At 40.4% G+C, this 56793-nt stretch overlaps 2 protein-coding genes across 5 annotated transcripts; both read left to right on the top strand.

Annotated features, from left to right (window-relative positions):
* The first annotated feature begins 2392 nt into the window (after nucleotides 1-2392).
* Nucleotides 2393-29466, top strand: WTAP (WT1 associated protein). 4 transcript variants are annotated; one of them, XR_012834577.1, is made up of 9 exons: nucleotides 2393-2652; nucleotides 6091-6128; nucleotides 6222-6277; nucleotides 13184-13242; nucleotides 14980-15107; nucleotides 21268-21446; nucleotides 21658-22002; nucleotides 26227-26381; nucleotides 28237-29466. XR_012834577.1 is itself a non-coding variant. In XM_075748496.1 (9 exons), the coding sequence occupies exons 2-9, from the start codon at nucleotides 6099-6101 to the stop codon at nucleotides 28824-28826; spliced, it is 1248 nt and encodes a 415-aa protein (XP_075604611.1). In that variant the 5' UTR covers nucleotides 2395-2652; nucleotides 6091-6098; the 3' UTR covers nucleotides 28827-29466. The 4 variants fall into 4 exon arrangements, 2 of the variants coding, with proteins under 2 accessions (XP_075604612.1, XP_075604611.1); XR_012834576.1 differs by having other exon boundaries at nucleotides 21658-23227; XM_075748496.1 differs by lacking the exon at nucleotides 21658-22002 and adding an exon at nucleotides 16340-16390 and having other exon boundaries at nucleotides 2395-2652.
* Nucleotides 29467-32664: 3198 nt separating this feature from the next.
* Nucleotides 32665-41494, top strand: SOD2 (superoxide dismutase 2). Its single transcript, XM_075748486.1, has 5 exons — nucleotides 32665-32786; nucleotides 33948-34150; nucleotides 37582-37698; nucleotides 39464-39643; nucleotides 40974-41494. The coding sequence occupies exons 1-5, from the start codon at nucleotides 32758-32760 to the stop codon at nucleotides 41117-41119; spliced, it is 675 nt and encodes a 224-aa protein (XP_075604601.1). The 5' UTR covers nucleotides 32665-32757; the 3' UTR covers nucleotides 41120-41494.
* Nucleotides 41495-56793: the final 15299 nt, after the last annotated feature.

Below are 56793 nucleotides of genomic sequence, written 5' to 3'. Positions count from 1 at the left end.
GTTCCTATTTCATCTTATCATTATTGATGAATGAATATATGCATTTTGCTTTTTTTGTTGGTGCTCGGACAGATCGTTACATGTCCTCTCATCGGAGAGTAATGATGCTGCTGGGTGCTACGCTAGCACTTATTCAAAAAGCAAAGTTACTCCCCTTATCACGCTGTAAACACAACCCGATGCAGGTGTCAACATGTTTATTCCAGCAGCACCAAAAAATCCCAGGTTAGTTCTCATTCTGTTAGGTGATGTACAAAGAGAATAAGAGACTATTGCAGTTGAATGTCCTCTTCCCAAGAGTATCAGAGGACCAGTTAACAAATTATTGCTCTTATTTTCTCAAACAAAAACTCTAAGTGTAGGCTGATAATTACCATGTTAATATGAAGGGACAGAAAGAAGGCAGGCCAGAATATAAAGCGCTGGCAACCGATTCCTTTTACCTGTAGATGTCTCTGGCTGGCTGACTCTTGCTCAGCTAGCATGTTTCCCACAAATGTAATCTACACCTGTAAAGATAAATTTTAAATAACGAAGTGCTGACAAGGGGTAAAAAAAAAAAAAAAAAAGGCAGCAGGAATATTTTCTACATACTCATGAACACGAACAACAGACACCGGTAGGAGGTTTAAGGTCCCGCAATACAGTGTATCTGAGCTAGACCTTTATTTGTACTATCAAAAAGACACAAGGGAGGCTGGGGTTCTGAACATAATAAAGCATAGCCAAACTCCAGGCAACTGTTGGGAGATCTTGTGTTTAAACTGGCACTGATAAACAGAAAACATTAGGCAATTTATACAGAGAATAGAAATACACAGACCAGAAACAACTCTGCATCCCTTTTATACAGAAAAAGTTTCCATTTCTTGTCCTACGTGGCTTATAAGCGTTTTTAGTATTGTGATGGTTACATTTGTGCATGAGGAAATCAAGTCAATTTGCTACATCAATGTTCATACTAAGCACTACTCTTGTATTTCAGCGCCTCATCCATGCTACCATATCCTGTGGTGGCTTCATCTGTTAATTGGTATCTTGAAAGCTTAACACAAATACCTGCAAGGTATTTTCAGGGGAAACCAGAGGCAGGAGCAGGAAACCCAGAACAGTAATCACAGCATATCTTTTTCAGTTTAAAAATAAGAGTTCAAAGTAATTAATTCAGGCCATTTGTCATGTGGTCACTAATTACATGATCCTTACCCCTTCTTGGGGTAACCATGTCAGATCACCTTTAGCACAGCTTGGTCTTCAAAATGTTTCAAGCTCTTACTGACAATCTGTGTGGGGACACGTACATTGGAATCTCTTCTGTAGGAAATATTCTTTCTGCTACCAGTAAGTCATGACAGCCTATTTCTGGAGCATCTTCAACAGCAACGCCGTGAGTGACAATCAATTACACCTCTGCAACCCCGCCGACAGGCTAATTGACCCCACAGCAGCTTTATGACTGACTCTGCTGGCAAGAGGGGAATGCATTTACTTGTCCTAATAACATTGCTTGAGAAATCATGCTAATAAATAAGAAAGGTAAGTTAAACTTTAAAGTAGCAGCTCAGTGCTGGACTGCAATTAAGTGTAAACAGTATGCGTTACTCTTTATTTTTCCCAAATGCAAAAACTGAAGTTTAATTTCTTTGGGAGCAACTGGAGTTTACCTCCCTTTTCTTTCACTGCCGCTTGATGACACTGACTTGCACCGACACTACCGAGCTCGGTTCAGCCGAATGAACACGATGGCTCCCCGGCCCGGCAGACGGGCAGACAGCCCTACAAGCCACGCTGGGACCCCGGAGCCCATCTCGCCCGTTATTAACTGCTACGTGCAGTTTTCCTTTCCAGAGCTGCCCTCTTTTCCGACAGCCTGCCGGGAAGGCGCCCGAGCAGCTTTCCCAGGAGGCGGCCCGGGGCTCCCGCCGCGGCTCCCCGGCAGCTGGTTTCACGGGCGAGGCTGCGGCGGAGGCGCAGGCCGTGAGGCAGCGCGGGGCCGTTCCCTCCGTCCCGGCCGACTGCGGCGCTTCCCGCCGGCAGGTGCCCGCGCACGGACCGTATCCTTCCGCCCGCCCCAGGATGCCCCGCGGCTCGCTGTCCGCCGCGCGCTCCCCCGCCCCGCCCCGTTTTTAACTGACAGGCTTTAAACCAACGTTCAAGTAACCCCACGAAGCCGCCACACTGGCAAGGCAGGGGCACCCCGACGCGGCCTTGGGGCGAGCTCCCCAGAGGCAGGCCCACAAGCGCGCCAGAGCCGAGCCGCCCGCTGCCAGGGCCCCCACACCATGCCACGCCGTGCCGCTGCGACAGCTCCCGCCGCTCCGCGCTGGCTGCGCACGCAGCCCCCCGCCCCTAACATGGGGAGCCGCCTGTGGGCGGGGCGGCCGGGCGCTCATTTCCTCCTTGGGCGCCATTTTGTAGCGCAGAGAATCCGCAAATAAAGAGTCGGGCGGGAGCAGTGTGTGTGGGAGCCCGGGCGAGGGGACGCGGCGGCGACGACCCCAGCTCCGGAGCGGCGGTCCCGGTAGAGCCGGTTGTCGAGCGCAGAGGTGGCGGCAGGCGCGAACAGTGGCGGCGTTTCACTCTCGATGTGACGGGTGCGGCCCAGGCAACTAGTGTGCTGGGAGAGCGAGGCCTCTGCACCGCGGGCGGGAGGTGAGTGGCCGCGCGAGCGCTCCTCCCCGCCGCCGACCCCCTCCGCTCCCCTTCGCTGGCGCCGCCGTCTTCCCCCTCGCGGGAGGTGGCGAGGCCCGCGGGAGGGACCGGGCACCTCGCGGTCCTGGGGCTCCAAACCCCGGCGGCGGCTCCATCCCTCACCTCGAGCCGGGGGGGAGGAGCGGAAGCACTTAGAGCCATTTTGTGCGAGGCCCCGAGCCCGGCCTGGCTGCTGCGCTGGGATCCTCCTCCCCCGGCCTTCGGCAACCGCCACGCCCGGGCACGGCCGCCGCCGCCGCCCCCTCGGGCGCGGGAGACGCGTTTCTCTCTTCCCTTGTTGAAGACGAGCGAGGGCGGCCCAGCAGGGCGGGCAGAGCCTGAGCTTGGCTGGGGGTGGGGGGAAGCGGCGGCAGTGGGGTCTGTCAAGCCTCTGCGGCGAGCCGGCCTGTGAGCGGCCTGCAGCTGCGCCTGGTCCGCAGCCGGCGGGGTCTCCGCGCAGGAGGCGGGGCTGCGCGGCGGGGCCTCGCCGGTTGTAGGGGGGCGGGCGCGGGACCGCGGTTGCTGAGGCGAGTGTGAAGTCTGCTCAGTCAGAGGGCTGTTTGGAAGGGGTTTTTTCGCGTTTCGGGTGCCTGGAGCCTCTGCTGGGGTTTTCCCCACGGAACTCTTTTTCATATCGTTACAATAACTGGCAGTTACTTGAGGTGTAACTAGTAAAGTAGCATACCTGGTGTTAATTACTCTGTTTCTTAGGGTTTTTTAATCTTTAAATCCTGTGTTTTCTAAACGTTGTAGTCTGTACAGCTTTTACTACTGCAGTTCCCAAAATTAAAATGCACTTTCCCCATTTCAGCTCTCTTCATATTTAAAGCACCTCTCGCTGCACAGTACTTGAGAACCTACTGTATTAAATTCAAAGAATGAACATTTCAGTTGTAGTGTTGTTGTCTGTAGCATACAAGTTCACCTGTTACTGAACAGAAAGCTAAGGCAGATTACTGTGACAACTGATGTAGACAGTCTGATGCTCTCTGATGTTTCTGAAAAACACTGAGCACAATGATATATAGCAGTAATAAATTTCTAAGCTTTTGGTAAGTTACTGTAGGTGCCAAAAAAAACCTGTTGCATGGGAGTAATGTGGTGAAATTCACACACAGAGAAAGAGTGCTAGTATTTATCTGTAGATGTGATCAATGTAGTTTTTCCAAAATAACCTGTAGAATATTTTTAGCTAGTGTTTTTTTTAGTGTATGGTTCAGTACAAGTGATAATAGGTGGCAGCAAGATAGTGGCTTTAATGCAGTGGTTTGTAACCTCAGTCTTCTGGCCTTTTGTGCTCATCTGAAAGCCAGAGATAGCTTTGTAAATGGTGGTGTGCTGGGTGTAAAGGTTAGGGTAGCCAGGTATGGTGCTGCTGTAGAGAACTAGGCCCTGGAACCTTGTATGAGATCTGGAGATATGAGGTAGACTGCCCTTAGATCTATGGAGCATCAGCTGTTGATTTCTTTTAGTCATGATTGTGGCAGCAATCAAGTGTTTACAATTGTATGCTGTTGCAGGGTTCACAAGCCAAGTCTTCGGGGTCGCTCACCTTTTTTTGGTATTTGTATGCCTGTGGTACTTTTCTGAGGAACATACAAGTAATGACTTGACAACATCTGTGCACCATTTAATTGGTGTTAGCTGTAGTTCTGTGGGACATCTGAAAAGCATGTTTTTCTCTGTCAAGGACTTAAATCTTGCTGAGATCTTCAAGACTACTTCCAAACACTGAAGGAGTTAAAAGATTCTAAAAATCTTTAGGAAAATTATGGTGGGAGAGGTAGGCAACCTGAATACAGGGGTCACAAGCATTCCCCCTGTGATCTCAAGTTATTTTGTGCTATTTTGAATGGCTGAGTTGGGCACTAGCAGTTTGTATCAATAACCTCTTATGCTTGGATATATTTAAGGTACATGTACATTTTTGGTAAAACAGTCTCAGGACTTGCATCTAGAAGTTAAAGCAGAATGCTTGAGTAACTTCTTGTGTGCGAGAGGAAGGGTGGTGGGGGCACTTCTTAGGCTAAGGGAGTATAAGTGCCTGTGTGTTACTAATACTAGGAACAGGAAGCTGCCATTCATCAGTGAGATGCTTCTACTGAATGTTACTGGAAACCCTTCCCTGGGTTCTAATGTCAGGTTTTATTTTATGAAGGGCTTGAAAGTTGTTTCATCTGTGAACTGTACTTGGTGTGGGGGGTTTTGTTTGGTTTTTGAGAGGGGTTGGCTTTATTTATTTATTTATTTAACCAGAGCCTTGTTTGGTAGAGTACTGTGTATTTGTCAATGGTTAGTGTAGGTTGAAGAGACTCTACTTCATTTGGCATGTCTATGTTTGAAAATAGTTAAAGTAGTCTGTAAGAGTCTTTTTGAAGAGAAAAAAAATCAACTAAAGAGTATTGTTTTTGTGAAGCTATGTGTTTACAACCAAGGAGTTGACACATCCTTTCCTTGGTGTATGTGCATCGCAGCAGCTTTACAAGCTTTTCAAATCTTAATATTATATGCAACTTTCCTGTTGGAAGGAATATTGCAAAGATATGTGCCTCTAGCAAACCTTGCATTCATTGTTACTTGTATGTTTATAATCTTCATGGGCTCAATATTTTTTATATAATCATAGTTGTAGAAAATACTATGAATTGTAGTTGTAGAAAATACTAAGTATTATCCTTTTGAGGTAAGGAAGCATGTCCTGTAACTCAAGGAAGCATGAATATTTGACCTATCACAATGTGATCCTATTATGCAACCTATACATGAGAGGAATTCAATCTGATGGTGTATCCAAGCTATTTATTTGACATCTCGTGTTTTCTGAAAATACTGACAAGGATTTTAAAACAATTGCTTAGTACTTCCTGTTTATCAGAATTTTAAAAGTAAGAGAGTAAGTACTGGGAAGGACCTGTTATTTTGACATAATCCAAACATTGGTGGTAATTCACAAATTATTTCTTTTTATTTCCAAAGAGATACTGAAGTAGTAGTAGGAATTGCTTTCCTCAGACCCTGATTATCCTCTACCTCATAAAATACAGTGTTAATAGATGTACGCACATACAAAATGTCAGATTTATCTAAACAAATGTGGACAAAGTTGAGTGGTTTTGCTTAGTTAATAGGAAAAATTGATTACTGATAGGCTTTTTAGACATCTAAAGAAAGTTTTTGTTAACTTAGAAAAAAATGTATCTGTTGACTTTGTATCTAGATTCCAGCAGTAAACTTGTCATTGTTGTACTCTGGCTCTGCATTGTATGGAACCAATATTTCAGTAGTCTAATATTGCAAATCAAAAAAAAAAAGGCTGGAAGTACAAGTTTCTGACTTGTTTAGTGTTTTGTGTACACTAGTAACTACACTAAATAAAACTCCTTTTTTCTCCTCCTTCAGAGTTCACAATGACGAATGAAGAACCTCTCCCAAAGAAGGTATGTTTAAGAATACTTGTGACTTCCCCTCCTGACCCCTGCCAGGTAGTCATGACAGCTTGATAAGTTGTGTTTTTTCCTTTTGCTCCATAGGTTCGCCTTAGTGAAGCAGATTTTAAGGTTTTACCTAGAGATGAGCTCATCCTAAGGTAAAGTAAAAAGCAGTTTTTCCATCTCAGCATTTTATTGAACTTATAGTGGAAGATGTGTGACCTCCCTCTTCCATTGTTTTTAGTTAGCATCATTGTTCTGAAAAAAAATTTAAAAAAATTACCCTTTTCATGATACATCTCTTTTGTAAAGTTCTTGTCTCATATTTTTTATATAGTTTTGGGGGAAATGCTTTTTCCAAAGAGATAAAATCCTGAAAAATATTTTGTAATACATGAGTAGGAGGTTTTTTTCTTCACTTGTAACTCTAGAAGATGTGGTTGCTTACATTCCTTACTAGATAGCAATTTATTTTTAAACATCAGAAAAATGTCAACTCCTTACTCCTACAAAGTAAGTTTCAGGTTTTCTTAGTCTGCACAGTCATCTTCTCAGCATGTTCAGATATTAACAGTCAAATGTTTTCATTGCCTAGAACTTGCATAAAGAGGAGCCTGGCCATCTTTTTCACCTTTTAGAAAGCTAAATGTCACCATGAAAAAAACAAAAGGCAATTCTGTCACGTAGACCACCTGCTTAAAGAAACTGACCCAAGCCACTTGTCTGTGTATACCTGAGTTTCCTGATTATAAACACAGAGCTAACTAAACTCAGGCATCATCTGTTTATCTGCTGGAGTAGTTTGTGTGTTCATTTTGGTAAACTTTAGCTCTTGGCTTTTTGTACACTGTAAGTTATTAGCATTATTAGGGTCCCTCAAGTTAAATATTCCCATTTCATGGAACAAAGACTAAACTGTGTAGAAATATGAGGATACAAGTGCAACACTTAATGTATACGATCAGCTACTCCCTCTTCTGGGCAAACTATCCTGCCAGCTGCTTCTTGGGTGACAATTCTTTCTGGGGGAGTCAACGTAGTCTGGGTCCATATGTTTAAAACTGGTTTCTGGCTTCCTCTGAGTATCTAGTCTTTTGGGTAGTAAAGGGTAATGTATTTAAACAGTAGGAAAAAATACTTCTTTGATGTTAAGTGGTTTAGGCCTTGAACCTTTTCATCAAAGTCAAAGTACCAAAGCATAGATTCTGTGCCACTTGCTTTTTGAGTGATAATGTCAAAACAACAAAAAAAAGGCTCCTAATTGTAATCAGTTTCTGTAACTTGCAATAATTAGTTGCTACCATAGAAGAGATTTGTTTCCAGCATATATTCAAGTGAGAATGTGATGGAATACACCCAAGGAGGTAAAGTATATCAGCAGCTAAACTGTGTTAATGAAGAGACAGGAGGGAATTTGCTAATGACAGCTGTGTTAGCTATCAAGTCATCTTCTTAGTGTAGACAAAGCAACTTCGGCTCTCAAAAAGGCAACTTGATAGATTTAAGGAGAATAACTGTCCATTATACCCAGAAGTGGAAACTTAAATGCTGCTTTAGCATTAAGCAGTCCAACAGACACTGTTGTCTTTTCTTTGAATGGGATGCATATTTAATAGGTTTATAGTAAGTTCACCTTTTACTGTGATTTCACATAAAACTAGCAATTACTATACTTAATTGCTGGCTTCATTTTTTGGTTGGAAGAAAATATTATATGTATATCATATTTTAATTAAAGGCATCTCTACTGCTTTCAGACATAGAAAAGCATATGTTGACCACTACTGGATTGTCTTAAGTGAAGATTTGGAATGCATTTTTTTGGGCTGTGCTTTGATGGGGCAAATGCATTATAAAATGCAGGCATGTGTTATCTGCTTTTGGTCTTTTAGGTAATACATCATCATTGCTGTACAATTGCACTGATAAAATACATATGTAGAAAATCTTAATTCTTTCTTGTCAGTTCCTGTGGCATGAATCCCAATTTCACTGTTCTTTTCCATGAAGTACATAATTTAAGTTTGCTCATTTCAATTTCTGTTGACTAAAAGTGAGCGGGATCAACCAGAAGCCTTTCAGCCTGGCCTTTTGGGAATTTCTACTTACCTCATTACTTGTTGCTGTGGACTCATCTTCTTCATCTTTTCCCTCCCCTTTTTAATGCAGTAGCTACTAAGCTTGACTGTGTAGGAGCTTCTGTGAAGAAAGAAGAGCCAGGAACACTATAACAAAGCACTCTGTGGATCATAGCTAAAAATCTGATCGGTGTTGCCCTGATTGTTTAGCGTAATGATTAGTCTAAAACAGTGAAGCACCCTGATTTACACAAGCAGTTCTGAGGAACAATGCTTTTACTGAACTTCAACCAACATGGACTTATAGCCAGTCACTTTTGGAACGGCTTAGGTGCAGTACTGTGTGTGCCCTACCCCCTAAGTGCTTATCATGTTGGGGTTTTTTTGTTTTTAAACTGAATCTTAAAGCTCAGCATAAAAAAATGAGTCCTCTGAGAAAAATAGTGGTATTTATGGAGATATTTTGAAGCCATGGAGCCTTAAACTGTGCTTAATATTTTAAGATAGTTAAGGGAATTAAGTAACCTACATAATGCTGCCCAGTTCTTGTGAGACTGTGACGCCTTGAATGTAAATCAAATTCAGGGCTGTCTTCCTAGTTCTGTGTACAGCTCTGTCTCTGCTCTTAGTGTCTTTCCAATTAGCATTTTAGTGGAACTCTTCAGATTGTCACTATTTAGCTAACAGATTACTGATATAAACTACTAAGCAGATCAAGAGCCGATATTGAGTGAAACCAAACTGATTGGAGAAAAAAGCTGGCTTTCAGCCTTTGTCTTTTTCCCCACTCGAGTTCACTGATGAGCTGCATGAGTTCCCTGCAGATGTACCAGAAGAGGCAATATGGGGCAAGGAGGTCAAGGCAGTTCTTGCGTTTGCTTAAACCAATGCATCTTTTAGATTACATGTGTGAGGAGATTTATCTCTTTCTTGGATCTTGGGAAGAAAGACTTCAGACTTAAGGTCTATCCAGCAAGTTCCTATAAATCACTGGTTTATTTAAAGAAGCTTTTGCAAGTATGTGTAAATTCTTAAATAGGTTAACTGAAAACTGGATTTTTAGGTCGCTGTAAGTGTTGATTTTACCTATGTCTATTAAAAAAAAGTTTAAATTAACGCAGGTATTATGTGTAGACCAAATTTGGTAGAAGAGTATATCATTGTCAAGTAAGGCAAAAAGGTTTCACAGAGGCAAATGCTTTCCTCCTGTAGTTGAAGATGTGCTAGTAGTACTCTTCAGATTTTAATTCTGACATAATGGGGGTGTGCATGTGTTATTTCTGTTTTAACATTACTGAGTTTTTTGAACATGTTTCTTTTACTGAACTTTAGAATGTATTTAGGGTCAAAAGTCTTTTTGCTGAAGAGCCTGTAATGTGAGCTATCTGGAAAATGCTTGAAGTATGTAATTTTTAGAAATGCTATTTATAGAGAAACTTCCATAATTTATCAGAAAATTTCTAACTGGATCTGAAATAAAGACTGTGAGTTGATTTTTTTTCCCCCCCAAGTGTTTCTTGATAGCAGTAGGCCCTATTGGAGGCTTCAGATCATACTTGCCTTTTTTTTCTTTTTTGTAAAATTTGTAGCTCTGAACCCTTGGACTGTACTAGAGTTGGCATTTCTAGGTGATGCTGCATCCACTGCTAGATTAGCCTTAGCTTCTGTTGTCTAGTTTCAACATGGAATGGCTGGGATTCCATCACTGAGCAAAAGCATCATTACAACATTCCACAAACCTGCTGTCCTTGCCCTCTCTTTCAAGCTCTGTGTGACAACTTAGCATGTGAAATTTGTGCAATGGGAACGCAGGCTCACCTCAGCCTTGCATATCAGCAGCTGGAGTCCATGTTACTGAAAAAAAGTACAGAAGTAAAACTGTTGTGCATGAAGAGTCAGGATTCAGTTGTACAATGTAAGACCAAAGTTGTGCATCTGGATATACTGCCTTTTTTTGTTCAGGTAAAAACAGATTTTTTGTGAGTGGTTCATTTAGAGAATGGTGTTACAGACTCTCAACCACCACTCATGTAGTCATTTCAGACTTAGAAGTAGAGTTCTACACCTGTCCTGTTTGATCGTAGTATCATCTGGTTTTCTCTACCAGTGTAGACATAATAAACAGAGAAGAAGGAATAAAAAGATAGGAGTTAACAATGTTCAGAGTTGGAACACTAAAAATACTGTCAGTGATCTTCAGCATCTTTGATTTTTAAAAATGCTTTATTCGGTGATAGTCCCTTATTTTCCTTTTTATCTTCTTCAGAAGCTACAACTTTGTAACTTTAGCTTTTCAAAGAGAATTCCACTTTAATTCTCTCAATGATCTGTGCTACTAATGTAAGCAAGGGAAAATGATCAGAGTGAAGTAAGCTAGAAAGACAGTATTTAGGAAAATAGATTATTAAAAGCAGTGAACAGCAAAAGATACTACAAAGGAAGAGTTAAGAACTTAGAAATTATGAAATGTATTTAAAGTCTTAAGACAGTTAATAGACACCAAAATTATCTAATAGACAACTAAATTATCAGAGCCATCACGAGACTTTTAAAAATACCTAAAACTAGTTGAAGTGTGTGTATATATATTAAAAAAGTTTTTCTTCCTTTAACTTGGTTTCATGAATGTTCTTGAGAAACTGTCGTCTTATTGATACATTTAGTAAATATTTTGACATGTTAGTCCTTAGGATTACTGAGATGGCTACAAAAATATATAGACATCAGATGAAGAATCACAACTGCAAGTTTGAAAAGAAATCAGTCTCCTTTCAGTAAGGGCCTACCAATATATTTGCTTATTTTCCTGAGCCAAAGTTATTTATAAGAATGGTTATCTTCATTATTATGAATGGTTTTTAAAGGTCGTTATTTCACTTTTTGTTTTGATGCTTTCAGTCTATTTGATTGTCTGTTTTTATTACTATTTTTAAAAAAATCTAATTGCATGAAATAAATAAGACTGCTTCTGATTTTTGTCTCTATAGTTGCTAACTTTCTGGTTTGTCTGAAGTGAGGTGAAAAACATCAATTGGTAGAAGACAAAATTGCTTTGAGTTCTTCTGTAGTTGTAGCAAAATTGAGACATGGTATGTGTGTGAAATTAAAGCTACTGTGGTAGAAAAATTTCAAGTTTTAAAACTGGTGATTTGATTGTTGAAGAGTTCTCTCCGAGTATGTCAGTGTGGTGATAACAAGTTTATTCTCTACAATTCTTTTAACCTTCTTGAAGATGAACTGCAGCAGTCTTCACCAGGTTTTTGACAAAACATTTATGTCTGAAGAGTCATGTTTCTAGAAGAGTTGGCAGGCACATGACTTAAAATCCATGACATGGCCTAGTGCACTCTGGGTTTTCTTTTCCAGGAATTCAGTTCTCGCTTAAATACTAGCAGTTGTTGAGAGGTGACTTAGAGGCATTATCTCTGATGTTCTTGGTGACCGTCGGCTAAGTGGGGTTTTTTTGTTTTCTGGTGGTGGTCTGTCATGTCTGCTTAACTTGTGTTTAGGTCTTCATTTCACTTGGTCTTTGTATAGCTCCTATTATTGGTGTGTATCATGATTTTGACAGACTTACTGTTTTCAGGCTCTGAGATGTAACTTAGAAGTCAAGTAATGCTGCAGCTGTATTTGAAGACCAACTCCTATTTCATGTAATTCTTTCATGTAAAAAATGGGTTCTTTTTTTCCGGGTTTGCTGTTTAGTAGACTGTTCCAGTTGTACTCTTGAGGGATTGAAATTTCCTGAGCTAACATAGAACTTTCAGTGGTCAAACAGTGAAACTTTTGTTTTTAACAATGTTCTTTTTAGAGCAGAGAGACAAGTTTTAAAGGTTAAGTGAGAATACAACTGCTCACTTCTTCAGAGCTTGAGAGTTAATTCATGCTGATTTCATGTTCAGCTGAAGAGATGCAAAATCTTGTTGCTGCTAGGAGGAAGACATCTTATGCTTACTTCTGCTTTTCCTAGTGATGTGATCACACTTGCTGTTACAGATCTGATTCTTTTTAGACCCTTTATTGAGCTGTTTGAATTCACTAAATGGTCAAAAATGATCTGGAGTTAGATTTTATAGTTGTAATTGAGGTAGTGGTGTTGTAGGTTAGGGAGTTAAAATAGAGCAGTTATGTTGAGCCTGGCATAAAGTAGGTGGCAGGGAGAAAGAGTAATTGGGAGGAGCGAACAGAAACCTTCCCCTTCTGTAGTGCTAAGCTATTAGATGAATTTTTTTCATAATGTGGAATTGTACCATCATGAGGAAGACTCATAGTTAGAAGCAAAGTACTTCAAAAACAAAAAAAAACCCCAGAACATCATCCTGTGACCTTTGTTGGTAAGGCATGTCATGCTAAGCTTTACTGCAGACTTTCTTTGCTACTAATTTAATGGTTTATATCAAATGCAATGCTAATTGTAAGTGTGAAGTTTTCTGACTGTGGATGAATTGCTTAATATGCCTTCAAAGAGTTATTGAACTGTTTGGCTTCTGGCTGATGGGTATAATCAGAGTATGGTCTTGGTTTGAATGAGCTAGTGTAACTACTTAACCTAGACTGTGAATTCTAGTGTATTGTAATACCCTTCTGCTTGTCATCTCACTTGGTAACAGATTTAATATTGTCTTTGTATGATGATTTCTGTTACAGAATTTTGTTTGAATTGTTCTGCTTTGAGAGTGAAATGTATCTTAGATCACTAAGTGTTTGATTTTGATGTTTGTCCAAAATATTACCGTTAAGTTCTAAGATGTCAATTTTAAGTGTTGTAATGCACAGTTACCTTTTTTATCCTTTTGAGATGCAAAGTGGATGTAACTTAAAAGCCCCATTTTTAAAACTAGAATTTACTTTTATCCAATTTTGTAATTCCCTCTTGACATTTTTTGATTATGGTATAAATGTATGCTCTGAAAGTTTAAGAATGAGATACCTTGATTTAATAAACTGAGCTGCAGAAATTCTTTTTTCTCTTTATCTCTGCAATAGGTGGAAACAGTATGAAGCATACGTGCAAGCTCTGGAGGGCAAGTACACAGACCTTAATTGTAAGTTAGCCAAGTTTCAAAACGGTATGAGTTACCTGAATGTTTGTAGAGCGGAGTGTATGCATAATGTCTGTGCTTTGTAAAACTTAGAAATAAGAGAGAATAATCTATATTGTCAGTTATTTGTCAAAAGTCTCTGTTCTTTCTAGTGTAAGTTTTTATACCCTTTCCCAACTTTCTTAGCCACTTATTTTCCTTTATAGATATTACACAGCTTCTAAAAAGTATTTTTGCATGTGTAGGACCATCTGTACCCAGACTGCTGAGGGAGGGAAGTTCCAAAACGTAACCCCACAAATAGGTGTATTTTCATAAGTTTTCCATTGGAAAGGAAACATCCTCTACCAAAAGGCTCTGTGAATGTTTGTGCCTTCAGTAGTCTTACAGGATTGTAAACCACATGGGAGGGGGAATAGGTTGTAGATATAAATGTCTAAAATGAGTTGCCAAGTAATGTTTGATCTGATTAGGCAAATTAACTATTTGAACGTCAATCTTGCATGGTCTTTAAAACTTGGTCTGTACTTCAGTCTTTCAAAAGACTATAGGAAACACATCCTACTTTCAAATAAGAAAAGCTGGATACATTCTGGAAGTGACTGAATCACTAATCCTAAGTCACTTTTGAAAATTGTGTGGCAGCTAGAGATGGGCTCTCTCCTGTTTTCTGCTTGCCTTTTCAGTCCAAATACTTAAAGATTTAGTACTACTGAGTTTGAAAGGTGTTTTTCTGTCAGTCCGAATAGATGTCCCCTCTCTTTTTTTCTGTTGTTACATCTGTCTTCTACTGCTACTCCATAATGTTTGAGTTTTGGAGAGATTAAAATACAGCAAATGTAGGCGGTTGATTTCATTCTCATCTCAGACTGTCCTAACATAGGTAAATCAAGTTGTTCTAATGTTCCCAGTTTCTCAACTTTGGAAACTCTTAACACAGGTTGTAGTAATCAGTATTATTGAATTAACTGCAAAGAATTATTTGGAAATAATTGTCCTGAAGCAATTTGTGATGTCCTTGGCTTACAATTACAGGCGATCATTCTCAAGTAATTAGAAAAAATAAAAATCTTAACTATCACAACTTTCTGCTACTTGTCATGTATAAAATGATGGAATGAACATGTACTGTTCGTATCAGGCTGCTTGCCTGTTCCTGTTTGAGTAATTTGGCAATGTGGTGCGATGCTTTTTCTCATATTTCATTTATAAACTTCATGGATCAGAAGAATTCTTCTAGTTGTGACTGAACTACCATTTCTGAAGTTCTCCAACTGTTTACTCACAGAGTGTTGAGACCAGTTTGAGGATTGACCACAAATGGCACTGTTTTACAGACTGGGGATCATTTGTTGCCAGTGTAGACTTCCCCCCTGCCCCATCCAGGTCTCAACATTTCTTAGAGATAGCGGGACAGTTCCAACTTCCCAAGTTTCAGGCTGCAAGTTGTCATAGTATTGGTTAAGAAAACAATTTAGAAGTTACTTCCTACATACACAGAAACATTTTCAAAAGTCTTAAGGAAGGATCAGAAAGATGTATTTAAAAACCAACTGTTGTCAGGCTTTTCTAATACTTAATGATATTTTGATTTTTGTTATTTGTGCTTATTATAGTCATATTTATTTAGCTCTTTTGCTGTTTATGAATTTGGTTTTCAGATTCTTTTAGCTGTCTTTAAAAACTGTTAATGAGAGGCTGCTATAAAACATGCTTTTTGTGTTTTATAACTTGTATTAGCTAATGATGTGACGGGATTGAGAGAATCTGAAGAGAAGTTGAAACAGCAACAGCAAGAGTCTGCCCGAAGAGAAAATATTCTGGTCATGAGGCTGGCAACTAAGGAACAGGAGATGCAAGAGTGTACTGTAAGTATTTAGAGCGGATAAGTGTTTTCAGACTGTCACAGGACTATCATCTTTTGAGCCAGTATCCATGTGCTGTGTTTCCCATATATTTATAGCATCACATTTTCTGTGCTTAAAGAAATGGCAGGGCACTTAAGCTGTCACTGAATTAGTAAAGATCACTTCTTAAAGTTTGCTTTTTTAAATATTAGTTATTCCAGTTGATTTTCAGCAGTGGTTGTGCTTGGAAAGACTTTTGCTTGCAGAACCAAGCTAATTCTTGCACGAGCTCTGCTTAGTCTCTTCTAGCATTTATCATCTGTGCATACTATCAGAAATGTTACTTCTGACTATCATTGGATGCAGGAATAAATTGAAACGTAAGGATAAAATTGAATTTACAGGGTTTCATTTAGAAGGTTTTAGGCTGATATTGACATTGGATTTGGATAACAAGGTATTTGAAAGCTTCTGCATCCATTTGGCTAGGTAGGGAAAGAGCTACTGACTTCTGCAGATGGAGTTATTTTGGAATTTGGCAGTTCTGCTTCTCGGAATTTCTAATGTTTGTACTGAATACCTTTGTTTCTCTTTCCTTTATTTCTGTGGGTTTTCTGTGACTTTTTCTTCTGTATTTAGTTTTGGTTTCTTGAAACTATCTTCTACCACTTTTGGACTCTTGATCTTTTCAGGATTATCACTGTAACATAATTTTCCCCTGCTGCTTTAATTTGACAGTTCCTGAGAGAAGATTGTAAAAAGCTTCTTATTGCTAGTTTGTATAACATACTCCTGAGAGATTTTTATGAAAAATACAAGCCCTGTGCAAAACTAATAACTAGTATAGTAGCTTTCCTCTGTTATTTTCTATTAGCCTTCCTTCATTTTTTTTCCTGTAAGTTTTCAGAGCTGTCAGGTACAGTAGTGTGACGCTTAACTCTGTACGTGTTATTTTCACTGCTCTTAAGACCTTAAGATGACTTTAGTTTGTAGTAAGCACTGGTATGAAAAGGGATAGTGAGAGGGTAGAGCTTACTTTGTGGTGCCAAAAAAGAAATCACAGAATCACTGCGGTTGGAAGGGACTGTGCACAGTTGGGTTTTGAGCATCTCCTAGAATGGAGACTCCAAAGCCTCTCTGTGTGACCTGTGCCTGTGACCTGTTCAACCACCCTCACAGCAAAAAGCATTTTCTTATGTTTAAATGGAATTCCCTGTGTTTCAGTTTGTGCCCATTGCCTTCTGTGCTTTCAGTGGGCACCACAGAGAAGAGCCTGGCTTCGCCTTCTTTACTCCCCCCATCAGGTATTTATGCACACTGTTAAGATTCCCCTGAGTCTTCTCTTGTCCAGGCTGAACAGCCCTAGCACTCTCACCCCCTGCTTGTATGTCAGATGCTCCAACCTCTTAATCATCTTCATGGCCCTTTGTTGGCCTCATCCTAATATGTCCATGTCTCTCTTGTACTGGGGAGCCCAGAACTGGACCCAGTACTCCAGATGTCTCACCAGTGCTGAGTGGAGAGGAAGGATCACCTCCCTTGAGTTGGCAGCACTCCTCCTAATGCAGCCCAGGATGCTAATGAAGATCTGTTCTGGTGCTATACCACAACACTTCCCTAGTAGTAAGACTACTATATTGATCCTGCTTCTCGTGTTAGTCTTACTGGTAAATTCTGCTATGAGGAACAGCAGGGTGGGGTTTTTTTTTTTTCCTTTTGAACTTCTGAGCATGTAGCTGAAACAATAAATACTAAAAAAAAAAAAGAAATACAAGTTTTTCACCAAACTCAAATTTGTGTATATTAACTATTTTCACCTTTCTTCCTCCCTGTTTCTAAAATGTTAGACAAAAAATTAAAGCATTTAAAACTATGAATTTTGTCGAGATCATGAAGACTATAGGATTTTTGGCTGCACTTTGTTATAGATGTTTGTAGCTGTGATGCATAGACTTTCCAGAACATCTATTCAGAAGAACTTCTGAAGAGCTTCTATTAATTTTAGTGTACTTAGGAAAAGGAAAAAAAAAAAAAGATGTGTGGTGGGAAACAACCCATCAAAAAGAAACAAAACCCAAACACCCCCACCCCCCCAGGCGGCTTATGTTTTTCCAGGTATTGACACATGAATAACATGAAGGATGTAATCTCTATAATGCATGGAGGTAGGAAGATGTATCCTTGAAGAAAGGGGTATAAAAAGTTGTAATGGAGACATTGGCACCTTAAAGTGTTTCCAAGGTTAAATGCATGTAGTTTCAAGAAGTTCTGGAGGACTACTTGTATTAGATACTATTTTTCCAGTAAAGTAGCAAAATAAACCGTGTTTGAAATGCAAAGCTAAGCTATAGGTTGCTAAATCACTTCATAAATGAACAAAACCTAATCATGATATGGTAAGTTACTTAACTTGTCTAATTTTTAGTCCATAAAATAACTTTTCTTTAGTTAATGTTTTAGAATCCATATTTGCATGTAAAATATACCAGTGACAGTTATTTATATGTAAGCCTTTAATGTTTCCTGTCACTTCTTAATTAGAAAGACTGACCATCTATGGTGTCAAGTTTCTTGAAAGCTACAGATGAATATTTACCATATAGTACTTACTGTTCCTATTACTCTCAGTGTGGTTTTGGGAAATGTTTTCTACTGAAAAACTTATCGCATTCAGGTCTTGCAAATTTAAATGGGTAAAAATTTTAAAATACAATATTAAAATACTATTAGTTGACAAAGACATAAGTGAGTTTTCTGATTACTGATGTGAAAAACACTTTTCTAGTTAAAATATACTAGCTCTGCTTTAAAATAAGGTGTGATAGATTTTGTCTGAGTTGCTGTTTTAATTTGTACCCTGCTTTTAAATTAAAAGATACAACAAAACCTATTTTAGCCTATAAAAGTTACCAGTCGTTGTCTTGAAAGTATAGGTGTGCATGTCTGGCAGAGGCGGTGAAGTTACTGCTACTTTCAAATAGGTTTTCTATAGAACAGATAACAATGAGTGGAGGCTTCCTGTGGGTGCAGTTGGGCTATAGTACCTAGATAATCATTACTCTTAATCACCTACTTGTGGTTTAGGTTACAGCTCCGTGTTTTTTCTCTTCTTCGTTATGCAGTTTCTTCTCTCCTTCCTTATAAGAAGGCTATATAGATGTACTTATTTAGATTGCTTACATTTTATGTTAAGCACCTGTGTTCTGTTTTGTTAAATTCTTTGTCAGAGGTCTGATCTTTATGGATGTCTTTGGAGAACTTCAGCTGAAAGGATTCAGCCGTTTCCAGGAATGTGAGAAGCAAAGGAGTTGAAAATGTTACTGTTTGTTGCAACAAAACAAAAAAATCCACCCAAAGAAAACTCCAGACAGCCTGATAACCTCTAAATAGATGACTTTCAGTGTTCTCCTGCCTTGAGTTAGATCAGAGAGAAAGCTAAAAATACCAGCTAGTGTGTGCTTTCATGTTTGGGAATATGAACAGCCAGTAGGCATTTCAGGTGTTAGAGTGGGCATGGCATTGGACATGACTCTTCCTGTGTGTTCGGCTCTACCCTGGAGTTGGTCCTGAATGCAGGAAAACTTTCCTGCTCCCCACCCTTTGCCACCTGGAGTATCAATAGGAGGAGACATGTACTAGAGGAGTGGTTAGAAGGAGCGAGAATGGGAAGGTTTGGACTGGCTAAGCAGGAAGAAGAATGGAGTAAGGAAATAGGCAGAAGGGTTAAGAGATACAGGCTTGCTTTGTCAGTGGGTCACATCAGGCAGAGGTTGCTAGGTCTGGGTGGATGAAAGACCTGATGGGTGAGAACTGTGGAGTTACAACTGGGAAAGCACTTGTGGAGGTATGGAGAAAATTTGAATTGGAAAAACTGGAGGAATACATGGTCTTGAAGTTTGAGGAGGGAATGAGCAAGGGTTGTTCAGCTCAAGTAAATTCTTTCTATGCTACTGGTTTAGGAATGACAGCTGAGGTGTTATGTGGAGCCTGTGCAAGTGCTCTCTGCTTGGCCTAGGAGCATAAGCTAGAGATACCCAAATGAGACTGTGAAGTAACTGACATTGGACAGAACCAGCTGGGTCCTCTTGAGTGTTTTAATGCATTTCTGGCATGAGCGAAGAGCAGGTGGCAGCGATTCTTTGTGCTGCTGGTCCAAGGAATCTGTTACAGTTCTTAGGCTGGCAGTAGAAGAGGGAGGGAGCTGCGCCTGGGTTAGATGAGGAACATGGTCTTCCCCCCCCCCCCCCCCCCCCCCAATGATGCCTGTCTAAAAATAGGTTGAGAACCATGTTGCTGTAGCATAATCATATTCCTGGAGTATGTTGCCAGCTTGAGTGTCTGTATGTGTTCAGACATCTGTTAAAATAAGCTGTTTCACCCTCTACTAGTGCTAGCCCTCGCAAAGAATTGACGGGTTGTTGAAATACTTCCAGTAGTGCAAGCATCAGGAAGTTGAGTGGATAGAAAAGATATATCAATAATAGTAAATTAAATAGATCTTTATTCAGTGAGCAACGTTTTGTGCATTCAGCGAGGCAAAGGACCTGTGGGGGTAAAATACCATCCAAGAAATGCTAGGATAATCTTATTACTTAAAAAACAAGAAGTCCACGGTATTTGTAGGTGGGTTCTTGAGTGCTTTATTTCTTGAAAATATTTTTATGCAGTGCTTTATTCCCTTTATGGACATGTAAAAGTTTGTCTACTTAAAAGTTTTGAGTATGATAGTTATTTTTTTTGTAAGTAGTTATTTTTATTTTGATAATATCAAATAAATGTAAAGTCAATGGAAATATTTCAGTTATTTTGGTAACTTTGAAATAACTTAGTTGAAAAAAAAATATCCAAGAATTATTGCTACTTAGCAATATATAAATAATGTTGTCCTCAGTCAGGAAGTGACTGAGGTGACTTGCACATTTTTAAGGTAAACTAAATGTTTGTAATTTCACAGTAGTGGTGAAGAGAAAGTATAAAGACCCTGTAACAAAGTAACTGTATATACAGGAAAACAGTTAAACTGACAGTGTTTTTGACTGTGCTGCTTGTCTCAAAGCTAAGTGTGGAGGGACACTCTTTTCCTGGACTGTGCTGGTGATGCCTTGTACTGTTTGTCAGTGAAACTGTTGCTATCAGGTCTGGTTGCAAGATTGTGTGTGCAGCAGGAGGCAAAACCCTAGACTTACAATTAATGTTTCTTTTTTCATCTCATAATTTTGTTCACCTCTTGCTGATGAAGAAATGTATGTGATACAGAGAGCATAATAAATTGAACTTAAGAATGAGCACTTTCTGTGTAGGCTGATGTGATTTTTACGGATTAGCTGGATTTAAACACGCACTGTTTAATATATTTTAAGATTGTTGCCACAGGATTAAAATAGAAGAAACTTTTAAAAAGTTAATCCTATTTAAATACATACAAGTTCTGACCAATGAATGCTATATTTAAATTAAATCCTCTCACAGTTACTCCTTCTGAAATTTTGAATCTATTGTAAGTCTTCTGGGTTACAAATGATAAAATTGTCTTTGGGGTTGTGGTTATTGCAAGAGAATGAAATCCAACCAAAATCTGTTCAACTGATAATATTTCTAAATTATTTTGTTTAAAAGGTAAATATGCAAACTTGCATCATAAGTGACTGCTGTATTTGCAAAAAACCTTAGTTTGTAAAAACCCTTTTAGTAGTTGCTTAAAAATACTCCTCATCAATATTGGCTGTAATGTTCCATAGTATCTTTCACTGAAGTTACATGGCAATCAGCCATCTGCTTTAAGGAGATAACTCTTTGTATATATGGAGTTTTTTTCCCCAAAAGAGTGCAGGCAGATACAAAAGAAAGGGAGAATTATAATGCTCCAATCATTGCTTTGGCAAATGTAAACTGATGTGTAGAAAACAATTTGAAGCAGAGAGGGGACGGGTGGGTAATTGGCCTTGAAAGATAAGCTTGGCAGGTGGTGGGAAGGGGGTTTGAGTGAATATGTGCATTGATAGCATGCAGGTGGCCAAAAGGCCAAAGGATTTTTATCCTGCCTTTTTCAGGTTACAGTGGTGAAAGAACGCAAGCATCCTTGATGTTATCTTTGGAATAACTGTTTTTATTTGTATGTAAATGACTTTAAAATTGTATTTGATATTGTATAAATAACAGTCTTTTTTCTTATTTTATGCAGAATCAGATTCAGTACCTCAAGCAAGTCCAGCAGCCTAGTGTTGCCCAACTGCGATCAACAATGGTGGACCCAGCCATCAACTTGTTTTTCCTAAAAATGAAAGGTGAACTGGAACAGACTAAAGACAAACTGGAACAAGCCCAAAATGAACTGAGTGCCTGGAAATTTACGCCTGATAGGTAAACAAAACAAATACTCCCCAGTCAAGACTTCCCTGACAGTCCCACTACGAGAATGCTATGGTGGGACAGCCAAGTACTCGTTTCCACACCAAGACTCAGACGTTTTGAGGCAAAAGCCACATTCTTATACTGTCCAGCTTGTAATGCTTAATGTAAAACTTACCAGATGAACCTTGTGTTTCAGCTTTTTTCTCCCCCTTTGCTTCAGAGGCCTGATGGCGTCGGACTGTTCTGAAGAAATGGCCATCTTCGAAAAAAGTCTTTTCTAGAACGTGTAGACATTTGCAAAATTGTTCTATTTGAAGAAAATAGAGGGAGAAACAGAAGTCTTAAGTCTGTGGCACACTGTGTCTACAGACAGTTTGGAGGAGAGAGAACCTAGAGATTATAAATCATGAATTGAACATGTAAAATTCCCGTAAAATGTAGAAGTGGAATATGCTTCGCTCTTAACCTTGAGCCTAGTGACTTAGAGACACTGTAAGTCAGTTTTGCCAATAAGACTGTGGACTTCCTGCTTGTTCACTGAACTGCTGGGTCAAAACTCGATGAGGTGAATTTTGCGTTAAAGAGTTTACTTGCTAACCAGTTTTGAATAGCCATGAGAGTGCTATTTGATATCACAACAGTGGTAGTGTACACATTTGACTGTTTAGCCTTTGGGCTCTTGAGCACTTGACAGAGCCTTAAGTCAATGTTGCTAAATAATGAATTGTTTTCTGGATGGTTGGTAATACTGTGGACGCCTCAAAATTAGGACTGTACGAAAATGTACATTCTATCTAATTGCAGGTTTAACGTGTTGGAAGCAATATCTATTTGATCACAACTAGCATGTATAATAAAAACTGGTTGTGATAAGTATTTCACTGCATGTTTTCATGCAGAAATGAGAATTTTTTGATCTTCTATACTAAGAACTGATCTCAAATGCTAAATACCGAAGGCACACAATGGCACCTGTCTTCAGTGTTGGTGGGGTGTTTTCATTCCTTTGTACACCTGGGTTTTTTTTTGTATTGCACTTCTATATAAAATGTGCCTTGACATAGTTGTAATACATAGTTCAAGGAACACTGCTGGTTATACTGTTGTATTGTGAAACTCCTGGCATGAACGAGAATTGAACAGGTTGTTATTTCTGTGTTGTCTCGTTCTCTGAAAACAAAGTCAGTATTTTAACAAACCAAAAAACCTTAAATGCATGCATTTTCCTTGGTGGAATCAGTGAAGGAGCCTTTGCTACTCTATTGATGCCTCTGTTCTGTTGTCCCAAGTTACTCGCAAGAGTAGCGATCCAGCACAGTTGGGAGTGCATGTCTGAGGTGTGTAAAGCAAAATGCAGAGTTGCTATAGCATTTGTGTGTTTGTTTTTTTCCTTAGCGAATTGAGTTTAATTTAGTAATCTGAGGTTTTGATTTTCAAAACAGTTGGGCAACATTTTATGATTCAGTCTTATCCTAGAAAATTCAGTTTTAAATTTAAAAAAAAAGGCATCCAGCTGTCACAGAAGGTGATGTATTCTAACTTTTTTGATAACTGTTATTAAGATGGCATTACATATTTTTAACTTGGAAGTATCTTAACTGTTTATCCTTCAGATGATATGGGATTGAAGAGTAGCATACTTAATACGGGTTTATTTTTTTTGCATGAGTAATGACTTAACAGCAAAAGAAAAACCTACAGGAAAACTTTACCTTTTTAAAAGTGATACATCTGGAATGATTTTGCTATAGCAGTATCTAAGATTTTAATGATCTAGCATCAAAACAGAGGTAAGACTTGCATTAATAAATTGTTAACATGTTACCAAGCCATTTGTAAAGCTTACTATAATGTGCAGATAGAGGCATGCCGTGCAGATTGCTGGTTTAACTTGGAGTTCAGAAAATTACTTAATACATTTAGATACAGGTTGGTGGTTTTCTGAAGTCCTCAAGCTCTAAATGTGTGTGTACAACTGAGGAGGAGACAAGAATTTACCACTTTCTTTCAAGCAAAAGTATCAAAAGACAATTATGTTATTTCTGTAGCTACAACGTACCCTAATATGCATCATATAATTTTAAGTCAGTGGTGTGAATGTGCATAATTCATATATGCAGTAGCTGGAATACAGAAAATTTGAGTTATCTCCTGGTAAATAATTGAGGCTGTCTTCATTAACTGGGTTAAGATTTTATTGATTTTTATTTCTGGAAAGGTGAAGAAATGATGACTCGTGTGAAATATTTATAGGATTTTTTTCATTCTCTGTGCACATACCCACCCACCCACCCTTAATTGTTTTAATTGTCCATCCTTGTATGCAACACGCTTATCTCACAGCATCTGACCTAGTTTTTGAAAGAGATGATGCTCCTGTTCCGATCTCTAACTGGTGTGCTTAAGATAACATGTTAACCGCAAACCAAAGTGGTATTAGTTCTGGGCCTTAACCATAGATAAAGGTATACAGCATAATCATTGGTGATCTCCGGAGGGAGAAATAAAGGGCGTGTAATCAAAGGAATAACTATGCTAAGCCATTTCAACCATCATTAAACGTAGAGTATACGTGTGGATTAAAAATTAGTAGAAATGTCATTTGCAGTAAGTCTAGTACAACAAACAGTAGTCTTTTGAAATTTAACCACTTACATTCTTACAGGTTCTGTTGCATGTATGTTCAAGAGGATTTGTGAAAACTTAGTTTTACAGTTAATAGGAGTTATTTCAATAGTTACTGGATTTCATCTTCTTGCATGTGTTGTTTTTTTGTAAATTGCAAGGGGAGGTTACTTGGTACCGTACTAGTTCAGAACATCTGGAAAAATTTTGATGAGAAGAAATAGCATTATAGGTAACTATGCAAATTTCTATACAGGTAATAAATATTTTACATTTTGGCAGGAGTTAATATGAAGAAGTTAATGGGATTCTAAAATTGTCCCAATTCCAAGGTAACTGGTACTTGCTAATTCTACAGTTGACATTGTTTTGTGAAGAGAAAAGCATTAAATGACTTAAGCACTGTGAACTTCTTCAACTTGTAGTGATGATGAATACAGTAATAGAAATTTGCAAATGGCTAAAAATAATTGCATGTCTGCCTAATAACTTTTGGGATATGTCACATTGGTTATCTCCAAAGTGATCCTGCTTTACACAGAATGAACATCTCTAAGGAAACTTGCATCTTAAATGTGCGACTTGGACTGTATTAGGTCAGCACAATTTAAACTTCAAGGACCTGGCATTGGACATCACATCAAGAAAGAAAACAGGTTGCTGCCTTTAGCAGAGTTTCAGGCTTCCAGGACTTTACACAGCCAGATTCCTTCTGGAGCAGCCCATCTGAAAGATTTGGGAGAGTCAGTCGGAAAATGTTAAATGGGGCAGAGTTGGCAGAACTTAAAAATTGTCTAAGGCTTGAATGCTTAAAAGGTAGTTGATAAGGAAATTATTATCTTAAATTCTTTTGGTTGGATATTTTGATTGCAGGAGAGAACGTGGCTATGAATTGTAGCAGAAATTTCCTGTTCTACTTTTTTAATTCTCAAAATTTCTTTCAATCTTGTCACTTGTTTAAAAGCAAACGAACAAAAAATGACCTTCTTGGTCTTGAAAAGTAATGCAAGTTCTGCCATTGAATTCACAATAAACCTGTTCAAGTTTGGGCTGGGTTTTTTTTTTTTGGCAGAGCTTACACTTCTGTAGAAGAGGACAGCTTCATTATGTTGCTGCGCCTATTAAAAGGAGGACTGTTTGTGGTTGCTATCCTAACTTTGGCAGACCAAGAGTCTTAAAGGACTTTAATTTTTCTCTTTTATGGAGTCAGCTGTATTGCCTATATATTAATTTGCATACTACTTCCTATAATGCTTTACAATGCAATTTTTATCGTGAAGATTAAAGATGTGTGATGTTACACATTTAGTAAAGAAAATCTTGGCAGTCCAAAATACTTTTTTCCTGCCCGTTTCCCATTTCTTTCAGAAACTGGACATCGTAATGATCATTACTTATGATCTGAAATCTGTTATTGTAAAGAAAGTAGATTAAAAATATACTCCTTCCTTAATTTCCTGCCAATTTTTAACTACATTTGACTTTCTCCTCACCATGCAAGATGTGCTTAGGAAAAGCTGATCATAGAAATAATGAAACAGACTGTGTACGTTACTATCAACTGTATAAACTGAGTTGAAAAATAGATACCTAACTTTTTAAACAAACCTGGACAGCATTCTAAAGAATGTTTAAGCCTCCTAAAAATGGATGTCACTTTGAAAAACACATGGGGTTTAATACTTTCCCCCAAGCAATTTTCTTCTCATCACCCAGATTTAATTAGTAAATTTTTACTAGCACAACAAATGAAGAAGGTTTTTGTTCAGTTTACACTTGTAACTTTTATGCAGTACTTGATCTTTTGAATTGCAAGGCACATCTTTAATCAAATATTTAACTCCATTGAGAATTAGCACATGCAAGATTGTGCATACTGATAATCCAGATGTTGGTATCAAAAAAAGAACAATATGCTTATTCGTATTTGCAGTAATAAAACTTGCCTTCCACTTTATGGGACAGCGACAGAAGATCAACCGGCATTGGAACAGCATGTGGTAACTATAGGGAGACTTTCTGCTATGACAATTATGTTGAGGCATAATGTTCCTTGAATTGTGACATGCAGAAATTGCATCTCCTTTTTGTCTGTAATTGTGATAGGGGAAGATTTCTGAAGGTTTTGTATTCATGTTGTGATAGATGGCTCTTTCCTTTGCAGCCAAACAGGCAAAAAGTTAATGGCGAAGTGTCGAATGCTTATCCAGGAGAATCAAGAGCTTGGAAGGCAGCTGTCCCAAGGACGTATTGCACAGCTTGAGGCAGAGTTGGCTTTACAGAAGAAATATAGTGAGGAACTTAAAAGCAGTCAGGATGGTAAGGGATTTTTTTAAGAAAATGGAAGTTGCCTTGCACTTCTGCTAGTTTAATTTCCTGATGATAGACATACTGTAAAACCGTCTTTGCAGAATTAAAGGGCGATATAGAGTAAATATCACAATTGTTAAGTCTTCGCTGGTAGTCTTAATTTAAAAAAAAAAAAAATTAAAAAAACCCAAACTCAACTTTGGGGGACTGGTGGGATTTTTAGTTCCAGTAATGCAGCATTTGAATTTGAAATTGCTAGATTTTGTACTGTAGGTCTTGCTATATAATAGGGAATGTTTAGACTGCACACGCTGTTGGTGAATTGGTAAGATGAAAGCTGTTAACATTGCATGAAGCTAAGCATGCACTGAGAACAGAATGCTTCTTGTTAACTGACTCATTTTGAAATTATTTTTTAAAAAATCAACTTTTTAACAATGCCTAAGAATAATAAAAATAGTTTTTTCCTTAGGTAACTCAGATGAACAAAAATACCTCATTATTGTGTTCACAGTCCAAATTTTACAGCATTGTAAACCTAAACTGAAATTACCTGTAAACTCTGACCTCTTGCATAATTGAAATGGAGGGGAAAATGCAGATTTAAAAAAAAGTTCAGTTGAGAGTTCTGCATAGAATCAGTGGGGTTTTTTGGTAGAATGTTACGGAGTACGTTACCTGATTATTACAGTAAGTCTTGGGACATGAGCTGTTCAGACACATAAACCTTGGATACGTTTTGGTTTTGCAGCTGAAGTCAATAAGATAAATAATGCCAAGTCAAGTCTGTGCCAAGTCTGACATTATCCTGTATTTTTGATAGATTTTTTTCTCCCCCATAGGATCATATTTTTGAGAAAGCAGTATAAATTAATATATAATAACTAGAATTTTTAAGGTAAATTATTTCCGTAATGACATGTTGTTAGAATAGTTACCCTTTTGCTTCTTAATGGACTTAATGTAAATTTATCAAGTTCGTAATTGAAGTAAGCATTGGACATTCTTTAAAGATTTCTGTTCTTGAATGTTCTGTTCTTAGCTCCTACTTCTTCTTCCCCATATGAACAAAGACTATAATAATCCTGCAGTAGCAGTTTTCCTAATGATTTTTTTTCATAGCAGCAAGAACACTTCTATTTTATGAATTTTTACAACAATAAGCAGTTTGCATTTTATTTGCTCTGCCATATCAATGATGCAGTTGAATTGAAGACTGAGGGATTCAGTGTTTCTTTGGCTGTTTTCAGGTCAAATTTGTTTTGCTCCAAAATGCAATCTAATTGTAAAAATCCTTTTTCTTGGTACTTACCTAATTCCACAGGCTGTTTTATTACTTAACAGTTTTGTTGGTAAGAAAGTCTTTTTGTTAGTGTCCTGTTATGCAGGATTTAAAGGATTAAGAGCAGTAAGAGCTGAAATTTCCTTGAAATGTGACTGATTTTTTTTTTTTGTCACTGAATAGGCTTTTGTAATGATTCAGATCTATTATATACAGATGTGGTTCATGGTCACTTTTACAGTATTTCTGCTAAGGTTTTAAATCTGAGTAAAAATGGATACACTAGGTTCTGCTTGCAAAATACTAATTGTTGGAATTGAGCTTTTTCCCAAATATCATTCTTTCTTGCCCGGAAATTAATTTCTTATATTCTGTGTAGCAGTATAAAAAGTAGGTAGATGATAGTTAAGCATTTCCTCCTTCAGAGGCAGAGTATCAAAACCAGTGCATACTTGATGGCTGAAAGAGTCTGACAAATTACAGCATAAAGTGTCGAGTTACAGGATTTTAAATTATTTGTCTGAGATTCAAGCTATATATGGGCTATTAAGTATTTGCAACAAATGTGTTTTCTTTACATAGAGTTGAATGACTTCATCATCCAGCTTGATGAGGAGGTAGAGGGTATGCAGAGTACCATTCTAGTTCTTCAGCAGCAGTTGAAGGAGACTCGCCAGCAGCTGGCGCAGTACCAGCAGCAGCAGCAGCAGTCCCAGGCCTCCAACGCAGGTACCAGCAGGACTCCATCTTCTGAGCCTACAGACCAGGGAGAGGCTGTGGGCAAAGACTGCAGCCGCCTGGCAAATGGACCAAGCAATGGTAGCTCCTCCCACCAGCGGACGTCTGGGTCTGGATTTTATAGGGAGGGTAGCAGCACGGAGGATGACTTCCCGGCTTCTCCAGGGAATGGTAATAAGCTGTCCAACCACTCTGAAGATAGAACTGGTAGAGGAGGTGGTAGCTACATAAACCAGCTCAGTACTGGGTATGAAAGTGTAGACTCTCCCACTGGCAGTGAAAACTCTCTCACTCACCACTCAAATGACACAGACTCCAATCATGATCCTCAAGAGGAGAAAACAGTGAGCGTGAAAGGTAACAGAACTGTGGGTTCTCGTCATGTCCAGAATGGTTTGGACTCCAGTGTAAATGTGCAGGGTTCAGTTTTGTAACATTTTTCTGCAACATTTTTATACAGTGTCATTTAAATTGGGAGAGGATACTGTCCAGAAGCTGTTTAAATTAGTGCATACTTGTCACAATTTTGCCTTTTTGTGGGTTTCTTTTTGCTTCAATACCTCTGCCACTTTGGAAATTTTAACAGTTAATTACGTTGAATGTTGCTAAAAGGACGTTTGTGTAGCTCAAGTTATTTTTATATGAGTTAATGTGAAGTTGAAATGGAAATTATTTCCATAAAGTATAACATAAATGATGTCTGTACAAATCTGTGTATATCTAGAACCTGTGCTGTGTAAGGGCATTCTTACTCATACTGTTATACTTACACCACCTTCAAGATTTGTCATAATAGCTGTGGGTTTATGACTGCCAAGTTTGCCCAGTACAGTAGTTTTATCACTAAAAGATGGACTTGCTGAAGGAGTCCTGTAGTAGTTTCAGTGTTAATTACAGTTTTTCCCACCATACATCTGTGCATTTTCTCCTTAGGTGACCGAATGTTTATGAATTGTGTGCATAGTTACTCAGTTTTTAAGAACTGTTGTATCCTGTTTATGCATATTGCTCTGTGACTCCGATATTATCTTACCTGTACTGACCAAACCTAAATAAAAACTTTTAATAATGTAATTTCCTCATTGTTCTGCATTGGCTTACATGGCTTCTTTGTATGCAGTGTATTTACAGTACTTGCTTTTTTAATTGACTTTGTTCCTGTGTCAATGTTACCTGATACAGCTCATGCCAAATACCTGAAGTTACAGGTGCATGTACCATCATACTAATTTCAGGCCAGCCTAATAGTGATTATTCTACAGGTTTTTGTCCTTATTGGCAGAAAAAGGGGAGGGAAAAAAGAGAAAATTAAGAAAAGTAAACCTTAAGAGTTGGAACTCGGCTTTTATAAAGATTAAAAAAAAAAAAACCAAAACAAAACCCTAGAAATATCCAACAGGTAAATATACCAATTAAACTACAAAACTTTAAGGAGTTAGTAATTCAGCCTCTGAAACCAGATATAACTCTTGTTGTTTTTAAAGGCCTACCTGAGGGAAGTGACTTTTAACAGGTTCAGAGAATGAAAAAATTAAGCATATTTTTATTGTTCAGTAGCAATGAGTTAAAATTTCTCAGAACCTGAATTCCCAGTGGTTATTTTCTACTAGTTTAGTGATGGTAGCATGTAAGCAAGGAAATGAAAAAGCACTGGCTTAAGCACTGTTCAAAGGCAAGGTAAAAGTACTTGGCAGGATACTTTTGGGTAACAGGTCCAGTTTCAAAATTTTATTAGTCATCTGGTAATCACAAGATTCATAGGTAGAAAAATCTCATATGTAGCCACTAAACCAATACTATAAATAGCTTTGAAATTCACTGTGTAAACAGTGAAACTCTTGTTTGAAAGCAGTATTTCTTCAAAGTTCTAGGATGTACTTGAATTTGTTTCAAATTTACACAGTTTTAAATTCCTAGATTATTGAAGGGTTTCTCTGGTACCGTTTTTAAGTGGCATATCAGAATTAGCATCTGTAATAGTATTGTCCAAGACAGATGGATGTAATTAAAATACCACTAGCTGCTGTCATCTGTGTTGGAGATCTGCTAGTCCCTGTACCACTGCTATTTTAATTTCATACGGTTCACTTAAGTGTATTAAAACCACTTAGTAGTTGTCACTGGAAGTGTAAATTCTGTTGGTGATGCCTGGTTGTTTTTTGAATGTTACTTCAGCCCTCATGGCCTGAAAAACAGTTGAATGCATGAAAGGGAAGTGACAAGTATCTATTTAAAAAAAAAAAGTATCAACATCCAAAATAACCTCTAGTTTACAAAAATCCCTGACAGTGATCTAGATCTGTGGTTGCTTGTGACATTATATTTGGTCTTAGTATTGTATTGCTTGATTATCCATAGTACATGTATATGTACATCCCAGATCCTGTATATGATAGAATATATTTGTAAGAAACTTAAAATGCTGATAATAGATCATAACTATGGCTTTATCGGATAATACAGTGGCAAGAAGCCTTGTGGGAAAATCTGTGGTTGTGGTTCAAATCTTGGTCTGAAATACAAAAGCAACTCATGCCAAGAAAATGGTAGACATAGTTTCAGCTAGTATAAGGAAATAGAAGGATTAAAGTATCTTTGGAGTTACAGTAATTGCTATACTTGTGCTAAGGTTAAAAAAAAATGCATAGCTTTCAGGTGGTGGCAGCTTGCTACTTAAATCTGTCAGCTACTATAGGGCATTCATGTTTTAAAACCTCATATAAAGATGACTGATTTTCTCAAGAGTGTGTGGTACTTAGTTTTTAAATGTTAAAAAAAATAAAGCTTAGCTAAAGAGCTAAAAAATTAAAAATAAAAATTATACCCTCAGACTAAAAGTTATCTTGTTGAAGGAACATAATTGTAAGGCAAGGTGTTTCTCTGCTTAGAAGGGTACCTTCTAAATAGGCAGGCTGGGGTGCTTTATTTGTTTGGTGGTGGCTTGTGGTGTGTTTCGTTTTGGTTTTTTGTTTGTTTTTTTTTCCAAAATGAAAGCAACCAGTTAATAAAATGCATTGTCTAATTGACTTGCTTTCTTGGAACACTTACTGCAAGGCATTAGTGAATTGCAGTATAATAATACATAGAGAAATGTTAAAACCAGTAATACTCATGTTCTTGCCTGGCTGTCAATGCCTATATTATGACACTTAATAATCTTGAATGTAGCTGGTTCATTTTAACAAAAGATGACACTTTACCACCAATGAATATAACATATTCATCCTTAAAATTAGGTACTGCCTAAATCTCACTGTATATATTTTCAGCATTCAGAGAAAAATCTTGTTTCCAAACCTCCTGTTGATTTTGGACAATTCACCTTTTATGGTGTCTCTTGATGCAGCAGTTATGTTCACTGCTCAGATTTCCAGAGAGTACTGCTGGCTGGTAGGTGAAAGTAAATTAATGTGGTTTTCCAGGACCCTTCAAGAACTGGGAGGATGGACACACACTGTGGTACTGTGCCTTACTGTAGGCTGATTCCCTGTGTGCTTCTCTCCAGGTGGATTTCCTGGCAATTTCCAAGATAAGGTAATTTATTTTTCAAGAAGGTTGTTCAGGCCTCTGACTCCCACTGAATTTTTGTAATGTGCTTTTATAGTCTGATAAATGTGGGTTCTGTAAGGTCTTAGAATATACGTGTTTGTTTAAAAAAAAAGACAAAACCCAAAAGATCGAGGAGACTATTTCCATACAATTGAAATTTTACCTAATGATGTTTGTCTTGTCTGCAGAATGCCTCCTAACTCTGAGGGAAGAGTTCTCACTGGCCTTTCTGGAGAACCAATTTTTAATGGGTCTTTGAGCTTAGTCGCACTAACTATACTGATTATTTTAGCTGATGGGCGTTCAAGTACCTGAATTTAAGGATTTTCATCAGCACTAAAGGCCATTGAATTGCTACCAGAAGGAAAACAGATGCACAGAAAAGTGAGGAAAAGACCAGAAATGAACAAAAAAGTGAGTTGTAGACAAAATAGCTGGAAAAGGTATTTGAAAGCACTGCTGGTCCTGTCAGTAAACTGACAGAAACATCTCTTTGCCCGGCAGGTTTTTCAGAGCTTACTACGGCTGTCTTGCGCTGCTGTATCCTCCCCCTCTCTGCTGCCCAACAGTCGTTAACAAGCAGAAGCTCCCGACAGGCAATACTCTGCTTGGCAGAGGCTCCTCTCAGGCTGGCCTTCCTCGGTAGGCAAAGCCCGACGCCAAGCGACCTTCCCTGGGCGCGAAGATAACCATTTCGGCTGCCGGCCCTCGGCACCGCCCGGCACCGCCCCAGTGGGGGCGGTGCCGGGCGGTGCCGAGAGCCGGCAGAGGCACGATTGCGCTCTCGGTGTAGCGACTGGAAGCGAGTTAGCCGCCATGTTGTGCCGCATCGCCTCGGCGGGCAGGTGAGTGCCGACCCGCGGGAGGGTGGGGGAGCGTAATAGTGACTAGAGCCCTGCAGCGTGAGGCAGCTGCCGGGCCGCCATCCCCGTCGGCGGCCGAGCGATGGGTTGGGAGAGGAGGAGCAGGAGGTGGTGGGGTCGCCCCCTCCTTGCCCCTCAGTAGCTCCCCGCCATTTCGGGAGGAGGGAGGTGTAGTGCTGCTGCCGGCTGCTCCGCAGCCGCTCGGTGCCCGCCCGGCCTGCGGCGCGGCCGGGGGGGAGCTGCTGGCGGTTGTCCTTTCGCCCCTCCGGGTTCTCCCCTCGCCCTCCACCGAGGGGCTCTTGTCGCCTGACGTGGTGCTGCCAGATCCTCGCGTCTTTGGTAGGCAGGGTCCCGCGTTTAGCCTGTCTTCAGGGCCCCGAGGGTTTTGCTGTTGGTTTGTCCCTGGTTTATGCCAAGGTCACCAGCAAAACATAAAAGGGCCTCAGGAGCTGACCTTCCTTCCGGCCCGGCGGTTCTCCTTTTATTATGGTTGTTGTCATGTCTCATGGCAAGTGCAAAGTGTTAGAATGGGGAAGGGTAACCAGAGCCTGTGTGGTTTTCCGTGCTGGGCATCGCGGCTGCCCTGCCCTCATGCTGTCTGTGGTTTTTTCAGTACCCGCCATAGGGATGGTGCAGCACGTGTGTGGGCTCAGGAAGCCTTAATGCTAAAGAGGTTCAGTCCTGGGAACCCTGCGACTGTGTTTTTTTCAGCCTTTTTATTTTTCAGTGCAGGGACCTTTTGCATAGTGAGGGAGGGAAATGTACTAGGGACATTTTGGGTTCTGTTTTTAGTCAATAAAGATGAGGTGAAGCTTTGAATGTTATGTGTTACTGTTGGCTTTCCTTTCCTCTCCATACTTTTGCCTTTCCTGCATGCATGGGAAGGCAGTCTGCAGTGGCTTGGGGGCCTTGATTTGAGAAGTGACATCTTTACATTGGAAAACCTAGATCTGCGACCCTTATGTGAATTTATCTCTGCAGTTAAGCTAAAGAGTATGCTTGCTTTGAGCTCTGGAAAAATGGAAATTTGACTTCTTTAAGATAATCACCCGATGTACTTACAGCAGCTGATCAAAACAGTCACGGTTTCAGTGGTAAAGCCTCAGTACTGAATAAAACTACTTTCTTTTTTTTCTCTTCTAGAAGCAGTGCCAAGTTGATAGCACCATTGGGATGCTTGGTCTCTAGGCAAAAGCACACTCTTCCTGACTTGCCATATGATTATGGTGCTCTGGAACCTCATATTAATGCAGAGATCATGCAGCTGCACCACAGCAAACATCATGCTACCTATGTGAACAACCTGAATGTTGCGGAGGAGAAATACAAAGAGGCACTGGCAAAAGGTTTGTATATCCACAGTCAACAGATGAGATGGAAGCCTGCTGACATAGATGATATAGGATTAAAAAAAAAAAAGATAGCTCTTCTTTCTAGAGGAAATAGTTTCTTTTAAAAGTTTTGGATTATCTAATTCAAGCTTTCTTTTTTTTTTTAATAAATTGAAATGTATTAGGAGCAAGCTTTCATTGTAAGCTTCAGTGTGCTGATAATTGGAAACTAGGTGTAACTAAAAAGCATGAATTCTGTTCTCTGTAGCACTGTAAAACTAGAAGAAAATTTATTGATTGTTGTTGATGTCCATATTTACATTAGTAACTTGAACCACGGACTGAGTCAATACAAAATTGCAGTCATTTTACTCAACAAACACTTTGTAATGAAAGGTTAGTAACAGACTTATGTAAAGTAAAATTTCTGCACCTTGATTGTTTTCACATCAGATGCTCTGCTGACTTGTGAAATAATCTGAGTTGCCTACAAACAGAGGTAAGACAAATGTGCAGTTAATGTATACTACACCCAGTAAAGACATCTGAATTTGGGGGTCAGTTATGCCACTGAGTCAGATTAAGGACTCGCGTAACTTGAGTGTCAGTGTGAGATACTAAAATACACAGCAAGCCATTATGGAAATTTTTTTAAGATCTCAAATTGAATCTTGAAGTATGCTGACTTCTGTGAAAGCTTTACAGTTGTTCTAGCTGGGCAACACCAAAACATATTAAATGCTTTTTTCAGTCTTAAATTAAATCTTCTTTCAGTCTTTCAGTTGCACTGATGAAAAGGTGTGAAATAACATGTATATCTTTTTAAGAAGGTGGAATATTTTCTGAGACTTTTTTTCCTGTTGTGATGATCTTTCTAAAGAGTATCACTTTACCTCTGAGAAGTGATTATTTTATAGGCTTACTTCTGTCTGGTTGCCAGGTGGGTTCACAGTGCAATTTAATTGCTTGGGCTTGGGTAAAAGTGAGAATTGTCAATATCTGAGCAAATTTGAATACTGTTGCCCTTGATAAATGCTAGTGTCTTTGAATATAGAAAGTTGGTTACCTATAAAAGTTTGGAGATTTTCAAGTGCCTAAGTAAGCCCCAAAATAATTTGTGCAGTCTAAATTAATGAACTAAGAAGATTCGATTAAGAATCAGGCAATCAAGATTGGCTGCTGCTTTGTCCTGACAGTGGTGGATCCAGTAAAGTTGTATTCTGGAGATTTAATTAGCAGAAACAGGATTGAGGGGGGAACTTGAACTATAAGAAATCAGTGAATCTGCTGCTGATATTACTTGTGCTGTTTAATGACCAAGGCTTCAGCCAGTTGCGGAGGCAGAATTTGTGGTTAGCAGAAACATCTGCAGTGTTGTGGGTCCTTTGAGGTTTGTTTGTTTGTTTTTTAAATACTATCCCTTGATAAGCTTTCATCACTTGCTGTTGGAAATGGTGTATCTAGAGGTCGAGGTTAATCTTAAGGATTTTTAGGCATTATTTTGCAAATGGATAATGTACTCATGGTGGTTGTGCACATCAAAGCAGATAAATACTTCCTTGCGATATTTGTGTGGTTTTGGTTTGGCTTTTTTTTTCCCCCTGATTGGTATCCCAGTATACTGTGTGTAGTACTTTGAACCTCATTAGACCAGGGTTTAGGAAAGGGCAAAGTCTGAACTGCTACCTCCTTGTCTCAGTATTGCCATTCTTTTTCCATACTTAAAACCTGAGAATGCATTTCAGTGTTGGGTTACACAGCATGTCTAATCACTACCTAATATCTCTTCTGGATAACAGAACCTTGTCAATGGCTTTTGTTCAGCAATAAGAAGTAAAGTATTCTCTTCAGATCATCTTTAGTATCTTCTTCACCTATGTGTATCTGCTTACAAAACTCAAATAAAAGCTGTCCTCAGTTGAGTCCCATTGGCTTATGTTGTCAGCTCATTTGAAAATGAGCATGCACTTCTGTGATAGGGTGCAGCACAGGACTCTGTTATTTCAGCATAAGCTGGTTCTGACTAATGATTCATTAAAATGTGCAGGATTGGCTAATTAGAGGATATAAACTTGAAACTTATTTTCAGTGGAAACTTGTGCCTGCCAAGATTTTCCCTGCTTTTTTCTGACAGTCGTGTGACTTACTGCTCTTACAAGGAAACAAATGACTCTCATTAGACTGAGAAACTGAGCTGACTAGTCTCTGGAGCACCTCTGAGCTGCCTGTCTTGGTTTACTGAATTGTCCTCTGTGGCTGTGTTGAGTGTAGTCAGCTGGAGCAAAGGCCAGGGACTCTGTATACAAATAAATTCCAAGATACTTTCACCAGCTGTGCCCCCTCCCAACTCCTTGTGCACCTCCAGCTGACTTGCTGGTGGGTGGTGTGAGAAGCAGAAGAGGCCTTGACTCTGTGTAAGCACTGCTCAGCAATAACAAAAACATCTCTGTGTTATCAATGCTGTTTTCAGCACAAATCCAAAAGATAGCCCCGTGCCAGCTGCTATGAAGAAAATTAACTATCCCAGCCAAAACCAGCACAGAAAGGTTTATAGAAAAGTCTTTAGTTTCTGTATCTTAAGGAACCTCTTTACTGTAACAGTGGTCATTTCCAGCAAAAACAAAAAGCCATGGGTGTGTGATTGAGTGCTATTGTGATTTATTTTAGCAAAGCATTGAATTCTGTATTTTTGGGGGACTTGTGAGTTAGATTGGAAGAGCTTCATCCAGATACTTTATTTGTATGAGCTTACTAAGGCTATCGTAGTTTGTGGAGGGCATGAGAAGATGCCGAGAACTTGGAATTCTGTATTAAAACCTTAGTTTGATCTTTATTTTGGATGCAGGGTTCTGTTTTGTGGAGTAAAATGATCTGGGTCACTATCTCTTCCTGCCAGTACCTCATTACAAAAAAACCCAAAATGAAACAAAAAATAGAGGTGAGAAGAACATATTGTTCGTGTACATGCTCATTGTACTTATCAACTTTATCTGAAGCACAAACTGCCCTGTAAATTGTTTAAGAAGTTTAAAAATTCTTGGTTTGCATATCAGTGAGCTAATGGGTGAACAATGTTCTTGTGTTGTAGTGGTAATACTGAGCAATTTACAAGTGCTGGGTCCTTAAAATGTTTTGGCTCTGCTATTTCCTTTATTCTGCTGTAGAATGGCAGTAGATCTTACAAGTGTAACATGGGTTGCCTAATCAGTGCAATATTGGCAGATCACAAATCATTACAGGATAAGAAACGGTCAAAGATAGAAATCTTTAATGTAGTTTGTCAGTGACTATCTAAAATATGGATAACAGTCACAAACCTTACCTTTTCCATAGACATGTTATAGACTAGAAAGATTTTGGAGATCAATGGAGGCTTAGTGGCAATTTCGTGACTACTATGATGATGTTTTTATTTATCTACATATTTTTATCTCTTGCATCGTTAGGTGATGTTACAGCTCAAGTGTCACTTCAGCCTGCACTGAAGTTCAATGGTGGGGGTCATATCAATCATACCATCTTCTGGACAAACCTTTCTCCTAATGGAGGAGGAGAGCCTAAAGGTTAGTGCTTGTTACAATGGTTTATTGTGTCAATTTTAATTGACCAGTGGAACTGATGATCTTTTCTCTTTCAAAGGGTGTGAAGGATATGTATTTTTCAGAGTTAATTTACCTGTCTATATGACAGTTACCACAGTTCTGAGGAATTCAGCATTTTTCAGTTGCAAGCCAAGAATAAAAAAAGCTAGCCCTGTGCTAAGTATTTTTAAGTTCTAAATCTGATTGTGTACACTGCAAAATACTTGGCTATTGCTGCATATTGTCCTTTCCATCTTCATAGGAGAAAGCAGTTTCCCAAAGCTGTGCTAATTAAATTCTTATATATGTACTCGATTCACAGACAAGGAAGAAATGTGCTGCAGACCACCCAACCTCTAGTGACTGGATTTATGCTCCAATTTGAAATAGGGATAGTTTAGCAGTTAAAGCCTAAAGGAAGAAATCCCCTTTGGGAGGATAGAGTAGTGATTATTACAAGTGACCTGCAATCAAAGGTAAAGGCCCTATAATACAGATCTCACAAAAGCTGTTGTGATAAACTTGAGGGTTTTTGAATGAGGTTTATATGCCCGTCTGTAAATTGATGGGCTTCAGGTGCTTTACTCCAGTTCAGCGTTTATAAGTGACATCTGCTTGTGACTTTTGACTCTACCATGGAGGAAAAAAGGTGCTCTGAAGACGATCTAATTTAGTCTAGAGCATAAAGTTTTGAAGCTTCAAAGCTGAAATTTCAACAAGCAGTTCTAATATCAATCCATTTCTGATAGAACTTGGTTTTAGATGACATTCTCAGAAAAGATGCTTTAAAGTCTTGATTTTTGTCTCCCAATTTCTGTGAAGTTTCTGTGAAAGTCAGTAAGCCTAAAATATCATCTTTCAGTTTCAACTGAATGGTTCAAGGCTTTTATAGTAAGCCTGCTAAAGCCTGTCTTAAAGATGCACTTGCAGCTGTCACCAAGAGATTTTCAAGACCATCTGTCTGAAGGTGGAGGGAATGAAGAATTCTCCAGCATTGCAGTGTATGAAGTATTCTACACATGCTAATTAGAAAGCTAATTGGAGAGGAGGGTAGATATCTTCAGGTTTTGAGCAAACACTTAAATATCTGAAAACCAGTGTGCTAGGGTGTAGGGGAGGGGAAGTAGTTTGACAGTACGCTGTTACACTAAACAATTCTAATTTCTGTTCCCTTTCCCCAGCACAGGTTATCTTAACTGTATAATAAAGAAAGGATCTAATCATGGAGCCTACTTATCCATATGGAATAGACTGCTTAAACATAGAGGCAGATGTAAATCTAAAATCTGAGGAAAGTAGTTAAATACCTTTTAACTATGTGTAGGTTCATTATATTGATATCAAAGGTGTCCACATATTTCTTTGTATTAAGGCAAAGAAATCACAGCCACTTAGTGTTCCCCTTCTAGATATGCAAACTAGCTCTTTATGTTCTTTTGTAGTCCTCTTCTGTGGCATTCCCTTCCCTTTTAGACAAGAATGTAAACGCCTGAGTGTCCTGTTGATAACATCCTGGCTGTGTCTTTGAGGACTACTACACTAATTTCTTTCCAGTCTGCTTGCCCTCTTAAGCAGATTGGGACAGAACTGTTAATGAATGATGCAACTACTCTGTTTGTCTAGACACTTCATTCCCACCAAGCCCAAATGCTTCTGTTCCTCTTTCCTTCTATTTCCAGGTGATATCTGGAAATTGAAAGATGTTAAGTACCTGATGTTCTGTGAACTTTCTGTGCTTTTTTTAAAGGAGAATTCATGGAAGCCATCAAGCGTGACTTTGGTTCCTTCGCAAACTTCAAGGAGAAGCTGACAGCTGTATCAGTTGGTGTTCAAGGATCAGGCTGGGGGTGGCTTGGCTATAACAAAGAGCAGGGGCGCCTACAAATAGCAGCTTGTGCAAATCAAGACCCTTTGCAAGGAACAACAGGTCAGGTTTCCTTCCTTCCCCTCTGCTTCTTTTGTTGTAGATTTCATAGATCTGAAAAGGAGTTTGTGGACAAATGCTGAGAAGAAATTGGTGGATAAATAGGGCTGGAAAACTAAATATCACTACTAGTGGAAGTGAAAAACAATTGCAATTTTTCAAACAGCATTTGTAAAGCAGGACTTAAAAACGGTGAAGAGCAGTAGGGTTTAACGTCTGTCTAGTCAAAAGGGAAATAGATGGGGCATATTGTGAAAGTGCTCTCACTTAGTAGTTTTAGCTTAGGCTCCTTTGGGTTATTTTTGAGTAACTGGAGTAGCTTGCTTATATTGAGGAAGATTAAGCCTCTTGCCTTTAGATTGTTTTCTCTGGCAGAGGGGCTATTCACAGAACTGTCAGTGTATGCCAGACAACAGGAGAGGGGCAGGTGTACACGGTAACTCTTACTATCTAGGCTGGGTTCAAAATGGAAGTCTTATGATCTGCTTCCTTGATATTGGTAAAGAGTAATGAGTGACAACTAAATAAGCCTTGGATGAGGATAAATCTTACAGCTAGGCAAGCAGCGTAATATGGGCCATGGTCACTTCCGAAGATAGCCTTACTTGCTTAGAGTAACATGGCAGTGATGATGGCAGGCTGGACACCCTCCACAGAGGGGAGAGCTCATAGCCAATGAGAATCCTGCCCACAGGATTCTCAAATCCTACTGCAGATATCTTTAAAACATGTTCTCTAGAATTCATCGAGAACGGCAAGGAATTTCTTGTATTGTCAGGAGTCTCTGTATTGCTTATAGGCAGGAAAAAACCCCTAAATAATTATCATAGGGATATACAGCATAATGTGGGTAAATTTCACCCCTCCCCCCCATGCATAGTCCCCATTAAAAATTTGCTGAGAAGGCTATTTTAGCGCAAAAGCAAGAAAAGTAATTAGACAATAACTTGTGATTAAAATATTGGAAGCAAACTGTTACGGCAAAGAGACTCCTTCATGGTGTAACTTTTCATGCAAATACTTGCATAACAGTGCAAAAGATGTAAACCTGTCAAAAATGACTTTGTCTTGTTTCAGTTATGTCTCCAAGGCAGTTCTAGAGCATTCATAGCTGCTAATCAGCTCGTTCAGCTTATGCAGCGTGTGTGTGTGGAGAGAAAACAATTCTGTAAGATGGTGCAGTAAGCACCTATGTGCTGGAGAGCTCTTTGTCTTCCTGCAGATAAAGACTCTCAAATTGGATAAAACTTTGGGATGCAATATAAGACTTTACAAGTAAAATATGTTTTCAGAGATTTACAAAACTTATCCTCCTTTTTTTTTCTTTTTACAGGTCTCATTCCTTTGCTAGGAATCGATGTATGGGAACACGCTTATTATCTTCAGTATAAAAATGTTCGACCTGATTATTTGAAAGCCATATGGAATGTGATCAACTGGGAGAATGTATCTTCAAGATACGCATCTTGCAAAAAGTAGAGTGGAATTTTTGCACAGACTACTAAAATGTCACCACTTCTACTCTGATACCACTCTTGTAGTAGTGCCTGTGGCTTACAAATGAATTGCTCTACTGCAGAAAACACTTAGCTCATCCAACAAAAGCATTTCATAATCAAGCCAAGTGTCTGCTTGTTTAATTCTGTGAGAGCTATTTACTTAGATTTTTGAAGCTTTAAAGTGTTATGCAACAAAGGGAGACACTTTAATCTTTTTCCATTGCATACAGAAACATAGAGCACCTTGCTGAAGCTTATTGAGGTAATGGATTTCCTGGTTGCACTAAAATACCTAAGTGGAAACATGTACTTCATGTTGCTATAAAAAAAATAAAACTCAAAAGAAGAATCTTCTGTAACTGTCTGTAAGAGACTTATTTTAGCTGTAGCTGGTCCAGTTATTTGATTTGAAAATGGTTGGAGAAGAGAAACGCCTTTTGTAATTTGTTGTATTACAGGGTATGGAACTTTCTTACAGATTAAAAAGACAGGTGAAAGAGGAAATAGATGTTGCTGTGCCTGCCTGATTTGACCGTCTTCAGTCATCCCTACCTTTTCCTGGATCTCTTAAGCGAGATCTTCATGTATTGCACTGATGCACTAACTTTTGAAGTGTTACCGTGGGCAAGAGATTACAGTACTGGGTCAGGCTAAATTGTTCATATAGGAACTGAATGACAGCATGTGATACTCATTCCATACTGGTTGTTCAAGTATATGCTAAAACAGCCATTAACTTGAGACTGATTATGTGGATGTATCAAGTACAAATTGTCTCTGCGTAGCTGTGTTCCCGAAGCAGTTATAACAAGTTAATGCTTGAGGTGGAAATGAAGTGCTGTCTGATGTAAAGGAACATGCCCAGAAGGTCTTGGAAAATGCAAGAAATTATGTGGTTTGGGTTTTTTGCTAAATCCATTGCACGTATTTCAGAGCGGATGCTACTGGACATAAGTAGTACCTTGTGCATAAGTTTTCTTTGAGCTTTCTTAGCAGTCTCCTTTAAGTTCAGGATGGATTCTTGGGGAAATAAGGAATAGGCTTACATTACCATACTGCTAGGCTGCTCTTCTGAAGTATCAAGTAAGATTAAGGGGAGAAGTGTTGATAAAGAAATGCCTTTCATTAGCAGATGCAGGGAGATAAACTACTACCACCATAGAAACAGTCTTCAGTCACTCACCAAAGCTGCTAGTGCTGAGCTATCTCTGTTGTGTATGAAAGTGAGTTGTGCAAACATGGCTTAGTTAACATTTAAAGTGTTTGGGGTTTTTTTTTCCCTATACTGTGGGATATTTTTTCTCTAGGCCTAGTTCAGATATGCAGCTTGCGCTTCTGCTTAAGTTTGGATTGCTTCATAATCTTGTTTAAAACTTATCATCCATCACAGCCTTGGTTTGCCTCTGAGGGTGTGAGAGCAGTGATGAAGTAAGTCTATTGGTAATCAGTCTGGCAGCTTTTGACTTGAATGTAAAAAAAAAAAAAAAAAAAGCCTACTGAAGGGTCTGTATTCTTGTTGCCTGCAAAATCCTCTGTAAGTCTAGAGAGGTGGTGAATGAAGTCTGTCACAAATGATGCTCAGCTTTTGTTCTGAGAGGAAGCCTGGGTCTCCATGAAGAAACACTAGCATCACATAGATTTTTTTTTTTTCTTTTCTCCCCTGACAGAAGTTTCTGGCAGAAGGAATTACACTTTTTAGGTAGCAATTCAAAATTAAATCTTTGCTGTAGTTATTTACTGGGGTTAGAGTTGATTAATGTTGATAATTACTGGGGAAAGGAACAGTATTTACTGAAACTAGCTATAGATATAAAGCTTAATTTAAGGAAGTTGGGTTGGTATCTGGATTAGCAAAGGCCGCTACTTGGATTGTAGTTGTCAGACTTCAACTTACTGAAGTCCTGCAGATCAGGTGGATTGAGTGGGGGTGGAGCAGGGGCAGTTTTTTAGAGGAGTAACAGGCACTTCAGATATGAAGAGAATGCTTTGATTCTGTACTTTGAACGTATTTCTGGAAAGAGCAGTCATGTATTTACCGTGGAGTCTGCCTGAAGATGAAGGAAACAGCGGAGTCCTTTTTTCTTTCCTTATTCAAGACTATGATATGGTAATATACCACACAGCAGAGATCAAAAAGTGCTGGTGGAGGGCCCCTCCTCAGTGAGTGCATGCTGAGGCAGGGGCGTGGTGGGTGCCATCCTGCATATGTTGGACGTCTTCGTGAAACCGCGTGCTCCTAAAGAACAGAGATGTAAACGTGCCTATAGACTGGTGCTATGGCGGAAGCCCGAGTTAACTCTGGGTGGTGAGGAGATAAATCATGGAGAGGTCCTGGAGCAGGACGAGCTCTTCCTGAGGCTTTAAAGCCAGTCGTGTGAGACCCAACGTGTGCTGGTTGGGCTCAGTTCGTGCTGTGCACCAGGTTAGGAAGCAGCTCTGCTCATCTTCTGCTTACAGTCCCCTGGTGAGCTAGTCGTGATGCCTTGTTGTCCTGTCTTTAAGTCTGAAATAGAAAGTCCAAAGCTGTATACAAACAGGGATGTTTGTGCAGTAGGAAGATGAAAATTTACTAAATGTTGAAGGCAGATAGTAAGAGCACTGAAGCAATGAAAATTATTTAATGCTTGTTTGTTCTGGTGGACAATTATAAAGGACAAAGGTTGGTTGTGTGATTTGTTTGACGGAGGGGCTTGGTTAAACTGTCTTAACTCCAAACTTCTGTGAAATCTGGAAGAAGTCCTAGTGGTTCTTGTGACACTAGGAACTCAAGTACATGCCTGTAATTTAGCAAGTCTGCTAGCAGAGCTGTCAACTGGCTGGGCAGTGAAAGTGCATAAACCTCTTACTAATCTGTGTTAGACAGTAAACCTGGAACTGCCCTTGCTGTTCAGAACTAGTGCTTGGCGTTACAGAAGTTGCTGTGAAGGTGAGCAGGGGTCTCTCCCTGTGTGAACCAGGAAGGTAAATCATTACAGCCAATCTCACGTGCCCTGTCTGATCAGACAAGTCTAAGACCCGTCACTCAAAAACTAAACTATTAACGTAGTTTGTTCTACCTAGATCTTCCTGACTCTAAAAGGTAAAAATAGTAGCTGTGTAAAGTTGTCTCCAACCTGAACTGTACAGGGTATCTCTCATCAACGAGCATGAAATTGCAGACTTGATCTGTGTGAGAGGAACAATGAGTTTTCTAACTTCAGCACTAGCTGAATCAGTCTTTGATCTGGGCCACACAGAAGAGTAGCATCCTGACAGTTCCCCTGAGCCTAGCTTTTCTCAATCCTTGCTTAACTGTGTTGCTTATGAAGATGCTGTGTATGTGTATGTATATGCGGTTATTTTGTGTGTAGGCCACAGTATGTTAAAAGAACAACTTGGACTTATTTTCAAGAGGGGAAAAAAGTACAGCACCTAACCCAAATCCTCTGGGAAATGATTATGTATTACAAACTGGAAGAACAAAGTACATCAGGGTGATCTCGTAAGAAATACTTATGGGTGGCAAAGCTGCTGCACTCAGAGATTTTTGGGTTGAAGACTACAAACAGATTTCAGTGGCTGAACTTTTCAGAAACAGATGCAATCAAGTCTCAAAGGGCAATACACTGCTGTGAAATGCAAGTGCACATTTGTGATTTTTTGCTGAGCTGTAAAAGACATTTGAAGGCTAATATGAACTGCAAAGCCTGTGTCTCTTGTCCTGTACTAGAGGAGATTAAAGTAATTTAAGTCCAGCCAAACCAAGCTCTTGCAGTCTTTCCACTGTCCCTCCGTGGTGGGTAGTGGGGCTGATGCGGTGGCCGGCCCCAGCGAGCCCAGGGGGTAGCACCTTCATCCTGCCCTTCAAACAGGAGGGGTCTGTAGATGTCTTTACTGAGCAGTCAGAAGTAGAAATAGATAAAAGATGCTTTTTTCCCTCCGGCTTCTGCTTTCCACCTCATGATTATTTATTTCACCTTTATCTAGAACATGTATTAAAAAAAAAAAAAAAGTAGTAAACCCCAGTCTGTCTCCAGAAAATACTGCCAGTGACTCAGCTTGTGAGCTGGTAGGCTTTTACAGATACATTGAAACCTCTTTCTTTACAGAAGACTTACTTGTCTTTGTTTTGCGTTCAAGAATTTAGTGCTCTCTAGTGTAGCAAATGAGGTTTAAAATGCTGCTGTGCCATTCTGCTAACATTTGACATGCCTATTGCGTTGACCTTACAGAAGTTAATCATTGCACTAGTACAAAGCGAGAGAGTTGCGTTTGCAGTCGTGTCTAGTATCAAGCGGATAAAACACGGGTAACTTGGTAGCCTTAACCTGCCTTTTCCTTAAAGCGCTTTCTGCTCCATGATTAAAAGCAGTGCCCTCAGGTTTCACCACCGTTGCTTTTACCTCTTTGCATCAAAAAGCACAGCTGCTCCGTGGGGGGGGGGGGTGTGCGTGGCTGCGGAGCGGGAGCGGCGGCTGTGCCGAGGCCCGGAGCCGTGCGGTTCCCGCTAGGTGGGGGTGTGAGCCCGCGGAACGCCGCCCTCCCCAGCGCTCCCCGGGCCTTTTCCGAGAGGCGGCTTGAGAAGCAGTTCGTGTGCCCTCAGTGCGCAGCAGAGGAACGGTTTGGGTTGTTCTTTGCACTTTCTAAACGATCAGAGCCACCGCTGCCACTGATGCTCCCTGTCAGCATGCGGGGAGGAGGCAACGCTGCTGTAAAGATAATTTATATTAATACATACAGTCAAATATAGGTCTTGCTGTAACTAAAGCCAGGCAGGCGGATGCTAGAGGAAGGTACTCCTAATTAAAATGAAGATGCTTCTAGGATTCCCACCTGGCTGCCACATCAGGCTCTGTGTCTGTGTTGGGACGTACAATGTCCGTGATGGTCTGAATGGTCTTTCAAGCCCAGAGACCAGAGATTTAACCGCAGGGGACGAAGTCTGTTACATTGCTCTAATTAAGCCAAGACTGCAGAGAATATGAAGCAGGCTACCTGAGGCACAGAGGCTTGCAGTTACAACTGTGCTGCCTCCCAGGAATGTTGCTGCTCCATCGAAACTCCAGTTTTTCACTGGATATTTTCACCTGAGGAGATGGATGGACAAATTAACACAGAGGCAAGTCAGCAAACCTGCTGTCTGGACCTGCCAGAGCTGGTGGTGGACCCACATAGCCTTGTGACATCACTGAAGCAGCTCTGACAGACGTGTCCCACCCCAGTGTTTTTCAGCATCCCTCTGGGTTGATGGTAAATCCCTGGAACGCAGAGAACTCCCTACAGTGTGGCACTTGGGAAGTCTCAGCATTAGGGCTATGTGAAATGACTGGCAGTCCCATAGTTGTGGGGTCCTGTTGCATGTAAAGTTGCAAAAGAAATAACAGTTTTCTGAAGGTATTAATTTCTCCAAAACTCTGGGGAAACATGCAGAAGTTGCTGATTACTGCACTAGGTATTTGCAGACAGGTTGAGGACTTGCAGAACCTGACTTCCTCTGGGGGAGTTTTGCCCAGCTAGGGAAAGTAAACACTTTGAAAAGTCCAGGTCTGTCTTCAGTTGGACTACTATTCCTCAGTCTTTTCTTGGTTTTGCTGCCTTTTATCTGGGGAGGAACCAAGTGTCTGCTTCCCTGGCTTCTCCCTGCTTCTGCTGAGGTCCCTTATTGAGGGCCACCTCCTTCAGAGCAAGCTCTGCAGTGCTTTACTTCCTTGCAGCTGGGTTCATTCCCACCAGCTGCTCCATAATGCTTGCATCTTAAGGGCTTCTCCTTTGTGCTACTGGCAATAGAGCTGTAACTCTAAGTCGTCAGATCTAGAAGCAAGTAGCATGATAATTCAGCTGGTTTTGTCAATGAGCTTTGTGACATGGGCAGTATCAGAAGACTACTGCACAGGAATTTCCATTTTTTCTTACTTTTTAAGAGAAGATTAAAAGTTTTCACACTGCTATTGCAAAGATTATCACTGGCAAGTCAGAGGTCTGCAAACCAGGAGATAAGGAGAAAGAATGTGTTAATTTAATGGTCATGATTTGAAGGTAACACCACAGTTCTGAGAAGGGCTGACTCTTACTATTTCAGTATTTGGCCTTGACAGGAATGGGTAATATTGCAGTCTCTGATGTGTCTCTAGAAATTCGGGCCTGAGGTAGCTAAAAGCAAGGGCTTCCAGTTTGCAGGAATTTTGAAATTTGGCTGTGGTCAAAACTGGCCAGAATTGAAACTTACCAGTATTGCCAGGAACCTAGAAGCTCCCCAGGCCCTACAGCTGCTGGGGAAATCTGATGTTCTTATCTGTTGGGGCAGCTGTCATGGGCTTCAAGCCTCTGGCTTCTCCAAAGGACATTCTGACAGAGCTTTTTCAAGCAAAGCATTTTGGGCTCACCACGGTAGCGTTTCAGACAGCTCTCCTTCTGTTTCTCTGTGTATCTATGTATCTGTCTTCTAAATGCTTCACTGGGATGTTTCCAGCCACAATTAGCCCTCAAGCAGAATTGTGTTGAGTAGGGGGCCATAGCGAGGAGGGGAGATGCAGTCTTTCAACGGATGCATCATCGGACTGCCTTCAACTTCTCCCTCCCATAAAAGATGCACACAAACCTGGCCAGCCTGCTCCTCTCGTGGAGAAGAGCTCAGGTCATGGGTCCTCTGACTGAGTTAATTTCCCAACATGCTGAGAGAAACTTCTGTCAGAATCTGTTTACCCTTTGTTTCCATCTGGGCTCCCTCACCTCTACTTGATTTCAGGCCATTTCAAAAGACCTTGGCTTGAATTTGAATAAGCCATGCTGATGTTTACAGGGAAGAAATGCTTATGTATTTCTGCTTATTTATTTTTCTTATGAAAGAGTAAGGATTGCAAAACTTAAACCTCTCACCTAGATTTTTTGGGGATGGAGGAATATTATTTCTGAGATCTAAGGGTAGGGCTTGGTGCTTTTTTGCATAACTAAATAAACTGGAATTAGCCTGTCTGAGAGTCAAAAGCTCCAATGGGAGTTTTCCCCTTGCCTCCATGAGATCCAGGGCAGTTAAAAGCAGTTCAGAGCCAGGACTGCGGCTTTTCTCTATTATCTAGCTGGGAATTGGAGTTGTTCCTGGATTTTGTTTTATCTTAAACATAAGTTGTAGCATTTAAGTGGTGGTTGTTGTTGTCCATCTGCTGATACTCATTGCTGTCCTAAATGCATTCTTTCCAGCTGGTGTGGGACTGTGCGATGAATGTTGTGTGTGTGTCAAACCCTTGTTTTGTATAGGAGAAAGCACAGGATATTAAATGGAACTAAATGTTTTTGTTCCAGATGTGGCTGTTTGGCATTGACACTATGGGATGGATACAGGTGTGAGCTGGTGATGAGGGGTCAGCCCTGAAATTGGTCCTTGAAAGTAACATCTGCATCTACTGATTTCTGGGCTGACCCGCCCAGATTTCTCTCCAGTGAGCTTTGATGTCGCCTTCATTAGAAAGAAGCGTGTTTCTGTGGCCTCAGAGAAGTATCTGAGGAGCTAGCTCATGTTGGGATGCAGCACTATCCCATCAAAGCCCTCTTTCCTTTGCCTGAGCCCTTTGCATCAGCAGCTGGTGTGTCACAACAGTGCAATGATCTTCCCGCTGTATTTATTATTGCAAATCCCATATCGCTCACCATAGGGCAGTTTTGCATGGGTGGAAATGAGCAAAGCTGTCCATGGCCGGCTGAGAATCTGTCCTTGTGTGCTGCACTCAGGAGCATGCTTGGAGCCAGCATCAGAGGGATTCTGTAAGCTGCACCCTTGGGCTGGTCCCACTGTCGAGGAAGCAATGCACAGTCCTAGTCCGGCTGTTGCTCATTTGAAGCATCTTGCAGAGTCTGAGCTGGACATGACATCAGAAAATCCTAGTTGTGCTGTCCAGTGATGGATCCTTAGGGATTACAGTTTTGAAGGGGCTAATGCCATCTGGCATTGGCTCTGCTGGACGTGGGGGAAGCTTCTAGCAGCTTCTCACAGAAGCCAGCCCTGTAGCGCACACACACGCACACCCCGCTACCTAAACCTTGCCATGCAAACCCAATACAGTGATCAGGAGCTTACCTCTGCGTATGTTGTTCTGTTAACCTCTTCTGGGTGTTTGGAGAAAAAATGGCAGAAAAACCATCTGGTTACGCTCACTCTTGCAATCCAACATCTGGCTGCCAGACTCGAGAGGCTGTGTAATCTCTGCTCATGTGGTTTCCATGCTTTGATTCCCCGCTACAACCGAGCCTTGAAGAGAAACTCGCCCCTTGTGGCAGAGCTCGAGCTGACAATGTGTTGGAAGGACAGAAGGCATCCACCATTAGACCTTGTTCACATGTCAGTGTTGCCAGGTTAATCCAAGTGGCAGTACATATGTATGGTTCTCATATTGCTTCATCACTGAAGCCTTGGTCTTAAAATGCTATTCCTTGGGCTGGAACTGCTCTTGCAGTTACCCAGATGTATCATAGAGGTGAAATGCTAGTCCTGCACTATGAATGTCATAAAAGATGAAGGCTTCCTGTTAGCCTCTGAACTGAAATTCAGGAAAAACATACGTACTTTCTTTCCCCTGCTCCCAAGGAAATGAGACCTTTGGCTTTTTCCCCTTGATTTATTTCTGGATGGATGAAAAAAGATGGGATGGCAGCATCGTTCATACAAGGATGGAGGAGGTGGGTGCTGCAGCTTTGCCCCTGTCTTCGGGTCGGCAGTTAGGGCAATCCTCCAAAACGCAGGAGAGCAGCACTGAATTCTTCCTCTGCTGAACGTGTCCCTCTCACCAGAGCACCCTGCCTGCCATGCCAGGAGCGTTTTGAAGGTGATGCGTTCTGAGTTCCTGCAGCCAAAATTACTGAAATGCTTTTTAGCTGGGGCAGTCAGGCAGAGATGGGTGACCCCCTCCAGCCCAGTGCCCGAGATGCTCACCTAGAAGGGAGACTGAATTTCCCAAAAATGCTGTGGGCAGTGTCCTGACTGCTTGAGAGGAGCTGTCTGCCCTCGCCACGGTCTCGTTCCACTAACTGAGCCCCACGTGCTCTTTCTGACTCGCCAAGTGTTTGGCGACTTCTGATGAATTGGCAAGACATTTTGAATCAGTCAACAGTATTCAGTAAATAAATTATTTGCTTCCCCTAGTCTTGCCCAAAGCATTTTCCAGTTCCATTGAACTATTTTCTATTGGCTTGAAAGGAGAACAGGAATGAAATAAACTTGTTGACTGAGTCAGAGAACATGTAAGGGCAGCTAAACAAGAACTCTGATTTACTGATTTTCGTCATGATCAAATTTAGACTCCATCTACAGATATTTAGGCTGTGGAGTGGGTTTTTTTTTCAAAGGAATTCACAATGAATTTGTTCATCTCAGAATGACTGTCTTGGTGGCAGTTGGCAGTGACATTGGGTTATGTTAATGAGTGCAAAATTAAATATAGCACCAAGTAGCAATAAGCAACATGAAAAATAAGTTAAAAAAAAGGAAAGAACTACCTGTAAGACTGCAGATTAAAAGGAGAGAATTATTGGAAAGTCACTGCACCAGTTTTTTGTGTTGGGCTTTTTTATTTTAGGGAAAAGCAAAAAAAAAGACTAGGCTGAAAATTGGGATAGTGACATTGTTTTTTAAAGCATCACAACCTCAGCTTCTCTTGGAGAAATCATCAGGTTTTATCCTTCACCTTGACCAGAAAAACAAATGCAGTGGAAGAGGCAGAGAGAGGAGAGAGCCTCTGTTTTGGCTTTTGTACTAATTTGTATACTGTTGTTGACAATGGTGAGAAACTTGTAAAAATTTTCTGAAAAAAACAAGGAATCAGATAAAGGATGTAACTGGAAAACAACTAAACCAAAAAACCGTGTGCTTGTCGAAAGCCAGTTATTTGGTTATCTGTTACAGTATTTTTTTGGTGCAGATTAAAAGCTGCCCACAGGAGTTAGTATCACCACCACCCACCCAAAACAACCATCATCTCCACTGACCTCATCCATCAAGTTCTCAGCTTGCAGTTAAGGATTATCGAGAATGCCCCAGCCTTGCTAACATTAATCTTTAAGAAAAATACATCAAAGACGGGCCCCACCTAGACCAAACAATATCCTAATGCCGCAATAACCTTCACTCTCAACTTGAACTAACATTAAACTAAGCAGCATTAACATATGTACGGACCCTCTGCTCTCCTAGAGGTAGTTGCTCCTTCTCACCAAAGAAAATGCTCCCAGAAGAGCCTGTAGCTGCTTGTGGGGTTTATTGTCTGATGTATAGACAGTCCGGATTCAAACATACGCCTTTCCTGATAGATGGTGGCAGTTGCGCACCCCAGATCACCGTGGCCCAGGTGGAGCAGGCAGCTGGATGAATCCAGCAGACCGCTGCCTGTTAAGACATCACCTACTTAGGCACTTCCAGCAGGAGATGGTAACTATTTCCACAGAAACAAAATCATCCATCACTTTCTCTGCTGCGTGACAAAAGAGAGGAGGGCACAGGCAATGGTAAACCCCTGGCTGTTGCTTGCGCTCTCTAAAACTGTACGGATGATGCCACGCAAATTAAAAAAATCAGGTTTTGAACCAAAAGTCTTTTTCATGTTTTTCCCCAGGAGCTCCCTACTATTGTTCATGGTACATTACCAACTCAAATATGTGGGAAAAGCAAGAGCTGTTGCGCTGAAGTGGCCTGCTTTCGTTTCACTTTTGTGGGAGTCCATCCTTGCATTGCTCTGGTAGGAACTTAGGCAGACCTACCGCTTTCCTATAACCTTTCTGTAGGCTATTTTCTACTCTTTGTCATATGACTTTAACTGGGATTGTGCTTTTTAGTAGGACCAAATAGAAATCAAATTCAACTTTTCCTTTAACCAAAGGGATGCTCTGGTTTATTAGGCTATATAGGCATTTCACAATACTGTGCTTCATCCGTCATTTGAGGTGGCCAAAAATGCAAACAAAATTGACTATAAAAGGTTCTTGTGTTCTTCCCAGTAGGATGACGTTTCACAACATAGTACAGAATGGAAGTGGTGCATGATACAGCTGGCAAATAATCACATGGTACTTTTTGGAAAATGGCATTATGTAGAAAACAATGAGAAAATTGCCCTGAAATATATATTCTACATTTAAAATGATTGATCTGCATGTTATCTTTCCTTTGCAAAATGTTTTTTGTTTGCTGAGAGCCAGGTGAATTTTTTTTCTTCAAATTTGGCATGCCACCTTTATTCTCTGAACTTGGTTTTGGGTTTCCAGCTCTGTGTGGATCCCATTTACAGTGAATGATTAATAAACTTAATTTGGTTTGGAACTAATCCAAGCAAGGCTTTGCGATTAAAAACTTAAACTCACCCAGATTCAGGTGAAGATTTCCTGAAGCTAGTAAAACTTTTGATAAAAAATGAGTTCAGGAAACAGGTGAATTTGGGATGTCAGTATGTAGAGTCTCAATTCTGAACAAATACATTTATCTCCACCAGTTTATGTTAAATTGTTCACATGTGGTATTAATAGCCAGGAGCGTCATGGAGTAAGAAGTCAGCTGCACTTCAGTGATGTCTATATCAGGCGAGTCTCAACACTTCTCCAAAGTTGCAGGAGCCCATGAGGTCCTGACTGCCGGTCTTGTCCTGCATCCCCAGCACGTAAAACTTTCATTCTTCACAAGTCCTCCCGGAAATTCCAATTGCAATTTCCTTAAGAGACAGGATATCAATATACTTCAGAAGGGACACAAGCAACGGAGACCAGAAAAGTGCTGCTGCTCCTGCTGCTTTCTAAAAACACAGCAGATTTGTATGGATTTGGAGAAAGCTTGAATATCTTGAGAAGTGTTTTGTATTTTTTCATTGGGAACTGAAAGAGCCCTTGGGGGCCCCATCCAGCGTGACGATGGTCTGTGATTAACGCTGGATTAGAACAGCTATGATCAAATGGGCTGTGTGCTCTCCTTTCAGTACCATTTAACAGATTACGGTGAAGAAATTTAACATGGCATAGAATTCTGTCAAGCAATTACTGCTGGGGCTGTGGCGGTGTCTAGAAGGTCATTGCCTGAACCCTTGGCCTGAGATGAAATTTGTATTAGAAGAACACTCGGTATAAGTAGGGCCCAGGGACTGCTGGCTGTGCGTGGGATGGAGGAGGCTGTCTGCTTGCTGCCCCGAAGGCACAGCCATAAATATCGCTGTGGTAATGAGAGCTTGTAGAAAAATCTGAGACAGTTCTTCCTTTCAGGGATGTTGATTTAGATGAAGTTTGAATCGCAGTATGTGTTCTCCAGTAAAGAGGTCTGGGACATCCTGTATTTTACCAAGGTCCCCTAGTGAATGTATTGGCCATGTCCAAGGTATTTTTGCACAAGAATTCATATCCAGCGTCTGGAAAAGGGGTAAGGGAATATATTCCTGAAAGGAGAATGGGTGATGCTTGTAAAATACTGCTATATTGGCATGCAAGTAAATCCTCTTTTTCTGAAGACACCTTTAATTACAGCTATAGAGGAACTAACCATGCATTTGTTTGGAGGTAATCAATCATATCATGGACTGGCTTATGCAGGAATTTATATGAAATGGATGACCACAGTGTCTCTTTGTGTTTTAAAGCCAGTAAATTTAACATATTTTTCTTTCCTTTCTCAATTCCCACATCATTTGCTTTACTCTTCCTGTCTTTCTCCCTGATGAGAAGTTGAGTTCTTCCTCCCTCTAGAAGTTGGGAGCTTCGATCAAATCCTTGCCTCCCTCTTACTGATGTGTATATCCCTGTAGATTAGTAGGATGCCTGTTGCTAGTCTGACCCTCTGCACTAATCCGTATGGAATGATCAGGTTTTCCAAGGCCAACCAATCCCTTAAAAAGAAAAGATGAACTTTGTTTTAGAGACAGCAATAACTAATCCCCATCTGGATTATTTTTTCCAGTAGAATAAAGAGTTTGGATAGGAAACAGTCATGGGAAATCTAAGGACTTGTAGTACTAATGTAGGTAGGAGACTCAGGTTGCCAAGAAGATATGTTATATATGGTAAGCAATGAGTTTTTCTCAATTTTTACCATATTCTCATTTTTCTCAAAAACTTAATTAAGATGTTCACAAGCCAGTTTCGTGTTCCTGTGCTTTGCTTTATTTAACTGAGCTGCCAAAAGGCCTCTCCTATGTGGTCTGTCACCAATTGCATGAACATGGACACCATCCAAAGATGAGGTTTTTCGTGTAGCTGATGTATGAACCTGTTTCATTTTTCCAGCATCCCTTTGTATGCATGGTTGTCAGCCTGGTGCTTACAGCTCTCCTGGTCTTGCCTTCACCAGTACTGTGTGTGGAGAGTAAAAGCACCTGTGAGTGATGCTTAATACTTCCCTGCTTACTTACCACAGCATCCCATGAATTCTGTGGAGCTGTTGGGTTTTTTTAGAGAAATGAAGTAAAATTAAGAGAAGTTGAGGCAGGATATATTGTTATCTATGAAACTTATATACTAGGTAGAGTACAAAAGTAGGTTTTTGTGATCGTGGTGTAACTTCAGTAATGATTGACACGAAAAGCCCCAAAGTGGACCCTTTAAAACAACAAGTATATTGCCTAGGAAAAAGCTCCACTGCTGCAGAGGGATGGCTGGCATGACAGATGTTCTTTCTGCTCTAGTATGGTAAGTTTCTTCTCTAGCATTTCTTCTCTAGTGTGCTGGGAAGGGAAGCGTATCCCACCAAAATACTGCCCTCCTTCCACCGCAGGCCATGGGGCTGCGTGTTTACTTGCATCAGCCTGCTGTACAAGAAGTCAGGATGGACCCTCCTCATGTGTTTGGAAGATTTTTAAACTAGCCCTTTTCTTTGGGCTGTTAGGGAAGGTGCAGATGCTGCTGTTTCAGCTGACGACTTGTGTAGGAGTCCGTAGCAGGGAAGTGCGCTTGCTGACATGAAAGGCAGGACCCATCCCAAGTGCATCCTTCTGCAGACCTGGGAGAATTTCATTGCAGCAGGTGACCTTCTGGCTTGGTTTCTGGGAACAAACCAGTGCTCTCAAGTGTGGCCATGCAACTTATTTTGCAGCCTTTCAGGCTACTTTCTCCCCCTGTTTCTGCTGTGCTGGTGATCAGCTATTTCTAGTACCGTGGCCTGTGTTCAGAGGCCTTACGACAGCTGCCTTGCTTCAGAGCCATGGCTGTCTCTCTCCGCTGGCTATGAGGAGAGCCAAGGTCTGGCAGCACAGGAGGACATGATGCCTCAGTCGTGTGTCCCGCCTGCGTGCAGGGCAGGCACTGGGGTACCGCTTAGACCCTCCCAAGGTGCCCACACGTTCGTAGCCCCAGGCTGCCGTTGCTACTTCAGAGCCCTGACCCTTGCTGGAAGGCAGGGGAACGCGGGGGCATCCTTCCCAGAGAGGGGCAGCAGCTGCATTTAAATCCCTTATCCACGGGGACAACTCTTCTGGCACTGTAGTGATTTTGCTACTGTTAAGAGGATCCAATTCCGGCCCTGCATGTACCTGGCGAGACTCAGATGCACGGGATACATGTGCATGTGTACTCTCAGGCACACAGAGATGGGGGTCCCTGAATCCAGCAGCGCCACGGTGTCCATACAGGGCTGGAGAGGAAGGTGCTTGGAAGGAAACCATTTATCAAACTGCGTTTTGTTGACTCAAAGCCCCAGTCTAGCCAAACACTTCATCAAGTGTTTGATTGTAAGCAGAGGAACACTCACAAAGCTTAAAGATAAAACAACCATGAATTACCTAGCTGGGCAACACTAAAAGAGGGCAGCAGCTGGCCAGCTGTGTCCTTCAAGAACAATGCGGGGCTCTCGGTGTAAAGTTACCTTTTTGGCCAACATTTTCTCGTGGATGATACTGCTTCTCTTTGATAGCCAGAGCTGATTGGAAAAAAACCTCAAAACCCAGAGAAATTAAATGAGGGGAGAATTTTGCAAGTGTAAACCTAAATCACCTAAATGTCTAAAATTCCTGACTCTGCAATGACATGGCTGTCAGTAACAAACCTTGTGCGAAAGCTGAAATTTCATTTTAGATTCATCACTGGACTCTTTTACTACTGAAAAAAAAAGAAAAGAAAATCACACTCCCTTATGAATTGCCAAGTGAACGCACAATAGCTGCATTTATTTTATTAGCCTTCTGACCTTTCCCTTCTCTGGTGAGGTTTCTTTTTCCTATTAGCTCTATTAGAGTGTCTACTGAGATGGCAACAAAACAAGCACTGTTATTGTTGGCTAATTCGCTCTTTTAGCAGGGAACAGGGCTGCACAGGCCGTGAGCAGACACTCGCCTTGCACCTCCAGCCCACGGCAGGCGTGGGAGCCACACTGCGCCCGGGACACCAGGTCCCAGTAGGAAGCCCTCACCACGAGCATCACCGCGCTGAGGACGCTGCATCTATTTCCACAAAGCACTTCAAGCCTTGTAGCCCGCGAGTGTTTTATTTGCCTCCAATGGAGGAGTCCTATATTATTTTGTACCATTCATGTATTTTTGCACGCATAGTAGAGTTATTTTCCCTCCTCTTTTCTATAACTGCCCCACAACACCGCTTTCTCTGGAGGTGATCAATGCTAGACCACGTGGGGATGCTTCCAGCCCCCATGATTTCTGGGGCAGGTTGGTTTGCTACAAACACTGTAGCTGCTGGAAAGACGGGTGTGATTATTGTAGCAGTGCTTGC

Source organism: Balearica regulorum, chromosome 3 (assembly GCF_011004875.1).
Source record: "Balearica regulorum gibbericeps isolate bBalReg1 chromosome 3, bBalReg1.pri, whole genome shotgun sequence".
NCBI lineage: Eukaryota > Metazoa > Chordata > Aves > Gruiformes > Gruidae > Balearica > Balearica regulorum.
Note: the sequence above shows the minus strand (reverse complement) of the source record. Positions and strands in the feature narration are given on the sequence as shown.

Excerpts from the sequence above, each read along its gene's own strand:
- WTAP (XM_075748496.1), top strand. The coding sequence starts at position 6,099 with ATGACGAATGAAGAACCTCTCCCAAAGAAG. Across the intron at positions 6,129-6,221 it reads AAGAACCTCTCCCAAAGAAG|GTTCGCCTTAGTGAAGCAGA; the intron begins GTATGTTTAAGA and ends TTTGCTCCATAG. Across the intron at positions 13,243-14,979 it reads CAAGTACACAGACCTTAATT|CTAATGATGTGACGGGATTG; the intron begins GTAAGTTAGCCA and ends AACTTGTATTAG.
- SOD2 (XM_075748486.1), top strand. The coding sequence starts at position 32,758 with ATGTTGTGCCGCATCGCCTCGGCGGGCAG. Across the intron at positions 32,787-33,947 it reads CGCATCGCCTCGGCGGGCAG|AAGCAGTGCCAAGTTGATAG; the intron begins GTGAGTGCCGAC and ends TTTCTCTTCTAG. Across the intron at positions 37,699-39,463 it reads TGGAGGAGGAGAGCCTAAAG|GAGAATTCATGGAAGCCATC; the intron begins GTTAGTGCTTGT and ends CTTTTTTTAAAG.